The 72,089-nt window shown below is 42.4% G+C and overlaps 2 protein-coding genes across 2 annotated transcripts in view; one reads left to right on the top strand and one right to left on the bottom strand.

Moving 5' to 3' along the window:
* tnmd (tenomodulin) overlaps nt 1-18,761 on the top strand; it is an 81,836-nt gene extending 63,075 nt beyond the window's left edge. Inside the window, exons 4-7 of the mRNA XM_023990271.2 lie at nt 523-630; nt 7,561-7,723; nt 7,851-7,957; nt 17,927-18,761. Coding sequence (XP_023846039.1) covers nt 523-630; nt 7,561-7,723; nt 7,851-7,957; nt 17,927-18,136 — 588 coding nt within the window. The 3' untranslated portion in view covers nt 18,137-18,761. The remainder of the gene's footprint in view (nt 1-522; nt 631-7,560; nt 7,724-7,850; nt 7,958-17,926) is intronic.
* Nucleotides 18,762-25,551: 6,790 nt separating this feature from the next.
* Nucleotides 25,552-71,505, bottom strand: elf1 (E74-like ETS transcription factor 1). Its single transcript, XM_070444253.1, is given in 12 exon segments — nt 25,552-30,625; nt 31,148-31,513; nt 32,769-32,831; nt 32,833-32,875; nt 32,878-32,931; nt 32,934-32,957; nt 34,042-34,125; nt 37,909-38,064; nt 38,576-38,683; nt 38,884-39,055; nt 53,756-54,149; nt 71,405-71,505. Coding segments are annotated over 11 exon segments (1,932 nt in total). The 5' UTR covers nt 53,828-54,149; nt 71,405-71,505; the 3' UTR covers nt 25,552-29,835.
* Nucleotides 71,506-72,089: the final 584 nt, after the last annotated feature.

Genomic DNA, 72,089 nt, shown 5'->3' with positions numbered 1-72,089 from the left:
GGGACCTATGACTGACCAATTCAGCCGGGGCAGCCTCCGTAGAGACACCTAATGCATTCCAAATCACACCCTATTCCCTATATAGTGCATTACTATAGGCCCTGGTCAAAGGCAGTGCACTGTACAGAATAAGGAATAGGGTGGGATTTAGGGTGCAACTGCTGCTTTGCCCTCTGACATGTCGCTTGACTCTCCTGCTGGAGACATCCCTCTATGAAGTATTGTTTAGTTAGGAAGAACCCCTCGTTCTTTACTCACAGTCTCTTCTAAAAGGTTTGTGTTGTAGGTGCCGAGCTGTCTTTGAACTGTGATTTACTAGAAAATTAAAGAAGATAAAGAAGATGGAAAGTACCTTTGCACACTCATTACATTCTAACTTCTCTTAGTTGTTAAGAGCTTAGATTTTTCTTCAAGAGACTGAAGAAACTTTTTGAAAAATGATATCGCCCTGGCGCTTAGCTGTTCCACATCACAGATGAAATAATGATAATTATTATTCCTTCTCTCTTTTTTCCCTCAAAGGGAATCACAGGGATCTGGTTCGCCAAACACCAGCGGTGTTACATCAAGACCCAGACCACAGAGCTTCCCAAAGTGACAGAGGTGGTGACAGTGGACACAGAGCTACTGGTATATCTGCATCTCTCTGACTCACTCTGTGTGTGTGTGTGTGTTGTGGTGTTTGTGTGTGTGTTGTGTGTGTGTGTGTGTGTGTGTGTGTGTTGTGTTGTGTGTGTGTGTGTGTGTGTGTGGTGTGTGTGGTGTGTGGTGTGTGTGTTGTGTGTGTTGTGTGTGTGTGTGTGTGGTGTGTGTGTGTGTGCTGTGTGTGTGTGTGTGTGTGTGTGTGTGTGTGCGTGTGTCTCCCTCCCTCCCTCTCTCTACCACAGGAAACTATCATGCATTTTGCAACGGTAGTAGGAATAAACAGAGAAGAGTAGTCAGAGAGCAGAGCACAAACACTCACCCTGACCATCCAATCTTCTCTGCCCTCCGCCACTGAAAAAGAAACTCCAGTCTGAAAGCTGCCCACATATCAAATGGTGTTTGCTGCCAATCTTGAACTAATATAAATATTTAATTGTCCTCTTGAAAGGCTTGACCCAAATAGCCTAAAGGGGGAAGTGTGAGAGAGAAAGAGGGGTCTGAGGAAGAGGTATAGCATTCATCTCACCTCTCCCAGCCCAATAGCCTTATGTGACATTTGGCGAGAATGATGGGCGAAATTCTATCAATCAAAATATCTAACTTCTTGGTGCCACAGTACAATTCACAGTGCAAAAAAGTGTTTGTGTTTTTTTAAAGAATCCCTTACTCAATATATTCAGCCTCTACCATTCTCCACTCTCAATATTTTCAGCCTCTACCATTCTCCACCCTTAATATTTTTAGCCTCTAGCATTCTTCACTCTAAATATTTTCAGTCTTTACCATTCTAGACTCTCAATATTTTCAGCCTCTACCATTCTCCACGCTCAATATTTTCAGCCTCTATACCATTCTCCACTCGCAATATTTTTTAGCCTCTACCATTCTCCACTCTCAATATTTTCAGCCTTTACCATTCTAGATTCTCAATATTTTCAACCACTAGCCTTCTCCACTCTCAATATTTTGAGCCTTTACCATTCTCCACTCTCAATATTTTCCGTCTCTACCATCCTCCACTTTCATTTCCATTTTACACATGGCTCCAACGGATCTGGGAAATATCATAACGCTCTTCCCTGGTCCATCATTTAAAAAATACAATATATTATGTTGGTACATTGTCATGCCAAGTAAGTCACAGATATCCCTTTCTGACTTTAAGAACACAAGCTGTTTAGACAAAGAACCAGACTGCATCCCCTTCTCCCTCATCTTTATAATGTCTGGTCCATGTTTCCAGATACTAATTGCCCAGCCTGCACCATATGTTCCTGCCATTTTGCAGCGGGTGGAAAAAGTAGCCAATTGTCATACTTGAGTAAAAGTAAAGATACCTTAATAGAAAATGACTCAAGTAAAAGTGAAAGCCATCCAGTAAAATACTACTTGAGTAAAAGTCTAAAAGCATTTGGTTTTACATATACCTACTGTAAATCAAATCAAATCAAATCAAATTATATTTGTCACATACACATGGTTAGCAGATGTTAATGCGAGTGTAGCGAAATGCTTGTGCTTCTAGTTCTGACAATACAGTAATAACCAACGAGTAATCTAACCTAACAATTCCACAACTACTACCTTATACACACAAGTGTAAAGGAATGAAGAATATGTACATAAAGATACATGAATAAGTGATGGTACAGAACGGCATAGGCAAGATGCAGTAGATGGTATCGAGTACAGTATATACATATGAGATGAGTAATGTAGGGTATGTAAACATAAAAGTGGCATAGTTTAAAGTGGCTAGTGATACATGTATTACATAAAGATGGCAAGATGCAGTAGATGATATAGAGTACAGTATATACATATACATTATATTAAGTGGCATTGTTTAAAGTGGCTAGTGATATATTTTTGATCAATTCCCATCAATTTCCATTATTAAAGTGAGCTGGAGTTGAGTCAGTATGTTGGTAGCAGCCACTCAATGTTAGTGGTGGCTGTTTAACAGTCTGATGGCCTTGAGATAGAAGCTGTTTTTCAGTCTCTCGGTCCCTGCTTTGATGCACCTGTACTGGCCTCGCCTTGTGGATGATAGCGGGGTGAACAGGCAGTGGCTCGGGTGGTTGTTGTCCTTGACATCGGGTGGTGTAGGTGTCCTGGAGGGCAGGTAGTTTGCCCCCAGTGATGCATTGTGCAGACCTCATTACCCTCTGGAGAGCCTTCCGGTTGTGGGCGGAGCAGTTGCCGTACCAGGCGGTGATACAGCCCGACAGGATGCTCTCGATTGTGCATCTGTAGAAGTTTGTGAGTGCTTTTGGTGACAAGCCGAATTTCTTCAGCCTCCTGAGGTTGAAGAGGAGCTGCTGCGCCTTCTTCACAACGCTGTCTGTGTGGGTGGACCCATTCAGTTTGTCCGTGATGTGTACGCCGAGGAACTTAAAACTTACTACCCTCTCGACTACTGTCCCGTCGATGTGGATAGGGGGGTGCTCCCTCTGCTGTTTCCTGAAGTCCACAATCATCTCCTGTAAGTATCAAAAGTAAAACCATAAAACATTTCAAATTCCCTATATTAAGCAAACTAGACGGCACAATTTTCTTGTTTTTATTTTATTTGCAGATAGACAGAGGCACACTCCAAAACTCAGACATAATTGACAAAAGAACAATGTGTGTTTAGTCTGCCAGATCTGAGGCAGTAGGGATGAACAGGGATGTTCTCTTGATACAGTAAGTGTGTGTATTGGACCATTTTCCTGTTCTGCTAAGTATTCAAAATGTAACGAATACTTTTGGGTGTCAGGGAAAATGTATGGAGTAAAAAGTATATTATTTTCTTTAGGAATGTATAGAAGTAAAAGTTGTCAAAAATATAGATATTAAAGTCAAGTACAGATACCCCCAAATACGACTTAAGTTGTACTTTAAAGTATTTTTACTTACGTACTTTACACCACTGCCATTTTGGTCTTCTTTTGTCCATTGTCAAACCTAATTAGACTTCTCTGTTAAACCTTAATTCACAGCTGTGGAATCAATCAGATAGGGGTCTTGTCTTTGGTGAGGAGGAGGCAGGGGAGAAAATGCTCCAGAGGTGCCCCAGAGGATAGGGAAAGACACAAGGCTGCATTGATGCACAAGCACACATGTGCATGTACAAAAGGTTAGCTCACAATCACACTGGATTAGTGAAGACCAAGTCCCATAATATGCACAGTGATCCATAGCCTTTTAACTGAGGAAATGTCAAGTTATGACACCCTAAAGTACAATGTGCTGTGCAGTGCATTTGTTAATAAAAAAACATTTGTTAATGTATTTGTTAACTATCAATGCATTGTAATTATTAAGTTATTATAAATGTTGTCAATGTATTTATTGATCCTTTACTCATGTTTGTTATTTTGTTTTGTTTTTTATAATCTGTTTCTTATTTTCCATAAGATAATGTACTCATGTTAACTACTACATTAGCTCATTGTAAAGTATTACCGGTATTGTATAACACACAGTGGTACTGATCTACATTATTGGGATAGCATGTCAGGGACTTGAAGACCTCTCTGACCTATGACCTCTTGTAGACTTCCTCTACATTAGAAAGTAGAACGTGATCTACTGTCCATCAGAATCAACCCACCCATGGCCTGGGAGGCCTCTGTCTCACAGACAAGTCTCCCTTGAGGTTCTGACTGTGTTACTACCGTGTGAACCACAGAGGGGTTGAAGAGAAAACAGTAATGGTTTTGCTGCTGCTCCAAGCCTGCGGGCTATGTGAACGTGGGCTCAGCGCGGGGTGTCTGGAGCCTCAGATTCTCAGAGGCCAGGTGAAAACAATGCAGCCGGTGGAGAAACTGCGAGCAGCTGATAAGGAAATGAAGCACCCGGGGAGTAGAACCAGGTGACAAACATGAATTGTTTGCCACCTGTATTTTTGGCCATTTTCAATGTGTTCCTCATATGAAATGATGGGAGGCTGTAATCCCTGAGCCTCCCTCCAGTTTCCTCCAATGTTGTCCTCCTTCTTCAGACAGTAAAACAGTGTCATAGGATCCCTTCTTGCTTTTCGGGGGAACCACTTAATATGTACGGCCACAACCAGCCTAGCTGGCAAGCCAGAACCTCCCACTCAGATAAAAACCACAAACAAATGCCATACCATGCATGCAAAACAACACATTCTTGGAATGATATGTACTGTAGGTAAATGTCATATTACTAAAACAAAAAGCTGTATGTCATTTCGAACATACAAATAATGAACATTATGAAAAGTGTGCAATGTCTGTTCAGTATGGGAGACAGCCAGATGGGAAGTAATGTTATATACAGTCTTATGATATCATGAGAAAATGTTCATTGATCCATGACAAACACAAGTGACCTAAGTATGTCACAAAACAAATGCTGCACCCTTAGGACATTATAGCAAGACAGGGCAAGTGTATGTTCTTTACAGTATGACACTGATGGAATGTATGTGTGGAATGTACTTACATAGGCTCAAAGTTACAATAAATACATTATATTAGTCTGACACCCAATACAAAATGTATTTACTTTGTCCAATATTATATAGATACAAAACAGCTTAAATTATGATATAACTGCATGATAAAAAAATGTAGCTCTAAAATCATAATCACGTTGACTTTGTAGTGGCCAAATAGCCTTTTTCAATCCCTATTCCACACTAGCCATGATCAATTTAGCCTTCAGGATTGTGGTTATCTTCCTTATTGGTCTTGTTTCTCAACTGGTCAGTCTGTGTCCTGACCTCCACTTACTCATTTCGGGGAGGTTTGCTTAGTTGCTCGGCTTCAATGGTTCTGAGGTCCAATTAGGCAGGTCTGTTTGTGTTTCCTTGCCTTCATTTTAATGTCTGTAGTTCAGGGGGAGTGAGCCCCCTAGTCCTCCTTTGAGTCATCATTAGCTTAGCCCGATATGGACCAGGCTAAACATTTGCTGAAAAGAGTGAGAGCAAACTGTGTCAAAGGCTTGGTGGCTTGGCAGCTTAGCTAAGCACTGACACAGGCAGCTAGCGCTTGAGTAGCCACGCCGCTACGCGTTCTTTCATCTGGCCAGAACGAGGTGCGAGTTCGTCTCCACAGGGTCACTGGCATCATGTCACTTCACAACAAACAGTTCGAGCGAGACAGCAGCATGGGCAGTAAATTCAAATAAAGCAAGAATCAGCAAGGTGTGAGGAAGAAAGGGAGGGAGAGTCGAGAGTGCACAACCTAATATAAATGATACCAGCGGTTCCAACCATAGCCCGGGGATCCTTCATCAAGCTCAACTAATGTGCAATTAAGCTTCAAACCGGGAGAGAATCACCTTGTAAAAACATTTGTCAAGTAAACTGTTTTGCTGTTCTCTCCAGCCGCTAATTAACGAGGCACTGGGAAGAGGGGTTTGTTTGCCGACATATTTACATATACATAAAGAAACAAATATCAGGCATCGCCAAAAGCCCCTTTCATACATCTCTATTAGATAGCAGTGACATGCATTCCCTATCATTAAGCAATAATAGTTTACTTTACAGCTCATGAACTACAGTATGAACAAATGAAGCACGTCGCTGAGCTGAATGCAGTAGGAGGGGATGGGGGAGGACGCTATGCTTATTATTGTGGCTGCTGTATTTTAATGATATTGCGGCCTTTCACCGCACAATAAAGTATAAAGCACTAGAAAGTCATTTCAAAGTCAAATTTATGCCGTCGTTGGATTCCTGCGTTATCGGCGGGCAGAAAGGGCTGCCTGGAGGCCTGAGAGGAAGAAACAGAGAACGAGCAGGAGGCTAGGAGGCAGGAAGTGGCGGTGCTCCCAGTGGACAATAAAGGGTGATGAATAAAAGGACATGGCCAGGGCTTGTGTGCTGTGGCTCTGGGGAGAGAGGGCTGAGAATGCAAAGGGTACAGAAGCTGAGGGTGTGTGTATGTGTGTGTGTGGTTGTGTGTGTGTGTGTGTGTGTTGTGTGTGTGTGTGTGTGTGTGTGTGTGTGTGTGTGTGTGTGTGTGTGTGTGTGTGTGTGTGTGTGTGTGTGTGTGTGTGTGTGTGTGTGTGTGTGTGTGTGTGTGTGTGTGTGTGTGTGTGTGCGTGTGCGTGTTCTTGGGCTCTGTACAGGGTGTGTGTGGAGGAGGGTGTTTGTGCGTGCGTGCCTGCGGCCATGTAAGGCTGGGTGTGTTTGATACTCACTGTATATGTGTGTGTGTGTGTACTTGTTTTCCTACCTTATCAGGACTCCAATGTCCTAACAATTCACCCGAATGTCCTGACAAGGTACGAAAACAATAACTTTTTTGAAAAGGCAGGACTTTCTTCATGTCCTGAATTTGTTCAAATGGTATTTTAAGCTTAAGGTTTGTTTTTTATTTTACATTTATTTAACTAGGCAAGTCAGTTAAGAACAAATCCTTATTTACAACGACAGCCTACCACGGCCAAACCCAGGCTGGGCCAATTGTGCGCCGACCTATGGGACTCCCAATCACAGCCGGATGTGATACAGCCTGGATTCAAACCAGGGACTGTAGTAATGCCTCTAGCACTGAGATGCAGTGCCTTAGACCGCTGCGCCACAGGGTTATGGTTAAAGGGATACCGGTTTGAAGGAAGTTAGAGTTAGTTTCGTGAGCCAATGGATGCAAGCAGATACCCACAGACTTCCAGTCATTGCGCTAACGCTAGTTAGGAATTGCGCAAGCGCTAGTTATCAACTTCCTTCCTTATCACTAAGGTTAGGGTTAAGGATAGAGTTAGGTTTAGGGTTTTTGGGGTTCGGGTTAAGGTTAGGGTTAGGGTTAGGTTAAGGGTTAGGGGTTATGGAAAATAAGATTTTTAATGGTCAAACATTTTTCCTCCCCAAAGATTTCATGAAAATGAAGATGTTTGTGCATGTGTGTGTGTGCGTGTGCGTGTGTGCATGTGCGTGTTTGCTTTCCCTGACAGGTGGGTGAGACAGAGGGCATAGACATGCAGGTGATGGAGGACTCCCAGGTGTGGGTGCCTGCCGAGGAGCCCATCGCTAACCCAGCCTTCCTCCTCAACTCCAAGATCTGGGAGATATGCCAGGAGCTGCCCATCCACTGGATCCATCCCTCCCCCATGAGAGGTACAGGGCACCGGGGCCTCTCCACCCCCTCCTTCACATCACCTCAAACAGGAAAAACAGACGTTTCTGCTGTGATCCAGTAAAGTACATCAACAGCTGTTCTGTGTACTTCCTCCTTTTGGTGCAGATGCTGAGTTCCACGAGGTGGAGGATGAGGAGGACATACCTGATGCTGAGGTCAGAGGTAACCGCGTCGTTCGTGACGTCCTGGACCAGGTTCCTGTCAACGACTACGTATGTACTGTACTGGGGCTGCATCTGACATGGCACCCTATTCCCTATATAGTGCACTAGGGCCAAAGTATTGCAGTACATAGGGCCTACACAGCAACCCGGGAACATTCCCAGAACATTAGCTAAGATTCCCATTAAGTTAGGGTTTTATTTTATTTTTATTAAAAAATGAAGGATCCTTGGAATGTTCTCCTAACATTCATTTAAATGTTGTGCATAACATCTGTAACAACCATTACAGAACCTTCCCCAAAAGTTCTCATTAAGTTCCCAGGTAATGTAATAACACAACGTACCAGTAACGTTTTCCCAGCAAACCAAAATTGGTTCTGTGAAAGTTCCCAAAACATTTGTTAGGTTGTGGCAATTATTCTCATAACACAAAAACGTTCCATTCTTGGTGATGATTATAGAATGTTTGTATAAAACATTCTCTTGATGTTGCAAGAACATTCCTAGAACACATTTAATCTGTTCGTTAAAGGTTCCCAGAATGTTTCATTGGGTTGTTCATTGTTTCAGTCTGGTGGGAACATTGTGGGGACATCACAAAAGATATGTTCCCAAAACACATAAACTGTCCAGTTCTGCGGATGATTCGACAATGTTTATTTTAGGGTGCAAAAAACATTCACATGGGCCTCCCGAGTGGCACAGCAGTCTAAGGCACTGCATTTTATTGTGCTAAAGGCATCACTATAGATCCGGGTTCGATCCCGGAATGTGTCGTAGCCGCCCGCGACCAGGAGACCCATGTGGCGGTTTACAATTGGCCAAGCGTCATCCGGGTTAGGGGAGGGTTTGGCCTGCTGGGATATCCTTGTCCCGCTCTAGCGACTCCTTGTGGCTGCCGGGCACATGCACGCTAACTTCGGTCGCCAACACATTGGTGCGGATGGCTTCCGGGTTAGGTGGGCAGTGTGTCAAGAAGCAGTGCGGCTTGGCGGTCGTGTTTCGGAGGACACATGGCTCTCGACCTTCTCTTCTCCGAGTCCGTACGGGAGTTGCAGCAATGGGACAAGACTGTAGCTACCAATTGGATATCACGAAAAAGTTAAAAAATATATATATATAATTTATTGTATATGTTACAAGACCGTTCCCAGAATGTTTAATTTGGTTGTGGTAACATTGTGGGGACATGAGAAGAGATATGTTCCCAAAACAAAATAACTGTCCAGTTGTGCTGACATTCAGATAATGTTTTATCAGGGTGCACAAAACATTCCTTTGATATTGGAAGTATGTTGACAGAACAGCCTTTCTGAGTTCTTTAAAGGTTCCCATTACAAGAGATAGGTTCCCAAAACACAAAATATGCTTAGTTGTAAAGACATTCATACAATGTTTAACCTAGGTTGCACAGGACCAAAAAATACAGTGTTGCAAGTACACAGCCTATATGGGAGGATGGGACACTTTTTAGAAATCAGAAATTGTGTTCTGTGTCCTGATTGAGCATTTGACTGATAAACCAACAAGGGCACAGCTATCCCCTGGTGCAGCGGGTTAATGATCTTGCTGCAGATCTGAAAAGTGTAGGTTCCACATATTCTTTATTAACCGTGTTTCTTTCTTTTTTTTAACTAGAGGCTCATATATATACTCTACTAAAAGAGAGGATGTCTTTATTTCGTCCAGATTTATAAATCCAGTCAGAAATGCAGAATTGTAAACTGTAAAAAATTCAACATCGTGTAAAAATATACTGTTCAACTTTTTTTTTTTAAGTATTCCTACTTTGAGACGCTTGATATGGTCCTGCCTGGCTTATTTTTTACGATCTGAAAAACAGCACTCATGGTCTTGGATACCTTGTAAATATGGGCCCAGAAGTATGCAGCATATAAAGTGGATGGGTGAAGCGGTGGTGAGTAACGTTCTTGCAATAACAGGCTAATGTTTTATAAAAACATTCTATAATCATCACCATGACTGGAAAGTTTTTGAGAACAACTTTCATAGATCCAATTTTTGTTTGCTGGTTATAGGGCATCCGAAATCCGACACCCTATTCCCTATATAGTGAACTAGGTCAAAAGTACAGTGCCTTCACATATTGACTTATTACACATTTTGTTGTGCTACAGCCTGAATTCAAAATGGATTAAATAGATTTTTCTCTCATCCATCTACACAAATTTGCTATTTTGTTTTAAATTAAATAAAGAAATATCTAATTTACTTAAGTATTGACACCCCTGAATCAATACTTTGTAGCTGCAATTACATCTGTGAGTCTTTTTGGGTACGTCTCTAAGAGCTTTGCACACCTGGATTGTACAATATTCGCCCATTATTCTTTAAAAAAATTATTCAAGCTCTGATAAGTTCATTGTTGATCTTTGCTAGACAGACATTTTCAAGTCTTGCCCTAGATTTTCAAGCCGATTTAAGTCAAAACTGTAACTAGGCTACTCAGGAACATTCAATGGTGTCTTGGTAAGCAACTCCAGTGTAGATTTGGCCTTGTGTTTTAGGTTATTATCCTGCTGAAAGGTGAATTTGTCTCCAAGTGTATGTTGGAGTGACTACAATGTTGTTGACCCGTACTCATTTACTCCTATCACAACCATTAAGTTCTGAAACTGTTTGAAAATCTCCATTGGCCTCATGGTGAAATCCTGAGCAGTTTCCTTTCTCACCGGCAACTGAGTTAGGAAGGACGCCTGTATCTTTGTAGTGACTGGGTGTATTGATACTAGAGGTCGACCGATTATGATTTTTCAACGCCGATACCGATACCGATTATTGGAGGACCAAAAAAAAGCCGATACCGATTAATCGACCGATTTTTTAAGAATTTTTTTATTTGTAATAATGACAATTACAACAATACTGAATGAACACTTATTTTAACTTAATATAATACATCAATAAAATCAATTTAGCCTCAAATAAATAATGAAACATGTTCAATTTGGTTTAAATAATGCAAWAACAAAGTGTTGGAGAAGAAAGTAAAAGTGCAATATGCGCCATGTAAAAAAGCTAACGTTTAAGTTCCTTGCTCAGAACATGAGAACCTATGAAAGCTGGTGGTTCCTTTTAACATGAGTCTTCAATATTCCCAGGTAAGAAGTTTTAGGTTGTAGTTATTATTAGAATTATAGGACTATTTCTCTCTATACCATTTGTATTTCATATACCTTTGACTATTGGATGTTCTTATAGGCACTTTAGTATTGCCAGTGTAACAGTATAGCACCCGTCCCTCTCTTCGCCCCTACCTGGGCTCGAATACACACAGAAATACGAGCCTTAGGTCATTATAATGGTCAAATCCGGAAACTATAATTTCGAAAACAAAATGTTTATTCTTTCAGTGAAATACGGAACCGTTCCATATTTTATCTAATGGGTGGCATCCCTAAGTCTAAATATTGCTGTTACATTGTACAACCTTCAATGTTCTGTCATAATTATGTACAATTCTGGCAAATTAATTACGGTCTTTGTTAGGAAGAAATGGTCTTCACACAGTTCGCAACGAGCCAGGCGGCCCAAACTGCTGCATATACCCTGACTGCTTGCAATGAACGCAAGAGAAGTGACACAATTTCCCTAGTTTAAAGAAATTCATGTTAGCAGGAAATATTAACTAAATATGCAGGTTTAGAAATATATACTTGTGTATGGATTTTAAAGAAAGGCATTGATGTTTATGGTTAGGTACACATTGGTGAAACGACAGTGCTTTTTTTGCGAATGCGCTTGTTAAATCATCACCTGTTTGGCGAAGTAGGCTGTGATTCGATGAGAAATTAACAGGCACCGCATCGATTATGTGCAATGCAGGACACGCTAGATAAACTAGTAATATCATCAACTAGTTAACTAGTGATTATGTTAAGATTGATTGTTTTTTATAAGATAAGTTTAATGCTAGCTAGCAACTTACCTTGGCTTCTTGCTGCACTCGGGTAACAGGTAGTCAGCCTGCCACGCAGGCTCCTCGTGGAGTGCAATGGAAGGCAGGTGGTTAGAGCATTGGACTAGTAACTGGAAGGTTGCAAGATCAAATCCCCGAGCTGACAAGGTAAAAATCTGTCGTTCTGCCCCTGAACAAGGCAGTTAACCCACCTTTCCTAGGCCGTCATTGAAAATAAGAATGTGTTCTTAACTGACTTGCCTAGTTAAATAAAGGTAAAAAATATATATATAAATTAATTAATAAAATAAAAAATCGTCCACAATCGGTGTCCAAAAATACCGATTACCGATTGTTATGAAAACTTGAAATCGGCCCTAATTAATGTGCCATTCCGATTAATCGGTCGACCTCTAATTGATACACCATCCAAAGCATAATTAATAACTTCACCATGCTCAAAAGGATATTCAGCATCTGCTTTTAAAAGTTTTACACATCTACCAATAGGTTCCCTTCAATGCGAGGCATTGAAAAACCTCCCTAGTCTTTGTGGTTGAATCTGTGTTTGAAATTCACTACTCGATTGAGGGACCATACAGATTCCACTTTGACATTATAGGGAATTTTGTGTAGATCAGTGATACAACATCTCAATTTAATACATTTTAAATTCAGGCTGCAACACAACAAAATGTGGAAAAAGTAAAGGGGTGTGAATACTTTCTAGTGCACTATATAGAGAATAAGCTGCCATTTTGGATGCAAACCAGACCACACTAGGTGATACGAGCCACGGTGGTGCCTAGTTCTTCTTCATTTATTCCTGCAGAGAAATTGACTCTTGCTAATTGATGCTTAATTTCATAGCATAAAACAGACTTGTCTTGATGTACCAAAGGGCATAGAAATTGCTCTATATATCTGTTTAAATGAACTTGCCTTGCTTAAGACTTTCTTAATGTCTCTACATTAATGGAGAGGAATATCTAGCCTTCAAAGGCAGCAACGTTTTCCCCACAGCCTCAGCCAGAGCCTTTTTTGGTTTCTTTTCGGGCAAAGGCAGGTAGCTAGCAGGCAGCTTGTACGAACGTCGTGCAAAACAGCACTCCTAAGGTCACTCATTACTGAATAGATACGCCACATTTATTAATCATGCCTTAATTATCATGGAAGGAAACAAAGAGGGAAGAGGACAAAATGCAATTTTTTGTGCATGTGAGCGGCTTAGTGCTCCATGATTAGTTACCCTTGACACACACACATGCATACAAACACACGAACAGCAACAGACACATCATGCACTCAAAGGTAAACGTACATACACACGCACACACACACACACACACACACACACACACCACACACACACACACACACACACACACACACACACACACACACACACACACACACACACACACACACACACACACACACACACACACACACACACACACACACACACACACGTATAGACCACCCAGACTGTCTAAGTAAGCGTTAAAAGCTCATTCCAGAAAAGGAAGAATGGTTTTGAGTTCTGAGGAACCAGGGGACAGTATGGACACGCACCCTACCACACACACACAAACATACAGCCATAATATTAACATTTATCAGGCCGGGCCCAGGAATACCTGCCTGCCTGCCTTCCCTCTCCTCCCTTTTCTCTCTCCTCTCCTCTTCTCTTCCTTCCCTCCTCCCCTCTCCTCCTCTCCTCCTCTCTTCCTTCCCTCCTCTCTCTTCCTTCCCTCCTCCCTGCTCATCCTCAATGGCCCCAGCTGCAATGCTATGCAATTAAGCATACCGGAGATGAAACCCGCTCCCCTTTTGAAAATCAGCTAAGGAAATACATAGCTAAAGCTCCAACCCGCCATTCCAAGGCACCACTAGTCAGTGTTGTGGGCCCAGCAGATAACAAAGGCCTTTGTGACCGACGGAGGGGAGCAGCAAGTTAATAATTGGCAAGTTCTGAAGTTGGATGATGCCAGTGGGATGAGTCTGAAGTTACTGTTGATACCAGTGGGATGAGTCTGAAGTTGCAGTTGATGCCAGTGGGATGAGTCTGAAGTTGCTGTTGATGCCAGTGGGATGAGTCTGAAGTTACTGTGATGCAGTGGGATGAGTCTGAAGTTACTGTTGATACAGTGGGATGAGTCTGAAGTTGCTGTTGATGCCAGTGGGATGAGTCTGAAGTTGCAGTTGATGCCAGTGGGATGAGTCTGAAGTTGCTGTTGATGCCAGTGGATGAGTCTGAGGTTGCTGTTGATGCAAAGGGATGAGTCTGAGGTTGCTGTTGATGCCAGTGGGATGAGTCTGAAGTTGCTGTTGATGCCGTGGGATGAGTCTGAGGTTGCTGTTGATGCCAGTGGGATGAGTCTGAAGTTGCAGTTGATGCCAGTGGGATGAGTCTGAAGTTGCAGTTGATGCCAGTGGGATGAGTCTGAGGTTGCTGTTGATGCCAGTGGGATGAGTCTGAAGTTGCTGTTGATGCCAGTGGGATGAGTCTGAAGTTGCAGTTGATGACAGTGGGATGAGTCTGAAGATGCTGTTGATGACAGTGGGATGCTGACGTAGACCTAGACCTTTTGTAGAGCGCTGATTCTGACCCCCGTACCCCTCCACCTGATCTGGCCTCCACCGTGGCCTTTCCTCTGACGGCCACTGGGGCCCCTGATTACGTATTTCGGCAGGTAATTTCGAAGCGACCTGACTAATAATCATTAAAGTAGCAGTGACAGAGGTGGGGAGATATATGGGGCCGACCTTTAGCCGCGGCAACCACGGAAGAGCCTTCGCACAGCGCTGCAGCAGCGGCCCTGGACAGCTCTCCGACTGAATAACTATCATCTGGCAGCGCTAGAGAAGCCGCATCACTGTCCTTCACCTAGACGGGGGAAGGATAAGCCTACAGATATGATTGGGAGCAGGCCTCAGTCTGTCCAGCCGGCACACATAATTATATTGTAAACGTGTTTTAGCCGGTTGGATGTTGGGTGATTGGGTTGAGCCATAGTGTGACCCTGTACCAATGCCCAGGCCTCTTTGGCAGGCAAGGTTAGCGTTGAAAAAAACAAGGATGCCCGGGCATGAGTGGAGGTTGGAGACCAAGGGTAAACAGAGGCTGTAAAGACCTCCTGTCCTCCCTGAGTGGGCAGTGATGGTTCACAGGAGACCAAGGGTGAACAGAGGCTGTAAATACCTCCTCTCCTCCCTGAGCGAGGCTACGCCAAACTGTAAACACAGATACTTCCTGGGCCTGTGTGGCACAGTTGGTAAGAGCCTGGCGTGTGGTGCTAGTGATGCCAAGGTCGACACACTATACACCTACTAAAAATGTATGGAAGTCGCTCAGGATAAAAGCTTAGTGGCATATTTATAATATATTTCATATTATACTTCCCCTTGGCTTAACCATTACAGGTTTCGCCCTTGCCTGCATAATGAAGTTCATGTGGTTGATATAAGACGACACAACATGCACTGGGAGTACAAGGCAGTGCCTTCTGCATATTAGCCTAGCATTTCATGCTGCATCTCATACCTAGGGTGTGTCCTAAATGCCACCCTATTCCCTATGGGCCCTGTTCAAAAGTAATGCACTATATAGGGAGCAGGGTTCCATTTGGGACGATACCCAACACCTACAGTCATGTGACAGTATGAAATGGAAATGTTGTCCCTGGTGTTTTAATAGAATATCAAAGAGACTGTGATGATCAGCTCTGATATAGACGATTAAATAACAGCAACGAGGCTTGTGTGTTTCAAGCCACAAGCAGAACAGTAATCAGCGTGTGTAAAATAACACTCAGTAGTGTGGAAATTGAAGGAGTCGTCGCAGCTCGATTCGCTTCCTCATTATTGAATGACTGACTGAAAGTTTGACTTGACACACTGATCAAATCTCTGATATGATGTTACGCGTGAGACGCGTTTCGGTGTGTGACCAAGTCAGATATCAGACAGAGCTCGAGGGTAATGACTTTTACCCTTCGTTAATGCCACTTGTTTGTGAGTGACGGCCCCAGATTTCCCATGGTGCCCCATTCCAATCATCCGCCGCCACATCCTGTTGAAGAGGGGAATTTGAAGCCAAAATGATTAATATGCGTGCTCCGTTTTTAAAAAGGATGCCTCTGATTAATTTGTCTCGGAGGTACAATGCCAATTGTCTGTTTGTTTTTGTAATCACCCATCATTTGAATAAATATATTTCCATTAATTTTCCTAAACTGAAGCTCTGGATTTGGATTTCATACCATCACAGTTTTAGCTGTGAGGCGGCTGATAAGATTATTGTCGGTTGCAGTGACAGCTTTTGTGTTTTCTCCATAATAGATTGTTGCCTTGCAGCTGATGACCCTAAACATGACTAACATCATCAATCAGCAATCGCCCACCAGCCATTGTCAGAGTCATAAATCAAAACACATATTTTAAATATCACCCTTTTTCTCTTTCCGAGGTGTTAGTCCTCCGTGTTAGGAGTATGTAATGTTAGTACGTTTATCTGTCACAGAAGTTGTGATGATTGATTCGTGATTTGAATCCTACCTACTGCACTATTTGTTGTGTTCATATTATGTTGGCTCCAACAGTCTGGGAGGGTGAATGTAGCTTAACTCCAGCCACAAACAGTGGAGTCAACAACATCTGTGAGACCGTGGACCATTTAGTGGCCTGTAAACTATTTCCTGTGCCTAATACTGCCTTTATAGGAAAGCCAAACAGCCTCCAGTCCACACTGCCCATAATTTACTGTAGAGGAGGAATCAGAGTCAAAGTCGTGTTCCTATGTGCCCCAGCCCTTTGAAAGACTGGGGTGAAACAATGACCTCGCATTTTCAGTACCCCCTCTCAATAGATTTCTGTTTTGTTTTTTCTACTGCGGCATGGCCGCTTCTCCCAGAAGTAAAGTCCAAAAGGGGGACAATTGGTCTCTTTCATCAAAGCTATTTAACCAGACAGTGCTGAATTGTCTGTGAAGATTCACTCAGATTCACTCGCTGCAGGAGATTGAAAACGTGGTCGAATGTATTTGTGCTGTTCTGAGACGGGTTGCTGCAGCCGCTGCCACAACTAGGGGTGGAGAGTTAACTGGCACTTCTCTGAACCCAATTCAGAGTCTCCCTGGATCAAAGGCATGGCACTCAGCCCTACCACCGTCTGGAGAGGGCATGCGCCCGGCCGACCGGCACAATGGAAAAACCCAAGGGCCATTAATTCTACCCAATTTACCTTTCGTTTGGCTTTCATTTGGCCCTTATATAAATTCACACCCAGTCGGCACAAGCAAATAAAAAGATCCTTGTTAGGCGATCATTACTCGGCTAATTGCTTTAGGAATGTGCCATCCACTTAAAGTCAAGGTCAGGGGGAGTGCGCCGACGGAGAGCCTCTAATTTGTAGTCTCTAATGGAGGAGTGGCGGCCATTTTGACTCAGCTCGCGTGGGTCGCAGCGGGGGGGGGGGGGGGGGGTCAGAGATGAAAGAAATAGTGCAATTATCCCGGTAACCGGCAGTGTCAGAGTCACTTTGATTGAAGATAGCCCAGGGAGAAAGGAGCCGAGGACTCTGGGATGTTAGATGGAGCATGGTGAAGCTAAGAGTAATACTACCACTAACATTACTTTCCAATGCTATCTTGATCCCTGTGTCACAGTTGATGGTGGAAACATTTTGTCCATTTGTTTCCTTAGACATCCATTTTAATCTTTCTCTTCTGTTTAGCTGCTTCTACATATATTTTTCTGACCCACAACTGAAGTGAGAACATCAATTCACCCAATCCAATCCGCTGTCTGCCTGGCCCTGCTCTGGGAGAGCTGGTACTCAAAGGGAAAAGAAGACCAATTTTATTTAATTTAAAGTATACACACGTCACTAAACAGAGAAAGCTAAAGTTAAAAAAGAGAAACATTTAGCTATCACAGAAAAGTAAACCTTTCCAGTGAGGTGTAAGCAATCCATCCCATCTATACTTCAAATTAAATGTTCTCAAGATCTCTGTCTCTCTGGCTTTCCTTTGTGTGGATCACCTTTTGCACCTAACTTCTTTCCTTCCTCTCATCGACTTGCCATTTGTCCTTCAGAGAGACATTGGAGTTGAGCTGGATAACCGTCTGGATGACCATGGCTACTGCTGCCAGCACTGTCGTCGTGGTTACCGCTACTGCCAGCGCTACTACGAGCCTCTGGGAGGGTTCAACCCCTACCCCTACTACTACCAAGGAGGACGTGTCATCTGTCAGATCATCATGCCCTGCAACTGGTGGATAGCCCGTATGCTCGGGAGGATCTGATTGGATAGTGGAACTGGATTCAACTATGTTTCAGCACAAATGACAGGTGCATTCATTTAAGGCTGGATTTACACTGCAGTAGGCTTAGTGTCTCAGCAACCGCAAAGAGACTTTAGTGCATGCCAGAATTTGTATTAACTCTAAGCAAGGATAAGTGACATTTTGCTTTTGTGAACACTTGGTAGAGTGTAAACCCAGCCTAGGCCCACCCGGGGCACCAGGTGGGTGAAGTTTGCACATTTGAGACAATTACATTGGTCCTAAGGTGCAAACTCCGCCCAACTGGATCATTCGGTGAGGTAAAATGAATGCACCCCTTGCTACTCCCCAATCAGTATTCCAAAGCCTTTGTGATATCAAAACATTTCTAGTATACAATTATTACCCATCCTATCTTTGAAAATAATCAAATCTACTGTCAGTCTCTCATAAGTCTAAATGAAGTTTTGGGAGCATCTAGGTGATTTCTCTAAAAGGCCTTGATGCGTCATCGGTATGCTGAAGTGCAATTTTTCTTTCAACATATTAAATATTTTTTAAAGAATTTGTAACAGTAGCTAAAGAGCTAGTTTTGGCTGTTTCTCACGGTACTGCATTTCTTTCTCATTTCATTTCCTTCTTAATCTTTTTTATGGGTGGCGTGTAACCGACTTTCTCTTGCTGTGTGGAGCAGACCTGGGTTCAAATAGTATTTGATTTCTTTCAAATACTTTGAGCTTTTGATTGAGCTTTCCTGGAGTGCTAGATCGATCAGGGTTTGCATTTTTGGTACTATCCCGGTGGTCCAATCGCACAAGACAAACACAGCTAAAGTATTTGAAAGAAAACAAATACTATTTGAACCCACGTCTGCTGTGGCCTATGACAACCAACAATGTATTTTATGTAGAACATACTGAAGTGCTGTAGCCTGCTCACTCTGTCAAGAGCATTTAACCCTTTCTAGACTAAAAATAATATATGTCCTATTTTTTGTGAATGATCTGTTTTGACTATTGTTTACTACAATTAGCATGTTTAACTTGAAATATATATGTATTGATGAGAAGGTATATAAATACATAGCAAAAAACTATCAGAATGAGTCGACTAATTATAATAAAGCAGCGGCTATAGATATGCTTAATTCTTCTAATTCAACTTGCCATTCTTTATTTGATGTAAAGTCATTATTGTTATTTTAAGCAGCATTGTTTTAACTGTAATGGCTGTAAATGACATAATTATGCCACAGCTCAATTACCATTATGTAATGTAATCTGCAAATTTTTCTCCGTTGCTCAATAGCTCACAGTAATCATGCTCTAAACAATGATTCTACCGGCATAGATAGGCCTACAACCATACGAGATACTGTATGATGGCTTGACATGCTTAAGTTATTATCAATTACATGCAATTAAAATGTATTTTGAAACTAAAATACATCTAATGCTACTCATATCAAGATAAAGAACTGACTTCTTGTGAGTCTTAATTTGCATTCAAAGTTACTACGGCATCCATATTAGGACGTTTTGTCTGATAACTAATATAATGGTTTCACCTGACAACTGAGGAACTTCCTAATATGGATGCCATATTCAGGTTTCTCCTGGCTGAAATTCCAACATTGGTGGAAAAAAGTCCAATATCATACATTCAAATGGTCCAATGCTGCAGTTCACACATCTATTAACCTTTGAGGGTCAATCTATGACATGTCCTGACTCCAAAATGTATTGATTAAGTCATATGCCACTTTGCTTCAAAAGTCATTATACATCTTTTGTACTCCCTGACGAAGGCCATGCAGCCGAAACGCGTCGGTTTTTAAAAACTTTGTTTCTATTGAACATGCCATACTAATAAAGGCATTTTAATTAATTATATGAAGAGTGCCTTGGTCCTCCTTTCTTTTTGATGACCAATTTACCCCTTTTACCAAAGAGCACCTTCTGTCTACCAAAATGTACTATTGTGTACCTTAGTAGCGCTTCCCTTCCTCCTCTTTCTACTCATTATACATCCTGTTCACAATGCTCTATGAAAGTAGTCATAGATGTTTATGAGCACGGTTATTAGAACAGATGTTGTTATAATGTATTATATAGGTTGTTCATAAGAAGTGTTACTAATATCCTTCCTGGAAAAGAAACCTAAATCGATGCTCTTTAACCAAAACAACAAAAGAGGTAAAAAAACAGATGAGAAAAGATAGAGCCGGTTTCACTTTGATTTATGTTGGTTTGAAGTACATCCAATTTCTCTGTACCCTCCCTCCAAGTGATGTACCCTCCCAGTAATGTTGCATTAAACATACTGTAGGTTCTCTACATTTAGAATGTTGGGAAGGTGAAAAAAACAATCGACCTCAAAAAGGTAAAACATTTCGCGAAAATAAGCAAATTTACTGTGTCTGTCTTAAGTCTAAACTCAACTTCATTACTTATGTTAATGTATTAACGGGCGGAAGTAAAGAACTTGAAGTTCAAGCTGCAAACACATTGTATTTTCAAATCAATAATGTCAATAGCCAAGGGCAACATGTCGAGTAAAAATAGTGTCAGGCGTTAACAAATGCAATAATTGCAAACATACTTCAAATGTGCCGACAGGCAGCTCCGCCATGCCCCAAGGCGGTTCTGAAAATAATATACAATTTGTGTTGATATGTATTTTGTTCTGCCTGTATTTTTCCCTTATCACGTCATGCTGCTGTGTGTATTGAAGCTGACACAATCAGTATACTGTAGCAACAGAGGGAGAGAGGGAGCAGGAGAGGGAGACAGAGAGACAGAGAAAGTCAAACAGACAGAAAGAGCGAGACGATGGACTGACATCGTATAAAAAAGGTTAGGTTAGCTAAGCACTAGTATTATGTTTGATCTTATTATGATATTATGTTTGATAACCAGCGGTCTCATGCATTGTCAATCCAACAAGGTTTCCCAGGAGATTCAGGCTTGGCTATTGTGTGGTTGTGCGAGTAAATTGCCCATGGGAGCCTTGAGAGTAATTTTGAATGGGCCACCTCACTCTGACAGTGGAATGTGATACAGATATTACAGCAATAGTGTTACTGAGAACATTTCACGCCTTCTTGAGAGTCTTGGCCAGTGAGTAGAGACGATGGAAGTCAATCTGTATAATATCCACCTTATAATGTATTCTACTGTTGTTCCCCTCCCCTCATAATAGAGGATTTCTGAAGGTAAAAGGAGACAGGCGAAAATTGTTCTGTTAGACAATGATTTGATACGATTTCCTCACTAATGATTGGTGGGTGTATCAATATCAAGTTGGCCCATAACTGTCAAATTTGCCATGAATTAAATCTCAATTGTTCTCCATCTTTAATACCATGAGAGCAATAGATTCTGATTAGTACCCGATTCGTGAGTGATGATTTTTTTTAAATTAGTTAGGAGACTGAGGACAATCGTTGTTTGGCTGTTGAAATGTGAATTGTCCAATTTGTGAGTAGGTGTATCTTTCCTCAACATACCCTGTCCAGATGACTACAAGCTACACATTCAAATCTGTATCTATGACTCCACTCATAGTAAACACCAGAATCAGTAGTTTCAAAGGTAAATCCCTCATGTCCATGTTCCTCATGTAAATTATTCAGCATCTAGGAAAAAATCCCTGGAAGCTTGTTTAGCATTGTGTTGAGCAGAGCAGGCGTGCAAAAGAGAAACAGTGCTGCAGGATCCATACTGCAGCAATTGGACAATGAAGGCCTGATTCACACAGTCTCCTCTGAACAGTTGATGTTGACATGTGTCTGTTACTTGAACTGTGAAGCATTTATTTGGGCTAAAATTTCTGAGGCTGGTAACTCTAATGAACTTATCCTCTGCAGCAGAGGTAACTCTGGGTCTTCCTTTCCTGTGGCGGTCCTCATGAGAGCCAGTTTCATCATAGCGCTTGATGGTTTTTGCGACTGCACTTGAGGAAACGTTCAAAGTTCTTGAAGTTTTCCGTATTGACTGACCTTCATGTCTTAAAGTAATGATGGACTGTCATTTTTCTTTGCTTATTTGAGCTGTTCTTGCCATAATATGGACAGTCTTTTACCAAATAGGGGTATCTTCTGTATACCCCCTTACTTTGTCACAACACAACTGATTGGCTCAAATACATTAACTTTTATGAAGGCACATCTGTTACCTCATGAAGCTGGTTGAGAGAATGCCAAGAGTGTGCAAAGCTGTCATCAAGGCAAAGGGTGGCTATAAGAAGAATCTCAAACCTCCTCGAATCTCTTAACTTTTTTTGGTTACTACATGATTCCATATGTGTTATTTCATAGTTGTGATGTCTTCACTATTATTATACAATGTAGAAAACAGTAAAAATAAAGAAAAACCCTTGAATGAGTAGGTGTTCAAAAACTTTTGACCGGTAGTGTACACTTGTGAATTCACTCCTTTTGTTACCACATCAAAACTGCAGTGTCATTTACCTCTATGAGAGAGGGGAGAGACATATTTGGCTTGTCAGGCGGATAGTGTTACAGACGTATTGCTAGTGCCATCTTGTGGTCTCATGACAGAATGGCCATTTTGAGACTGATCTCCACCAGTGTTGGGTTATGATTACCTGCAGGGGCCCTATGCTTTAAGGTTTAACTTGTCAGCTTGAGTACGTAAATGCCTTTCTTTGCTATTTCTAACTCAAACTTTGAATCATCTGTCAAATTAAAATAACAGCACATATCAACATCGATGGAGAGAAGAGAGCCTCTCCTTTGAAAATCCTTTCATATATTCAGAGCCCAGTGGTCACTCAGATGGCCAAATTACAGTTGAGGTGGGTTGCTAGGCAGAGCACAGTGCATGGCAGTAGTACTGCTAGGCCATGAGACAACAGACAAATGCTATAATGCTTGGGCTGTGTTGTGGGGTCAGTGTACATGGTCCATGATGCACTGAAGGCCTGATGTTTGAATAATCTCTCCGCCATGGTTCCCGACACAGGCTGGAGGCTCTACCGTGTCAGCCGTCATCCTTCAACAGCTCCTCGCGCCGTGTGAGAGAGGCATGTGGAGTGGCACGGCAGTAAACACTCACTAGCGCGAGCTAGGTCGTCTCACACTGTGTCACTGGCTGCAGGCGACGCAGGAAATAGACCTCTCCCCTCCCAGGTTCCGGATGGACTGGGCTGCCTGGCTCTCTCTCCGGGCTCTCTGACTCACTGCCGCGTGCACACACACACACACACACACACACACACACACACACACACACACACACACACACACACACACACACACNCACACACACACACACACACACACACACACACACACACACACACACACACACACACACACACACACACGCACACGCACGTCTTTCATTAGCTTTATAATCCCACTAGCATCTTGCTGGCTTTAAAGTCAAGACACCACAGGTCTATTCAGATGGAGTGAAAAGGTAGTTAGCAGCTCACTGTGTGATACAGCATGAAACAAAAAAGGAGACGGTTTTGAAATATTACATCGATATGGATAAGGACAATGGTCCATCGGCGAAGGCTTATGCTGTCATTGTTGGTGACAGGAAGTGGTATTGTGGCAGTTTTTCTGTGTTGTTTGGTGCGGTAACCCTATGGCGTTGCAGGAGTGTGTGGTCTGCAGCTGTGTGGGGAGAGGGGGTGGGTGTTGTGCATGGAGTGTTGGGGGGAGGGGGGTTGTGTACAGCAGCCAAACCCATCTGTCAGCTCTCTCAGCAGACCCCCACCCGAGGCTCACTCAATCCCAGCCAATGTACACCCCCCCACCCTTCCCTTCTCCCCTACTCTCAACCCACTGCTCAGGCTGCTCTGCACAGTAGGTCACAGCAGTGACAACAGCCTCCACTGTCCCCCAGCACGACTGGACTAATGTATTCATCTGCCTACGGCAACTGGAAGACGACTCCGAGGTACGGTCCAATCAGTCTCTTCGGCCTGCTAAAGGCTTCATTCCAGTAGAAATGCCTTTTCTTCTCCTGTTCTTCAAATCCCATGTTGCAGATTGTACACAGCAATATTGCTCTCTAACTTCAAAGCTTGGAGCTACTTCAATACCATTATGTGTACAATAAAATCCCATAAGTAGCCCTTTAGAAACCAGCAGCACAGCTGCTTCTGCTATTATCTAGAACAGACTGGTTTGTCTGTCTGTCTCCTGAGCACGATTCGTAGCGTCAGTTGCACCAATGAACAGCTTATTATTGCTCAAATCTCAATTGTTGCCAGTTTGTTTCATGTAGACATATTGTAGACGTTGCTGTCGTTTTTTTTTGCTGCAGTAGGACTAGCAGGCCCGCGGTTTTCTGTTGTTTTTACAGCAACAGACGTGGAAGAGGGACATATGGCTGGAAACATCCTGACCCTCATCAGAGCTCCCTTTAAGCAAGATGTGTTATGGAGTTACGGAGTAAAGAACTATCGCTTGAACTATAGCCGATGGATCTATCCAATTGGTACCTTTGGTATAGCTCAATCGGTTGGTATGTTGTCAGGGAGGACGGTTATGTATGTTTGTGAGCAGAGGATCACTGGTTTGAGCCTGGCATGGGGACAGAGACAGTGGAGGAAGATATACTGAGAGCGGCACACCGACATCTGATTGATTTGACCTTGTGTGAAAGTGTGTGTTAATACGCTCATCAAAGAGGAGACAAGGTAATAGTATAATTATTTTATCAGTCAGTCCCAGTTTTCAAAACAGCCTGTCCACACTATTTTAATTGTCTTATATCATATTGACAACCTGGTTAAACCAGACTGAAAAAAAAGTGTGCATCAGTTTGAATGCAAAGCTATAATATTGTTTCATGTCATATTGATAGCCTGGTTAAACCAGACTGAATGCCGGACTGATGTTAAAAGTAGCGGAATCAGTTTGGATTCCAGGCTATTACACTGAGTATACAAAACATGACTCTTTCCATGACAGACTGACCAGGTGAATCCAGGTGAAAGCTATGATCCCTCATTGACATAACTTGTTAAATCCAATTCGATCAGAGTGTAGATGAAGGGGTGGAGACAGGTTAAAGAATAATTTAAAAAAGAGACATGGATTGTGTATGAGTGCCATTCAGAGGGTGGGCAAGATAAAATATTTAAGTGCCTTTGAATGGGGTATGGTAGTACGTGCCAGGCACACCAGCTTGTGTCAAGAACTGCAATGCTGCTGGGTTTTTCACACTCAACAGTTTCCCGTGTGAATCAAGAATGGTTCACCACCCAAAGGACTTCCAGCCAACTTGACACAACCTTGGGAAGCATTGCAGTCAACATGGGCCAGCATCCCAGAGTCCATGCCCCGATGAATTGTGACTGTTCTGAGGGAAAAGGGGGGGAGGTACAATGCAATTAGGAAGGTGTTTCTAATGTTTAGTATACTCAGTGTATATAGAATAAACACTGAAGCGGAATATAAGCAAAATGTGTTTTATTATTAAAAAGGTCCAATGCAGCCGTTTTCATCTCAATACCAAAATAATTTCTGGGTAACAATTAAGTACTTTACTGTGATTGTTTTTAATTAAACTGGTCAAAAAGAAACAAAAATAGATTCTTAGCAAAGAGCAATTTTTCAAGCAAGAATTTTGATAGGACTGTCTGGGAGTGTTCTGAGTGGGGAAAACTGAAAACTAGCTGTTATTGGCAGAGAGGATTGGAACTCTTGCTTATTGGTCTATTAACTAATTTACTGCCTGGTGATGTTATCAGGCAGGCCAAGACTCCACCCCACCAAAACAGGCAGAAGTTTCAGGTGGTCTTTTCAAACACCTCTTACACTAAAAGGGCATTATCATCATTTTCAAAATTTCACAGTATTATTCCAACCACATAGTGTGGAAATATATATAAAACACAGGAAAATAACGCTTTGACTGCACTGGGCCTAAATGTTCTTTCTTTAAAAAATCTAACCTAGTTTCAGCATAGGAGGAAACCACAGAAAACCCAAGACAAAGGAAAACGTAATGATCGGACAGACAGCGTGGACAGACGCCAACATCTCACATACAACAGTGCTTAAAAAGGAAAATACCTGTATGTACAACATCAGCGTCTGTAAGCAGGAAAATCCAGTCAACCCCACCCACAGAGTTCATTGCAGTCAATTATCAACACCAAAGACTGTTTTGGTACTTTTTGTAACCCTAGAGAGCATTGATTGTCACAACTTTTCATAACTTTGTACTGTACAGCATTCAGATTGTCAACACAGAGAGCCCTTTGGTTGACATAAGACTGATGCCTGGGCACACGTTCTAAAAAGTAGCCTAACCTAAGCAGCATAACCTAACGAAGCAGGCGTAAAATAAATGCCTGAGCGGCGTTTCTTTCTGGACCTTTTGAGAAGGAAAAAATGATGGGAGGTTCTCTTCTGCACTGTTGAAACAATTCCGTAAATGTGGAGGAGTTAAGATGGAGTGTCACCTTGTTAATGTCCAAAAGCGGAAGTCACGTCACAGACTCTCCATTTCCCCTGAAATTAGCATTAAAGCTTGTCCTCAGATGCTGAGCTAGAGTTCAGATGGTCTGTTGCTCACTCCAGCTCCAGTGAAAAAAATACAAGTCATTTAGCCACGATAGCGCTCAGGATAAATATTGGTTTACTTACACTAGCATTTGCAGGCTATCATGGCCATTCAGAGACCCTGACGTCTCAGGTCCTTAACAAAACTGGGACACCCAATAAAAAGAGCACAGACACCAGTCTGACCAAAGACCAAGAGCTAGGAGCGGAGCACCAGAATTGTAAATGCATAGAAGTAGGGAGGAAAACACCGGTGTTCAGTCACAATTTGCGTCACGAAATAACTGGGTTAGGAGAGGTCCCAGAGGACCTGATTGAGACCAAATGACCAAATTAACTGGACAGGAGTGTGTGAATCTAACCAACTGATCTCTACTGCTTGACTGTTGAATAAGGCTAGAGGCATGTCCGCTGTACAAAGGGAAGAAGAACCAAAGCACATACAACACAATGTTTAAATGACACAGGACAGAGATATTTATAGAGACCATCATTTGCATCGGGGCAAACCACTTTGAGTCCAAAACAGAGAAAGTATCATCATCAATGCTGCGCTGATTATATGGAATGCTTAAAAAAAAACATATCAGCTTTTCGGAAAAAAAATTCACCGACATATGAGCTTCCTGTTATTTGATTTCATATACTTTGTATATTATCCCTCGTGTTTTCCATACGTAAATAACAAACAAATGTGCCTTTTTATACAGAATTTAGAAATTCACAAAATAAATACATTTGTGGCCTTAAATTGAATCTCAATAGTATATTATTATTTTATATATATTTATATATATTCCATTTCATATAAACAGGATTAAAGGCCTTAATGGGAAGATAGGAGGCTAGTAAAATCTATTTTATTTTTCCTCCGTATTTTCTCTCGCTTTCTCTCTCTCTCTCTCTCCCTGCATCAAGTCTGCAGCTATATACAAACATGTTTGTGATTGGACTGTCCAAGGGGACAGGAAATGCCCATTTCCATAGTAACACATTGCTGTAAGGCGATGAGTAATGGAGGGGAAAGCACACCTTATCGACAACCTTATAATATGGGGAGATATGGAGGAAACTCCGGATAAGTCACAATCGTTTGAGTCAAAACAATCTGAACCGTCATTTTTTTCCCCTCACAGACTTTTCCAATCAAGAGTTTGAACTGTTTTACCTTTACGTATAAGGCACTCTTCCATTAAAGGTCAGTAAGGTGCGTTTCCGTCATTCTTCCTTAAAAAAAAAGTGGAGACGGCATGTAGAAATGACACATTTTCTGCTCATCAAGTCTGATTTCATTGCATTCTCCCACATGAGTTCCCATCTCCTGTTTTTGGTTTGCTGTTTTTGTCTGTTAGCATTGACACAAGTCTGATGAGATGTACTGGTAGGTAGAACATTTACTAATCTAACTGGCACATGTGGTGGGGTAGATCCCTGGTTATCCAATGGCTGTTCTCCTGGTGGGGACAGGTTTGGGAAGGGGGCGGGTCTACTGACAGTAGCAAGGTAGGTAGGTAGATTGATCCGAGTGAGGGCCTATCAAACTATGGAGCCTTCAACAACACATCACAAAACAATCCCTTGATGTTGAAATTTGGGCACGTGATCACAACATCAATGAGTAAGCACAAACATCCGGCAGGGGCCAACGTTTGGTCTCTGTTTGTCGCTCCACATTTAAAAATCCATCGCTTTTCAAAATAAGATTATCAACGGGATAAGAACAAGGAAACTTTGTTAAAAAGAAATTGCACCACTTTTCAACCTCATATTCATTATCTCCAGCACCATACCAGTGTCTACATATGTGAAAACAGCATGTTTCTATGATCTGTGGTTAAAAAGATAAGAAGAAAGGTCCTAAATGTGTTAACTTTTGATGATGTTGGGTAGAACCCTTTAGCTTTATATTTGTTTCCACAAAACGTACAAATGCGCCATTTTCACATATGTAGACAATGGTATTGTGCTGGAGACAATGAAAATGAGGTTGAAAAGTGGTGGAATTGCCCTTTGGGTAGTCTTTCTTTATGTTGATTCCATAGTCCAGCTTTGATGGAGAGTCCAGGCCTATTAGCAGGTTGGCATTTATTGTCATGAATCTTGCCCTGGAGGCAGCTCTGCAGAGTGGGCACTAGCTGGAACAGCCACGAAGTCGTAAAATCAGATTTTAAACCTAACCGTAACCTGATGGACTACATAGTTATCCATTGGATGGTTCTCCCATCGATCAGATTCCCGCCTATAAATATCTGAACATTTGGACTGACAAAAACATACGAATGAGATAGTTTAAAAAAGTGGTTTTTCTAACTAGATCTTGCCTCTCCCTAAATAGCAGGAAGCAGATTGTACAGTCAACTTTCCTGACAGTTCTTGACTATGGTGACACCATTTACCAGATTGCCGCAGCCACTACTCTTAAACCTGTGAATGCTGTCTACCATAGTGCCATTCATTTTTTTTTCATCGGTGACAGTTTTATTACTCATCACTGCATCCTGTATCAAAAGGTTGGCTGGTCCTCATTAACGTCCCATATATCACTTCATTACTACCTTCTTGTTTACAAAGCTCTACTACACAAGCTTCCAACTTACCTCACTTCGTTGTTAAAGTATAAAACATGATATAAAGTTTAAATCAGGAGATACCAAACTCTTGAGGTTCCTTGTGGTCTCCACAGAACTAAGTAAATCCTCTTTTAGTTTTAATACACCTCATTGCTGGAACCAACTTCACAATACATTACAATTGGATGTTGTAGTGCCGCTCGGGCAATTGAAAATATTAAATTGGGGAACTTCTTACTAAGGAATGTAACTGTTTTTCTTGAATATTTGTGTTGTGCTGTATTTTAGTTTGTTTTACATTGTATCTGATTTCAATTCGATTTTGTCTTATGAATAGTATGTGCATGGCTCCCTTGTTAAAGAAACCCTGGTCTCAATGGTGACTCCCTGTTCAAATAAAGGTAAAATAAAAACCTAATCTTAACCACACTGCTAATCCTAATGTCTAACCCTAAATTATGATCAAAAAGCTCATTTTTGTCTTCCTTAATTTTTATGATAGAGCCAATTTGGACTTTTCAGCTGGCCCATCTAGCGGAAATCACTCAGTTCTGCCTCCAGGACAAGACTCATGACAATAAAGGTTAGCTTGTGGTCTACTAGACCTCTGTGGGTTCTGCCTTGATCTGGATGAAGGAGGCTGGGAGGTGGACGGTGATCTCTGGCAGCTCCTGGAGCCCCTTGACCCCCACCATGTGCTCCGGTTGCAGGGCCATCTCCCCGCGCACCTCTAGCTCCTCCACGGGGGTCAGGCCCTCACTGGGGCTGCTTCCCTGGGAAAAGTATCCGTTCACTGGAGACTCGCTTCCAGTCTCCCCCTGGCTCGGTCCAAGGCTTTGGTTCTTCCCGATGATCACAGTCCTGTAGGTGAGCTCTGCTTCCCCTGCCTCCATCTCCTCCTTGCCAAACGACGGGTCTCCATTAACCAATGACTGCAGGTAGTAGGGGTCCAGCATCTCCTCCTTGATGCCGTGCAGGCCATGGAGGAGCTCGCCACCGCTGGAGGACTTGAGGACCGTAGCAATGACGGTACCAGGCTGCTGGGCCACCATGGTCTGACCGGTGGCCGCGTTGAGAGTGACCATGCGGGGAAGGCCGTTGAGGGAGGCCATGGTGGAGCTGAGGACCCCCGTGGTGGTAGTGGAGCCCAGGCTGGTGACAAGGAACTGGGGGTGCTGATGGTGATCCTGGAGGCTGCCCGTCCCGGTGGCCAGGGAGGCCGTCTGGATGGTGAGGACATCCTTGCCCCCCGCCGTGGTAGAGGGGACGGTGTGGAGGATGACCCTGGGCTGGGAGGAGTGGCTGGACGAGTCACCGTTGGACAGGAGGGGCTGCAGCTGGCCGGAAGACGTCAGGACCATGGGGACGGAGGTAGGCATGTTGATGGTCCTGAGGAGAGAGAGGAGATCAGCTCAATCAATCAACCAATTAAATGTATTTTATAAAACCCTTTCTATATCAGCAGTTGACACAAAGTGCTTTACAGTCAGGTTCAGACACACACTTTTAATAGAACACTATTCTAGTATGATATAGTTAAGCAATAAAGCCAGAGGGGGTGTTGTATATGGCCAATATGCAACGCGGCATGCCTGGATACAGCCCTTAGCCGTGTTATATTGGCCATATACCACCAACCCCTGAGGTGCCTTATTGCTATTATAAACTGGTTACCAACGTAATTAGAGGAGTAAAAATAAATGTTTTGTCAAACTTTCAGGCAATCAGCATTCAGGGCTCAAACCACCCAGTTTATAATATAGTATAGAACATATCTTTAGGCATAAAATTAGCTTTATGTTACATACTGGCATTATATATGAGCTTTCAAAATCTGTGTGTGTGTATGGATATGCATGTGCATGTAATCTGCGTGTGTGTACGTATGCCAGGTTGCCATCTATCTCTCACCTCAAAGTGTGTGTGGAGGCCGGCACAGCCGCCCTCTGGTTGGGCTGCAGCACGTGGACCGTCTGGATCATGTGTTCTGCCTGTTTACCATTGACCTCATGGTACAGCCCTCCATCCATATCAATGGGCTCTCTCTTCACTTGTTTTACCGATATAGGACGGTGCCCATGGGCATGGATTTTACCCTGCCCCCCTCTGGAGCCTCCCCGGCCGTGGTGGCTGGGGCGCTGGCCCCCGTAGCCAGAGGTGAGGTCAGGGCATGGGTCCTCGTCGTCAATCACCACTAGGTCAGGAGGCATGTCTTTAAACTGGTAGACCAGCCGCTGACCCTCCACCTTAGCCAGGATACCACGCTGGTAGTAATACCTTAGGTCGGGACAGGTAAGGTAAGATGTTTGTGGCATTGAATAAACATGAAGTTTCAGCACTTTTCACCATTGACTTCAATGGAGAACTTTCCTTTCTACCCTGCCAGCCTGCATTTTGAATGATCATGACCGTGGCTTGAATAAGGTCCACTTTGAATAAAGTGTCAGTGAATATTTATTTATGCCTTGGTCCTTGATAATGTTGACCTGAGAGATGTGACTTAAACTCCTGGTACAAAGGATGTTTGGGGTCTGAGTGCCTTGCTCGCTGTATTCAATATTTTTCTCAGTTATGTTTCATAACAGACACTGATGTTATAATACTGCCTTCAAGAGGAGAAGGGGATGCAGGTGAGATAAGATTGTATTATGTCGGTACAACACAACATACTGCAGTTTGTTGTCTATATTATCTAGAAGCACCTACTTCATTTTCCATTTAGCTATTTACTGCAAAAAGGCCACAGACATTTAGCTATTTACTGCAACAGGGCCACAGACATTTAGCTATTTACTGCAACAGGGCCACAGACATTTAGCTATTTACTGCAACAGGGCCACAGACAGTTAACTATTTACTGCAACAGGGCCACAGACATTTAACTATTTACTGCAACAGGGCCACAGACATTTAACTTTTGACTGCAAAAAAGCGCACAGACATTTAGCTATTTACTGCAAAAAGGCGACAGACATTAGCTATTTACTGCAACAAGGGCACAGACATTTAGCTATTTACTGCAACAAAGCCACAGACATTTAGCTATTTACTGCAACAGGGCCACAGACATTTAGCTATTTACTGCAAAAGGCCACAGACATTTAGCTATTTACTGCAACAGGGGCCACAGACATTTAACTATTTACTGCAACAGGCCACAGACATTTAACTATTTACTGCAACAGGGCCACATACATTTAACTTTTTACTGCAAAAAGGCCACAGACATTTAGCTATTTACTGCAACAGGGGCACAGACATTTAACTATTTACTGCAACAGGGCCACAGACATTTAACTTTTTACTGCAACAGGCCACAGACATTTAACTTTACTGCCAACAGGGCCACAGACATTTAACTATTTTACTGCAACAGGGCCACAGACATGTAACTATTTACTGCAACAGGGCCACAGACATGTAAACTATTTACTGCAACAGGGCCACAGACATTTTAGAGTGGTAGCCTTCGTAACTGTATGTCTGTGATGTCTGTGATGTACGCCAACACCATGTGTGTCATTCCTCTCACCTGAGTGCCCTACCCATGGTTTCATAGTTCATGTCAGGTTTGTTCTTGTGTTTGCCCCACAGTGGAAACAGCCTTGGAGTCCACCAGCTTAAAGATGCCCTTCTCCTCTGTGTCCACTTGATGTACTTGGGACAGGTGTTCTTTTCCTGCAACAGGGCCAGGAGAACTCCCATAGGTAGATGGTATTCCCTACATGGGGGGAGAAAGGAGCAATTCACAGTTTTAACTAATACAGTACATCAGTTAATACTACATGTCAGTTAATACAGTATGTCAGCAATCATACAATGTCAGTCTAATACAGTACCGTGTCAGTCTAATACAGTACATGTCAGTCTAATACAGTACATGTCAGTCTAATACAGTACATGTCAGTCTAATACAGTACATGTCAGTCTAATAACAGTACATGTCAGTCTAATACAGTACATGTCAGTCTAATACAGTATGTCAGTCTAATACAGTACATGTCAGTCTAAACAGTACATGTCAGTCTAAGTACAGTACATGTCAGTCTAATACAGTACATGTCAGTCTAATACAGTACATGTCAGTCTAATACAGTACATGTCAGTCTAATACAGTACATGTGAGCTTGTAGTTCTGCTACACCTGTCCATAACTATCATCCATAAATAGGCAGAGATGTAATTGCTGTATTCCCTCCTCATAACCTAAATAAATAAATGTGCCGTTCTCGTCTGGTGTGTATGTACCTAGGCTTGGAAAATAAATGCATTGGATGGGGCTCTGGCAGTTGATGACTCTTGTTTGAGAAACAGTTAGGCCAGAATGAGTTAAAAACAGCAACCCCTCCAGCAGCCACCGTGACAACATAATGTATATGTGTGCGGCTGAACCAACCCCCTCTCCCTATCTCTATGTGACGTGGAAGGGGACACACACAAGGAGAGGGGAAAGGGGTTTTATCAGTAGTTCATCAATGTACCCTCAGCGTGCAATCACTTATTTCCCGGGGAAACACAGCACGTTGAGAGCAGCTAGTCAATTAGCAGGCTGAGGTCCAACCCAACTGTACTACAGGGGCTGCTCTCTACAAGCAGAAACATGCACAGTAGCTTACAGAAGGAACCAGGAGATAGCTTGATTTCAATTGGCTGTTTTTTCAATAAACAAGCTGATTGAGAAGGGCCCAGGAGAGAACTTGATTTCGATTGGCTATTTTTTCAAGAAGAAAGCTGATTGAGAAGGGCCCAAGAGAGACCTTGATTGGCTTTTTTTGAGAGCTGAGCTGGTTGAGATGAACGCTCACCTTTGCCCTCCTTGCTCTTCTTCTTGAGTGGCAGGTTGGGAGTGGTAATGGGGGAGCAGGGACGCACCGGCCGAGGCTTGCGCACTAAGACAGGAAAAGGGTAAAGGTCAACACCCAAAGGTGACACCCAATTAAGCACATCCCTGTTATTGACTGAATTTAAACAAATGTCAGCACTGTATTATGAACAATTTGATAATATTAAGGCTATAAGCTATGGTGAATAAGGCTATACACTATGGTTAATAAGGCTATACACTATGGTTAATAAGGCTATACACTATGGTGAATAAGGCTATACACTATGGTTAATAAGGCTATACACTATGGTTAATAAGACTATAAGCTATGGTTAATAAGGCTATAAACTATGGTTAATAAGGCTTCCAAAACTCATGGTAATAAGGCAATAAGCTATGGTTAATAAGGCAATACTATGGTAATAGGACTAAGAAACTATGAGTTAATAAGGCTATAAACTATGGTTAATAAGGCATAACTAGGTTAATAAGGCAATAAGCTATGGTTAATAAGGCAATAAGCTATGGTTAATAAGGCTATAATATAGGTTATATAAGGCTATAAACTATGGTAATAAGCTATAAACTATGGTTAATAAGGCAATATAGTATGGTTATTAAGGCAATAAGCTATGGTTAATAAGGCTATAACTATAGTGTTTAATAAGGCTATAAACTATGGTTAATAAGGCAATAAGCTATGGTTAATAAGGCAATAAGCTATGGTTAATAAGCGCAATAACTTAGTTAATAAGGCTATAAGTTGATGGTTAATAAGGCTATAAAACTATGGTTAATAAGGCATATAAGCTATGGTTAATAAGGCAATAAGCTAGGTTAATAAGGCTTAATTATGGTTAATAAGGCTAAACTATGGTTAATAAGGCAATAAGCTATGGTTAATAAGCTATATAAGCTAGGTTAATAAGGCTATACGCTATGGTGAATAAGGCTATAAGCTATGGTAATAAAGCTATAAGCTATGGTTATTAAGGCTATCACTATGGTTAAAAGGCTATAAGCTATGGTTAATAAGGCTTATAAGCTATGGTTAATAAGGCTATAACTATGGTTAATAAGGCATATAAGCTATGGTTAATAAGGCATAAGCTATGGTTAATAGGCTAATAGAGGTAGCTATACACTATGGTTAATAAGGCTATAAGCTATGGTTAATAAGCTATAAGCTATGGTTATTAGAGCTATACACTATGGTTAATAAGGCTATAAGCTATGGTTAATAAGGCTATAAGCTTTGGTTAATAAGGCTATAAGCTATGGTTAATAAGGCTTAAGCTATGGTTAATAAGGCTATAAGCTATGGTTAATAAGGCTATAAGCTAGGTTAATACGACTGTAAGCTATGATTAATAAGGCTATAAGCTTGGTTAATAAGGCTATAAGCTAGAGTTAATAAGACTGTATAGCTATGGTTAATAAGGCTATACGTATGTAGGTTAATAAGGCTATAAGCTTATGGTTAATAAGGCTATAAGCTATGTTTAATAAGGCATAAAGTTATGGTTAATAAGGCTATAAGCTATGGTTAATAAGGCTAAGCTATAGGTTAATAAGGCTGTAAGCTACGGTTAATAAGGTTATAAACTGTGGTTAATAAGGCTATAATGAGGCTATGGTTAATAAGGCTATAAGCTATGGTTATAAGGCTTAAGCTATGGTTAATAAGGCTGTAAGCTATGGTTAATAAGGCTATAAGCTATGGTTAATAAGGCTATAAGCTATGGTTAATAAGGCTGTAAGCATCGGTTAATAAAGTTATAAACTGTTTAATAAGGCTATAAGCTATGGTTAATACGGCTATAAGATAAGGTTAATAAGGCTGTAAGCTATGGTTAATAAGGCTGTAAGCTATGGTTAATAAGGCTATAAGATAAGGTATAAGGCTGTAAGCTATGGTTAATAAGGTTAGACTATGGTTAATAAGGCTATAAGCTATGGTGAATAAGGCTATAAGATAAGGTTAATAAGGCTGTAAGCTTGGTATAAAGGTTATAAGATAAGGTTAATAGGTTATAAGCTAAGGTTATAATAAGGCTGTAAGCTATGTAATAAGGTATAGGATGGTTAATAAGGCTGTAAGCTATGGTTAATAAGGCTGTAAGCTATGTTAATAAGGCTGTAAGCTATGGTTAATAAGGCTGTAAGCTACGGTTAATATAAAGTTTTATACCGTGGTTAATAAGGCTAAAATGCTAGGTTAATAAGGCTATAAGATAGGTTAATAAGGCTTAAGGCGTGTAATAAGGCTATAAGATAAGGTTAATAAGGCTGTAGCTATGGTTAATAAGGACTTAAGCTATGGTTAATAAGGCTATAAGCTATGGTTAATAAGCTGGATTAAGATAAGGGTTAATAAGGCTGTAAGCTATGGATATAAAGGCTATAAGATAAGGTTTAATAAGGCTGTAAACTATGGTTAATAAGGATTTAAGCTATGGTTAATAAGGCTATTAAGCTATGGTGAATAAGGCTATAAGATAAGGTTAATAAGGCTGTAAACTATGGTTAATAGGGTTATAAGCTATGGTTAATAAGGTTAAAGCTATGGTTAATAAGGTTATAACGATAAGGTTAATAAGGCTGATAAGCTATGGTTAATTAAGTGATACTCTAATGGTTAATAAGCTGTAAACTATGGTTAATAAGGCTGCAAACTATGGTTAATAAGGCTGTAAACAATGGTTAATAAGGCTGAAACTATGGTTAATAAGGCTATAAAACTATGGTTAATAAGGATATAAGCTATGGTTAATAAGGCTATAAGCTATGGTGAATAAGGCTATAAGATAAGGTTAATAAGGCTGTAAGCTATGGTTAATAAGGCTTGTAAGGCTTATGGTTAAGTAATGAGACTTTAAGCTATGTGTTAATAAGGCTATAAGCTATGGTTAATAAGGCTATAAATAATAAGTAGGTTTAATAAGCTATTAAACTATGCGTTAATAAGGACTATATAGTTATGTTAATAAGGCTATAAGCTATGGTTAATAAGGCTATAAGTATGTTAATAAGGCTGTAAGCTATGGTTAATAAGGCTGTGTAAGCTATGGTTAATAAGGCTGTAAGCTAGGTTTAGATAAGGTTATAAGAGCTTGTGGTTAATAAGGCTATAAGCTATGGTTAATAAGGCTAATAGAGCACCTTATGCGTAATGAGACTGTTAATGTGCCCTTAGTTGAGTAGTATCTATGAGTATAAGGGGCTGTAACTGGTTTAATAAGGCAGATCAGAGCCTGTGTGGACTGAATGGCTATTTGTGAATTTATATCTAGACGACTGCAGAGCTACTCTCTCTAGACTGATATGAGTTTAGAGTTTCTACTATCCCAAAGACACTGGACTAAGGATTAATAAGAAGCTACGATATTATAACACTATTGGTTAATACGCAGTAAGAATATAACGGATTTTAAATATAGAGCTGAATACACAATATGGATTAGAATAAGATGATGATACGGCTATTTTAATAAAAAAACAGGTCGTCAGCTATGGTTCATAGGCCTGGTAAGCTTATGGGTTAATATAGGTCTTGTATAAGCTATGGTTAATTAGGCTGTAAACTATGGTTAATAAAGCTTTTAAGGCTATAAGCTATGGTTAATAAGGCTATAATAAGATATGGTTAATAAGGCTAGAAACTGTGGTTAATAAGGCTATAAGCTATGGTTAATAAGGTTTCCAAGGTACTCCTGTGTAACGCTTATAAGCATATCTCTTCGAAACATGAGAGTAAGTGGAACATCTTCATATAGAAGATTAAAAACAAGACTAAATCATGTGTTGCAACAGTGCTCCCTACATTCCAGTAGAACCCCTGCAGTACCTTTGGTTTTCCTCTGTGGTTTGGACACGCTCTTCTGAGGGATCTCGTCCATGGAGGATGTTTCATCGTCCAGCGATACATCCATGCAGCCGTTGGGCTCCGGCCGCAGGTGGATGTAGGTGTAGTCAGACTCCAACATGGTCCCGTACGTATGAACTACAACAAGAGAAAACAGTAGTACACTCAATATGACTCCCAGTTCTGTAATATTATTGTGAGACTGAACTAAAGCAACAGCCAGAGATAATGACAGGAGTTAGTGGAAATAATACAAATGAAACCGCATACAAATTAAACTGAATACAAATAGCCTTCATCAAAAATGTGCAGGTTTTAACCATATGTTTTGAAAGGGATAAATCAAATCAAAATGTAATTATCACCTCCACAGGATAAAACAGGTGTAAACAGTATGGTAAAATGCTTACTTACAAGCTCTTCCTCAACAATGCAGTATTCAATATCAAAGGTAAAGAAATTGAAAATCCAGAATAGAATCTTGAAAAGAGCACGGAATCAATACTAGGTCAGATAAAATAAAACCCACAAGATAATTGCTCTGGGGTAGAAGTTGGATTCAGTACACATGTGGTACCAACATATACAAAAAATACTCCTTCCCCTAACCTCCTCCTAGAGAGTAGCAACAACAGAACAGAATTCGTACTCATGCGTTTCTCATCCAGAATGTTGTTTGGTGACTCCATGTTAAGAAGGGCTGCCGCAGCCTCATTGGTCTCCATGTTATCCTCTGTGCCCGATACCGTCGTTTCTACTGGCCAATCAGACAGGGATTGTCATCAGAACAAGAAACAGACAGCTTTAGAGACAATCTTGAAAGGATATTACAATCAATAAGGGTGAATTCTAGGTAATTTAGATAATACCAGGCCCTGTCCGGAATCAACTCCTAGCTCCTACCCCCTAGGCATGCATGCATGCTTGTGTAAAGTATCATGCCCTCCTCCCCCTCACCTGAGAGGCCCACGTCTCCGACCATAATGGGCTCCTCCATCACATGTACAGTGTTGTCCACCATAATGCCGTTGGTCACCTCATCCGACTCCATGCCCGAGTAGACCTGCATGAGGTCAGCAGCAGGCACCTGTTCCACGATGACTGCTGGGAACACGGACGGATCATCCAGCTGGACACACAGAGAGGCCAACAGAAGACAGAGACCACAGTTGTTAGACCACAGACTTAGACCACAGACGTTAGACCACAGACGTTAGACCACAGACGTTAGACCACAGACGTTAGACCACAGACGTTAGACCACAGGCCACAGACGTTAGACCACAGATGTTAGACCACAGAATGACATGTCTTTTGCTTGGTTTTTATCGTATATCCTTTGTAAAGTTAATGTAGACTTATACACTGTGCTTTTACAGTTGCTCTGGTATATCTCACACATTGGCTTGATCCCTATGCAGCTGAACAAAAGGAACTACTTACACAGAGAGAAAGAAAGAGAGAGAGAAAAAGAAAGAGAGAGAGAGAAAGAAAGAGAGAGAGAAAGAGAGAGGCAGAAAGACAGAGAGAGAGAGAGAGAGAGGCAGAAAGACAGAGAGAGAGAGAGAGAGAGGAAACCCAGACAGAGAGAGAGGATCAGGAGAGATGAAGAAAACAGACAGAGACAGAGACGGAAGAAAAACAGACAGAAGAAAAAAAACCAGACAGACGAGAGAAAGCAGACAGAGAGGAGAAAAACAGAACGAGCAGAGACAGGAGAGAAAAACAGACCCGAGAGAGAAAACAGACAGAGAGAGACGAGAACAGCACGAGAGAGAGACGAGGAAACAGACAGACAGACGCAGAAGAACGAGAAAAGCAGACAGAGAAGAAGAAAAACCAGACAGAGAAGAGAGACTAGAGAGAGAGAAAACAAGATAGGAGAAGAGAAAACAGACAGAGAGAGAAAAACAGACAGAGAGAGAAAAGAGAACAGAGAGAGAGAGAGGGAAAACAGACAGAGAGACGACAGAGAGAGGAAAACAGAAGGAGAGAGACAGACAGAGAGAGAGAGGAAGACAGAGAGAGAGCGAGCAGAGACGAGAGGCAGAGAGAGAACAGCACAGAGAGAGAACGACAGAGAGAGAGCGACAAGAAGAAGCGACAGAAGAGAGAGCGACAGAGAGAGAAAACAGACAGAGAGAGCGACAGAGAGAGAGAGCGACAGAGAGAGAGGAGCGACGAGAGAAGGAGAGGGGCGAACAAGAGGAGAGAGAGACAGAGGAAACAGACAGAGAGAGCGACAGACAGAGAGGAGCGACAGAGAGAGAAAGCGACAGGCGAGAGAGAGAGCCGACCAAGAGAGGAAAACAAGAGAGCCATGAGAGCGACAGAGAGAGAGACGACAAGAGGAGAGAGCGACAGCAGAGAGAGAGCGCGAACAAGACGAGGAGAGAGCGACGAGAGAGAAAACAACGAGAGACGATGGAAGACAGAGAGAAGCGACAGGACGGAAGAGATGAGCGCAGAGAGAGAGAAGCGACAAGAGAGAGAGAGCGACAGACAGAAGAAGCGACGCCGACAGAGAGAGAGGCGACAGGAGATAGCGAGGAGCGAACCAGGAAGATGCAGATGGTAAGAGCGAACAGAGATAGAAGACGCGAAAGCATGAGACGACAGAACGACAGGACAGACAAGAGAGCAGACAAGAAGACGACAGACGCCAACTGATTACCACCTACGAGCGACAGACGACCACACGATCAGTAGACAGACAGACAGACGACACTGATCAACCACACAGAGAAACGACTGACACACACACAGAGCCAGACAGACAGACCGACAGATAGATCTAACACCCTATTCTCATGTGACCAACATGGCCTCATCCTAACAAGAATTGACAAACTGGTTAATAACAGCTACATATATATTTTTTAAGAAATATCAGAATGCTTTTTCCCTACCACATCTCCAGATTCCAACGCAAGCTCTGAACCGTTACATCGAATCTCGCAGCTAGCTATGCTATTCCGAGTAGCTGCTATCCGAGTGGACTCCTGGCTAACGTCTCTGTCCCGAAGCAAGCACAGTTAGCCTGGAGCTAGCTCGAGCTGGCCCATCTCCCGGCTAGCCAAAGAGGACCACCAGACAATTCTTGGCTACAATACCTCTTTTGTAATTGATGGACCCTTTACTGCCGACAAGAAGCCCCGCCGATCCATCACTACTTGGTTGCCGACGTAACCGTCCGAGTGGTTTCCAATAGGCTCTTCCAATTGCGACGTCGCCTGAGGCCCATCTGCTAATCCCCAGCCCGCTAGCTGACTGAATCGCCGTGTCTCCCAGCTCACCTAGCGTAGTAGGTAGCATCTCTACTGACTAATTGAGCGTACATGATACTCACTTATCTAGAATTTCAACCTCGGCTACACATGCCTTCCCTAATTCAAATGCCTTGTCTATTGCTGTTTTGGTTAGTGATTATTGTCTTATTTCACTGTAGAGCCCCCAGCCCTGCCCAATATGCTTAGAATAGCCCTTTTGTTCCATCCCCCACACATGCGGTGACCTACCTGGCTTAACTGGTGCCTCTAGAACAAAATCTCTCTCATCGTCACTCAATGCCTAGGTTTACCTCCACTGTACTCACATCCTACCATACCCTTGTCTGTACATTATGCCTTGAATCTATTCTTCCGCACCCAGAAATCTGCTCCTTTTACTCTCTGTTCCGAACACACTATACGACCAGTTCTTATAGCCTTTAGCCGTACCCTTATCCTACTCTGTTCCTCTGGCGATGTAGAGGTTAACCCTGCAGCCCCCAGCACCACTCCCATTCCCCAGGCGCTCTCATTTGTTGACATCTGTAACCGTAAAAACCTTGGTTTCATGCATGTTAACATCAGAAGCCTCCTCCCTAAGTTTGTTTTATTCACTGCTTTAGCACACTCCACCAACCCTGATGTCCTAGCCGTGTCTGAATCATGGCTTAGGAAGTCCACCAAAAATCCTGAAATTTTCATCCGTAACTATAACATCTTCCGACAAGATAGAACTGCCAAAGGGGGCGGAGTTGCAATCTACTGCAGAGATAGCCTGCAGAGTTCTGTCATACTATCCAGATCTGTGCCCAAACAATTCGAGTTTCTACTTCTAAAAATCCACCTTTCCAGAAACAAGTCTCTCACCGTTGCCGCTTCTTATAGACCACCTTCTGCCCCCAGCTGTGCCCTGGACACCATATGTGAATTGATTGCCCCCCATATATCCTCAGAGTTCGTACTGTTAGGTGACCTAAACTGGGATATGCTTAACACCACGGACGTCCTACAATCTAAGCTAGATGCCCTCAATCTCACACAAATTATCAAGGAACCTACCAGGTACAACCCTAAATCCATAACCATGGGCACCCTCTTAGATATCATCCTGACCAACTTGCCCTCTAAATACACCTCTGCTGTCTTCAAGCAGGATCTCAGTGATCACTGCCTCATTGCCTGCATGCGTAATGGGTTTGAGGTCAAACGACCACTCTTCATCACTGTCAAACGCTCCCTAAAACACTTCAGCGAGCAGGCCTTTCTAATTGACCTGGCCCGGGTATCCTGGAAGGATATTGACCTCATCCCATCAGTAGAGGATGCCTGGTTGCTCTTTAAAAGTGCTTTCCTCGCCATCTTAAATAAGCGTGCCCCATTCAAAAAATGTTGAACTAAGAACAGATATAGCCCTTGGTTCACCCCAGACTTGACTGCCCTTGACCAGCACAAAAACATCCTGTGGCTTCTGCATTAGCATCGAATAGCCCCCGCGATATGCAACTTTTCAGGCGAGTTAGGAACCAATATACTCAGTCAGTTAGGAAAGCTAAGGCTAGCTTTTTCAAAAATAAATTTGCATCCTGTAGCACTAATTCCAAAAAGTTTTGGGACACTGTAAAGTCCATGGAGAATAAGAGCACCTCCTCCCAGCTGCCCACTGCACTGAGGCTTGGGGACACTGTCACCACCGATAAATCTATGATAATCGATCATTTCAATAAGAATTTTTCTACGTCTGGCCATGCTTTCCACCTGGCTACCTCTCCATGGCCAACAGCTTAGCACCCCCTGCAGCAACTTGCCCAAACCCCCCCCCCCCGCTTCTCCTTCACCCAAATCCAAAATCTGGATCCTACAAATCAGCAGGGCTAGACAATCTGGACCCTCTCTTTCTAAAATGATCTGCCGAAATTGTTGCAATCCCTATTACTAGCCTGTTCAACCTCTCTTTCGTATCGTCTGAGATCCCCAAAGATCGGAAAGCTGCCGCGGTCATCTAGACCCAAACTGTTACAGACCCATATCCATCCTTCCCTGCCTTTCTAAAATCTTTGAAAGCCAAGTTAATAAACAGATCACCGACCATTTCGAATCCCACCGTACCTTCTACACTATGCAATCTGGTTTTCGAGCTGGTCATGGGTGCACCTCAGCCACGCTCAAGGTCCTAAACGATATCATAACCGCCATCAATAAAAGACAGTACTGTGCAGCCGTCTTCATCAACCTTGCCAAGGCTTTCAACTCTGTCAATCACCGCATTCTTATTGGCAGACTCAATAGCCTTGGTTTCTCAAATGACTGCCTCACCTGGTTCACCAACTACTTCTCAGATAGAGTTCAGTGTGTCAAATTGGAGGGCCTGTTGTCCGGACTTCTGGCAGTCTCTATGGGGGTGCCACAGGGTTCAATGCTCTTCAAACGATTGCTGCCGTGCACCCGCCCGCCCGACTAGCATCACTACTCTGGACGGTTCTGACTTGGAATATGTGGACAACTACAAATACCTAGGTGCTGGTTAGACTGTAAACTCTACTTCCAGACTCACATTAAGCATCTCCAATCCCAAATTAAATCTAGAATCGGCTTCCTATTTTGCAACAAAGCATCCTTCACTCATGTTGCCAAACATACCCTCGTAAAACTGACTATCCTACCGATCCTCGACTTCGGCGATGTCATTTACAAAATAGCCTCCAACACTCTACTCAGCAAATTGGATGTAGTCTATCACAGTGCCATCTGTTTTGTCACCGAAGCTACATATAATACCCACCACTGCGACCTGTATGCTCTCGTTGGCTGGCCCTCGCTTCATACTCGTCGCCAAACCCACTGGCTCCAGGTCATCTACAAGACCCTGCTAGGTAAAGCCCCCCCTTATCTCAGCTCGCTGGTCACCATAGCAGCACCCACCTGTAGCACGCGCTCCAGCAGGTATATTACACAGGTCATCCCCAAAGCCAACTCCTCCTTTGGCCGCCTCTCCTTCCAGTTCTCTGCTGCCAATGACTGGAACGAACTACAAAAATCTCTGAAACTGGAAACACTTATCTCCCTCACTAGCTTTAAGCACCAGCTGTCAGAGCAGCTCACAGATTACTGCAGCTGTACATAGCCATTATATAATTTAGCCCAAACAACTACCTCTTCCCCTACTGTATTTATTTATTTTGCTCCTTTGCACCCCATTATCTCTATTTCTACTTTGCACATTCTTCCACTGCAAATCTACCATTCCAGTGTTTTACTTGCTATATTGTATTTACCTCGCCACCATGGCCTTTTCTTGCCTTTACCTCCCTTATCTCACCTCATTTGCTCACATTGTGTATAGACTTATTTTTCTACTGTATTATTGACTGTATATTTGTTTTACTCCATGTGTAACTCTGTGTTGTTGTATGTGTCGAACTGCTTTGCTTTATCTTGGCCAGGTCGCAATTGTAAATGAGAACTTGTTCTCAACTTGCCTACCTGGTTAAATAAAGGTGAAAAAAATATATATATATTTGTCGCCAAACCCACTGGCTCCAGGTCATCTAAGTCTTTGCAAGGTAAAGCCCCGCCTTATCTCAGCTCACTGGTCACCATAGCAGCACCCACCCGTAGCACGCGCTCCAGCAGGTATATTACACTCTGGTTACCGCCAAAGCCAATTTCTCATTTGGCCGAATTTCCTTCCAGTTCTCTGCTGCCAATGACTGGAACGAATTGCAAAAATCACTCAAGCTGGAGTCTCATATCTCCCTCACTGACTTTAAGCATCAGCTGTCAGAGCAGCTTACCGATCATTGCAACTGTACACAGCACATCTGTAAATAGCCCACCCAACTACCTCATCCCCATATTGTTATAAATTTTTTGTTCCTTTGCACCCCAGTATCTCTACTTGCCATTCATCTTCTGCACATCTATCACTCCAGTTTTTAATTGCTAAATTGTAATTATTTCGCCACTATGGCCTATTTATTGCCTTACCTCCCTAATCATTCTACATTTGCACACACTGTATATCCATACTTTCTATTGTGTTATTGACTGTACGTTTGTTTATCCTATGTGTAACTTTTCTTTATCTAGGTCAGGTCGCAGTTGTAAATGAGAACTTGTTCTCAACTGGTCTACGTGGTTAAATAAAGGTGAAATTATTATTTTTTTAAATAAAAATAAATGACCAGTTAACCCATTCACTCCTACAGTATCATACCTCATGAACACTGTCAACCCATTCACTCCTTTCATACCTCATGAACACTGTCAACCCATTCACTCCTTTCATACCTCATACCCCTGTGTCTTGTTGCTGGGGATTCCAGACACGCTCCCTCATTTCCAGCACAACATTTCTGAACATGGGAAGAGGAAATTACCAAAGCTCTGGCCAAACTGAGTACACTTGAGTATAAAAAAAACATTAAGAACACCTGCTCTTTCCACGACATAGACTGACCAGGTGAATGCTATGATCCCTTATTGATGGAACTTGTTAAATCCACTTCAATCAGTGTAGATGAAGGGGAGGAGACAGGTTAAAGAAGGATTCCTTGAGACAATTGAGAAATGGATTGTGCATGTGTGCCATTCAGAGTGTGAATAAGCAAGACAAAATATTTAAGTGCCTTTGAATGGGGTATGGTACTAGGTGACAGGCGCGCCGGTTTGTGTCAAGGACTGCAATGCTGCTGGGTTTTTCATGCTCAACAGTTTCCCGTGTGTATCAAGAATGGTCCAACACCCAAAGGACATCCAGCCAAATGTTTTATTTTATTTAACCTTAATTTAACTTGACAAGTCAGTTAAGAACAAATTCTTATTTTGCAATGACGGCCTACCCTGGCCAAACCCTCCCCCAACCTGGACGACGCTGGGTCAATTATGCGCCGCCCTATGGGTCTCCCGATCACGGCCGGTTGTGATACAGTCTGGGATCAAACCAGGGTCTGTAGTGACGCCTCTAGAACTGAGATGCAAAGCCTTAGACCGCTGCGCCACTCGGGAGCCCAACTGTGGGAATCATTGGAGTCAACATGGGCCAGCATCCCTGTGGAAAGCTTTCGACACCTTGTAGAGTCCATGCCCCAACGAATTGAAGCTGTTCTGAGGGCAAATGGGGGGGGAGCAACTAAATATTAGGGAGGTGTTCTTAACGTTTGGTATGCTCAGTGTGTAAGAAACTGTAGCGTATGGCAACCAAGCCCACCTGGCAACCCTTTGAACACTGACCGCTTCCACCAGTGTTTCTCCTAGCTTATTTTCCAGGCAGGTTGCAAGCAAACATCCAGTGTCTATTTAAATACATATCGCCCTATACAATGGTAGGGGAAACACTGTCTACAGTAGGCCTACCCATGTGACATGGCAGTTATCCTGACAGGACATGTGGACACAACAAGCTTCTCTCATTTCTCATTGCGTGAGGTCCTTGTGGAGTAAACAAACAGTTTTATTTTCCTTCAGCACACTGTTATATTGCTGTCTTCAACAGTACCATAACATGAAGCAGTGTGGATGGCACCTCTTTCCGTGAGTTTTTTCCCATTAAGTGGGTGGTTCCACGAAATGAGTGTCTTTTGCGTCCCTTTGATATCTTAAGTATAAATTGTGCACAAATATTGAAAAGCATGTTATATTCAATAATGTGCCCTTCAATACAGACCACATTGAGATTCAATAAATCAAAAAAATGTGTATGAATAAAGACTTAAGTGCCAAAATGTCCCTCCATGCACTTCTGTGACTTCCAGGAATTTTAACCCACTTAACGCCAAAATGTCTCCACATTTTTATCATCATTGTAAAGCTCTAATTATTTGTTTTACTTTGACAAAGTCATTTCTAAAGATTATTATTTATTTTATGTGATTAGTGATGAATTTTAAGATAGGTTTTTTTTGTCTGAACTCTCGTTTTTAATATGATGAAAATATTCCCTTTTAAATCCTATTTTCAAAATAAATATTGAACATCTAATAGCCAAATCATGGTGTAAAAGCAGGTGAGCTGGTTCTACTCTATTTGTAAATTTTCTGGTGTTTTGTGGTGGAAATGTTTATTTTTTATTGTGAAGCTTCAGCTTGCATTCAAATGCCCATCTCTGCTGCACACAACAACCTTCCATTCCCCCTGTCACAAGGGGATTCATGGTTGATTTAAGATGACATCGTCAACCCTGTTACTTTATTTTGCACTAAATAGGCACTTACTATAGTCATTTTCTATGAAATGGGAAAACTGTTATTTTATTAGGTTGAACATGTGCTCTTTATGACAGAATGTTAAAATGAGGTAAAATCAAATGGTTTTTTTCACCAAGTTACAAATCTCAAAAGGCACCGAATTTGTGGCATGACCCATACCCTAAAAGCTCCAGTCCCGGCTTGAAAAAAAACATGGAGCAGGCAGGACTCCTAGCTTGCAGGTCTTTTACTTCAGGTTAAGCTATTCTAAATATCAAACAAACAAAAATGCTCTAATGAAATGGTGCAAAGTATTATAGCCTGATTACACTCTCATAGCCAGAGGAAACAAATGAATTCAGTATCAGTTTCTGAAAATAACCAAGAGATGGCAGCAGACTACAGCTCATTGCCTGATTATCATATGATCTGGGATGCTTTGTCCTGCCCAAACAGTTCATTCAAGTTCTCAATCATTAGAAAACAATTAGTGGCCAAATACTTAGCCATACTGAAAGGAAGTAACAACATTTTTACTTAAACTTCCAAATCGGTTTTAATGGAATAGCCTAACAACGTTCAGAGTTGTAGGACTTTACCTTTACCCTTGAGATAGTCTTTGTTATGTTGTGGAACATTATAAGGGTTCTGCTTTTTTGGTAATTCTTGTCCAATTTAGTAATTATATTTCTATGGGTTAGACTTCTCTCTCTCTTCTAAAGCACTAGTTTCCATTGTTGTGGTTGAACCCCGGGAACTCCAGCTTTTAGCCCACGGAGGGACTAGGGAGTCCAAGGCGACATTCACTCAATGCTACACTTTAACCAGAGAACTAACAGTACACTAACAGCACAATGCCACACACAACTGCTTTAGGTTGAATCATTAATTACCATAAAATTAAACTATGTGAACATAGCTATGAGTTCAGGGACTGTTCTAGTAACTTCACAGACAATATCTGCATTTTCAGAACAGAGTCCATGCAAAATGATTTTCCATGATGTCAGAACTAATGGTCAACAGTGGGCCACGAGACCACTTGGGAAGTATAAAATAAAGGGTGCTGTTGTTGTGTGCTTGACTGTAAAAGATGAAATGTCATTGACGTAATGCTCTCAGACTATAGCAGCATCTCAGTCAGTAGGGAGCCCCATCTGGATTCACTGATGTGAGTGAGTCCGTGAGCACACGTGTGTATCCAGACATGAAGAGAGCACCAGTGAGTCTGCTGAGTTCACTGCAGTGTATTAAACCCCACACTGTCTCCCCTCCATAGCAGGACCAGACCATGACAGACTGAATCCCACACAGAATCTGCTGACGGGGCAGAAGATGTCTGTGTCTGTCTACTGTTGTTGTTTTGACGTAAATGGGGCTCAGTTGCACCTGGAGGGTTTGTCAGAAAGCATGATCAAATAGTTAGCCTGCTAGATAGCTTTCGCGCATACAGTGCATTCAAAGGTATTCAGACCCCTTCACTTGTTCCACATTTTATTATGTTACAGCCTTATTCTAAAATGAATTAAATTATTTTCCCCACTCATCTATCTACACACAATACCCCATAATGACAAAGCAAAAACATTTTTGCAAATGTATAAAAAAATTACAACTGAAATATTACATTTACATAAGACCCTTCACTCAGTACTTTGTTGAATCACCATTGGCAGCGATTACAGCCTCTAGTCTTCTTGGGTATGACGCTACAAGCTTGGCACACCTGTATTTGGGGAGTTTCTCCCATTCCTCTCTGCAGATACTCTCAAGCTCTGTCAGGTTGGATGGGGAGCGTCGCTACACAGCTATTTTCAGGTCTATCCAGAGATGTTCGATCGGGTTCAAGTCCGGGCTCTGGCTGGGCCACTCAAGGACATTCAGAGGCTTGTCCCGAAGCCACTCCTGTGTTGTGTTGGCTATGTGCTTAGGGTCATTGTCCTGTTTGAAGGTGAACCTTCACCCCAGTCTGAGATTCTGAGCGCTCTGGATCAGATTTTCATCAAGGATCTCTCAGTACTTTGCTCCGTTCATCTCTCTCTCGATCCTGACAAGTCTCCCAGTCCCTGCCACTGAAAAACATCCCCACAGCATGATGCTGCCACCATGCATCACTGTAGGGATGGTGCCAGCTTTCCTCCAGACGTGACGCTTGACATTCAGGCCAAAGAGTTCAATCTTGGTTTCATCAGACCAGAGAATCTTGTTTCTCATGGTCTGAGAGTCCTTTAGGTGCCTTTTAGCAAACTCCAAGTGGGCTGTCATGTGCCTTTTACTGAGGAATGGCTTCTGTCTGGCCACTCTACCATAAAGGCCTGATTGGTGGAATTCTGCAGAGATGGTTGTCCGTCTGGAAGGTTCTCACATCTCCACAGAAGAACTCTGGAGCTCTGTCAGAGTGACTATCGGGTTCTTGGTCACCTCCCTGACCAAGGCCCTTTTCCCCCAATTGCTCAGTTTGGGCCGGGTGGACAGCTCTAGGAAGAGTCTTGGTGGTTCCAAACTTCTTCCATTTAAGAATGATGGAGGCCATCTTCAATGCTGCAGAAATGTTTTGGTACCCTTCCCCAGATCTGTGCCCTGACACAATCCTGTCTCGGAGCTCTACGGACAATTCCTTCGACCTCATGGCTTGGTTTGGTTCTGACATGCATTGTCAACTGTGGGACCTTATACAGACAGGTGTGTGCCCTTCCAAATCATGTCCCATCAATTGAGTTGACCACAGGTCCAATCAAGTTGTATAAACATCTCAAGGATGATCAATGGAAACAGGATGCACTCGATATTCTCAATAACCCCTGTCAGCTCCAGTTTTGTAACAAAAGAGCTATATCTGTAGAATGGCTAACTTAGTGAATCTCCGTTGTGATACACCCCACACAGGGAAACATGGCGGCCCAGTATCAAAACATGGCCGCCCAGTATTAAGAAAAAGAAACAGCCCAGTAGCATGAAAACATGGTGGCCCAGTACCATGAAAGCGTGGCGGCCCAGTACCATGAAAATGTGGCGGCTCAGTACCATGAAAGCGTAGGCGGCCCAGTATCATGAAAGCGTGGCGGCCCAGTACCATGAAAACATGGCCGCCCAGTATCAAGAAAAAGAAACGGCCCTGTACCATGAAAACGTGGCGGCCCAGTACCATGAAAACATGGCCGCCCAGTACCATGAAAACATGGCCTGTCACGCCCTGACCTTAGAGATCCTTTTTATGTCTCTATTTTGGTTGGTCAGGGCGTGAGTTGGGGTGGGCATTCTATGTTTTGTTCTGTGTGTTGTATTTCTATGTGTTTGGCCTGGTATGGTTCCCAATCAGAGGCAGCTGTCAATCGTTGTCTCTGATTGAGAACCATACTTAGGTAGCCTGTTCTCACCTGTGTTTGTGGGTAGTTGTTTTCTGTTTAGTGTTTTTCACTTTTCAGGACTGTTTCGGTTATTCCCTTTGTTATTTTTGTATTTAGTGTTCAGTGTCAATAAACAAACATGAACACGTAATAGGCTGCGCTTTGGTCCTCGCCTTCTTCCACCAACAGCCGTTACATGGCCGCCCAGTATCATGAAAACGTGGCGGCCCAGTATCATGAAAACGTGGCGGCCCAGTATCATGAAAACATGGCGGCCCAGTACCATGAAAACATGGCTGCCCAGTACCATGAAAACATGGCCGCCCAGTATCAAGAAAAAGAAACGGCGGAGTACCATGAAAACATGGCGGCACAGTACCATGAAAGCGTGGCGGCCCGGTATCACGAAAGCATGGCGGCCCGGTATCACGAAAACATGGCGGACCAGTATCATGTTGACCAGAAGGAGTCAAGAGACACTCTAAGCTAATTAAAGGTGTAAAACAGAGTATGAAATTTAGAACGAATTACACATGCGCCATAATGGCTGCCTCTAGGGAAACCAGAGAGATAACGATCACTGGGTGATTTTTATCTCCAAGTTCCCAGTTTCGGCTATGAAAGCAAGCCCCTGTGTGTGAGAGGTTCCCCTATAATCAACTCGGTTCTGCTTTACCTGCCTATGACGCCGTTGTTAGCCCCACCTACCTACTTTTAACATCCCCTAATGGGGCTGATAGAGGAAGTGAATGGCATACATTGCCACACCACAGATAACTGAAATAATTAAAAAGGGGTGTGCTTTTGAGAGACCTAATGGAGTTCTGTACTTGAATGACTGTTCAGTTAAATGCGGGAGTGGGTGTAAATAATGTAAGTGTATGACCACAGCAGGCTGCCATATAACTCTCATAGCAGGCTGCCATATAACTCTCACAGCAAGCTGCCATAGAACTCTAATAGCAGGCTGCCATAGAACTCTCACAGCAAGCTGCCAACTCTAATAGCAGGCTGCCATAGAACTCTAATAGCAGGCTGCCATAGAACTCTCACAGCAGGCTGCCAACTCTAATAGCAGGCTGCCATATAACTCTCACAGCAGGCTGCCAACTCTAATAGCAGGCTGCCATAGAACTCTCACAGCAGGCTGCCAACTCTAATAGCAGGCTGCCATAGAACTCTCACAGCAAGCTGCCATATAACTCTCATAGCAGGCTGCCATAGAACTCGCACAGCAGGCTGCCATAGAACTCGCACAGCAGGCTGCCATAGAACTCTCACAGCAAGCTGCCATAGAACTCTCACAGCAGGCTGCCATATAACTCTAATAGCAGCTTTCAGATGCTAAACTGAGCTAAACATCATTCTGAAATCATTACACCATGGCTCTGATTCAGGGAGCTACTTATTGACTGTAAAATCCAATATAAGAAGGCTAGTCATTACTGTCCAGCAAGCTAGGCTAGCTGTGGCTTTCTCCGATTCCAACAGACCCCATACGGAAAGATAAACCCTTCAGACTAGCTAGCTCTGGCAAAAACAAAATGGCCACCTTCGTTAGCGTTAGCACTAAATATATATAAGTTAAGTTTAAGAGCTTTTTTCAAGCTACCAGGTGGACAGGCGATGTAATCCTCTGCGCAGGGAGAAACCCTAGAGGAGGCCTGTGTTATTTCCACACAACAGGTATGTCTGGTTAGGCATGAACCAGGACATTCAGGCAAGAGGATCCAGTGACAACTCATCCCTCCACATCTACACAAATACAAAATGCAGAGACACACAAACACGTGCACACACACACACACACACACACAAACCTGTTCCACAGAATTCAGACAAAGATGTGGAGGTAAGATAAACACACCTGGGCACTGAAGTGCACTAACACATACAAACCGTACATTTTGTGCTGTAAATTGACTGGGTCCTGGCAAAGCCCCACCCTCATCTCCCACGCACACTAAAAGAGTCCCAACTCCAGGTCTCTCACACTTTCCGTCTCTGTCCTCCCAACAGCCCACACTTCATTTCCCAGCCCTCTCCTTGCCATCCCTTCATACTCCACTCTTTCTCTCCATACTAAGCTAACATATGGAATAATTTTAAGATGATCATACCATGGATCATTTAGCTATTTGATTTAGAATTTTAGTACCCCTTTACATTTACAATTATTTGATAAAATATTGAATTTGGCCTTTACTACTATAGCCCATAGAAATGCACTGAATAACACATTCATAAATGGAAAAAAAGACAGTCCAAAAATAAATCATAAGGAATAAGGTTTTAAAGTATCTGTCCGATATCTAGTAGACATAAGAAAGCTCAGGAAATATTTTTGTTTTTTTGGGCACATATTTAACCCCAGATTTTTGTTGGCAGAAAACTACCTCCAGATTTCCATTAATTTGTATGGGTCACCTTCAGACGAGTTCCATGACACTTGTGGGGGAAAAAGAGAGCGTGAGAGTCTATCCTATCCATAGAGTGGTCATAATAGAGCCGTTTTCGTGAGAAGACCGATTTTCGGGGATGTCTCATGCTCTGAAAAACACTGCTGTAGCTCGGCCACTTTCCACCGCAGACGCGGAAGGCCGACATAGGCGGATGCGGTGGATTGAGATGCAGCCCATGCTCTAGCCTAAATTGACAGATTTTGATGGGGATTTTTTGTATTATGTTACTTAGAGTGACTTGCAGGAAACCTTAATGGTGAATCAGGCACATCTGATGCAATATTACAACAAAAAAGAAGTTACTGCAAACAACAAACACCGTTTTTTTCCCCTCAGACATTATTGCACGCTCGTTAGAAGAGCACAATATGTACTGCAAGTTTTTTTTTACCATGTTGCGCGATGCACCTCAGCAGCAAAAACTTTAACAATGGTGGTGAGGTGGCCAGTGGTGCCGTTTCCCCCTACTGCAGACTCCATCTTGAAGTTTTCTATATTGGTGGTAGTGGTACATCATGATAACACTACTGATATCGACTACTGCTAAGCTCCAATGTAATGACAGGTACCTGGTTTATCTCATCCATCCCATTGCTAGCGAACTCAAACACCAGCTCGTTGGGCTGCACCGCAGTCGCCATAGTGATGGAGGTCCGAAGGTAGGACGCAGACGGACAGACGGGGAGGGTGATTTCCAACCCCTCTAGGGAGTGTCCAATCACAAGGAAACCACCAGATTGAACCAAAGGTTGAAAGGTCAGTGATACTGTGGGTCAAAACAAAAAGGCTTCCCTTCTTGAGAATATCCAGAGGCCTCCTCACTCCTGTTTCTTTTCTCTGTGGTCCCTGTTAAGGTGTGGTGCAAAGTGCGACTGAGAGACCCAGGAATCAGAGAAGAGCCACACTGATGGATGGAGGCAGCCTCTTCCTGGGGCCTGCTGCGTCTGTAGCATCTACACCTGCCTGAGAGAGAGGAGAGAGAGAGGAACATGTCAGTAAACAGTCATTAGGAGCCAAGTGTGTGTGTGTGTGTGTGTGTGTGTGTGTGTGGTGTGTTGTGTGTGTGTGTGTGTGTGTGTGTGTGTGTGTGTGTGTGTGTGTGGTGTGTGTGTGTGTTGGTGTTGTGTGTGTGTGTGTGTAAGACCAACTGTGACTGACTGGGGTTCAAAGTCGAACCTGGGTCTCCTGTGCACCACAAAACTGTATCCGCCTGATGAAATAAAGCCTATCGTAGTGAAAGCGTAGCCCACACCCCACAAGCTGGTCTCAAGGGCAATGGAGGGGAAAGGGAGGGTCCGGTGGTCTGCTTAAAGATTAAAGGGGGGGGGGGGGGGGGCTGGCAACAGTAAGAGAGTAGAGAGAGATTCATTGAATTGAGAGAGTCAGGATGGCAGCAGTACTTAGTAAGCCCCCCCCCTTCTTTCTCTACTGTTGCAGGGTGGGGCCTGTTTGCCTTGAAATGCCTGACCAAGTGCATTCCTGGTCCAATTGTGTCTCAGAGGGTGGTGAAAAGGCGGGGAGGATGAGAGAGGGAAGATGTGTGGGGTTCAAATTAGGCGAGGAGAGGAATACTGTAGCATTTCTTAATATTATTCAGTTCTTTTGGCTTTGATGCCTCATGACTGAGCAAAGCTCTGTTCAAGTAGAGTGTGATTTTGCTGTGATCTGATAGGGGTTTCAGTGGACTGACTGAACACTCTAAGAGACTCTGGGTTGAGGTCAGTGATAAAGTAGTCTACAGTACAACTGCCAAGAGATGAGCTATATGTGTACCTACCATAGGAGTCCCCTCGAAGCCTACCATTGACTATGTACATACCCAGTGTCCATTTCCCAAATTTGTGATTAAAAGTTGCTTGTTTCTTCCCAGTCTGCTCATAACATAAAGCTCAGATGAGGGAAAGGGGGAGTGGAGAGGAGTGGAAAGGAATAATGGGAAAAGGGGGTGAGAGGACACTTGCCCCCTCCCAGGGGAATGGACCTCCTGGTGTGGGTAAATGGGGGGGTGCTTCCATTCCAGGCACCCCATTAATCCCTCTCCGTGGGCACAGTGACAACTCTGACAGCTCGGTCTACTAGGTGACTCTGCACAAAAAGCAGTGAGACAGGATAGGGGCCACACACGGAGCAGACAGCACACATAAACCTGGACTAGGCAGAAACCTTCTCTCTCTCTGCGTCTCTGGGAACAATGTAAACATCTACAGGTCAGGTTCATATGGGAGCCCAGTGAAGAACGTAGGCATCTACAGGTCAGGTTCATATGGGAGCCCAGTGAAGAACGTAGGCATCTACAGGTCAGGTTCATATGAGAACCCAGTCCTGGCTGCATAGAGATAAAGTATATTTATTTTAGGCACATTTCATTCTATGCAGGATACAGTCTATGACATCATTGGTACTGCCCAACTCCAATGCTCCCTTCTAGACTTAAAGGGACAGTTCACTTCAAAGTCAAAATCAATCACTTAAAATGTAAATCAAATCAAATGTTATTTGTCACATGTGCCAAATACAACAGGTGTGGACCTTACTGTGAAATGCTCACTTACAAGCCCTTAACCAACAATGCAGTTCAAGAAATAGAGTTAAGAAAATATTTATTAAATAAACTAAAGTAAAAAAAAAAAATAATAATAAAGAAAATGACATAACAATAACCGAGTCAATGTGCGGGGGTACAGGTTAGTCGAGGTAATTTGGGACTATGCATAGATAATAAACAGCGAGTAGCAGCATTATAAATACAAAGGGGGGGTTAATGTAAATAGTCTGGGTTAGAGGTCGACCGATTATGATTTTTCAACACCGATACCGATTATTGGAGGACCAAAAAAGGTGATACCGATTAAATCGGCCGATTTTTATTAACATAGATTTGTAATAATGACAATTACAACAATACTGAATGAACACTTATTTTAACTTAATATAATACATCAATAAAATCAATTTAGTCTCAGATAAATGAAACATGTTCAATTTGGTTTAAATAATGCAAAAACACAGTGTTGGAGAAGAAAGTAAAAGTGAAAAAAATGTGAGAAAAAAAAAGCTAACATTTAAGGTTCCTTGCTCAGAACATATGAAAGCTGGTGGCTCCTTTTAACATGAGTCTTCAATATTCCCAGTTAAGAAGTTTTAGGTTGTAGTTATTATAGGAATTTATAGGACTATTTCTCTCCATACCATTTGTATTTCATATACCTTTGACTATTGGATGTTCTTATAGGCACTATAGTATTGCCAGCCTAATCTCGGGAGTTGATAGGCTTGAAGTCATAAACATTGCGAAGAGCTGCTGGCAAACGCAGGAAAGTGCTGTTTGAATGAATGCTTATGAGCCTACTGCTGCCTACCACCGCTCAGTCAGACTGCTCTATCAAATCATAGACTTAATTATAATATAATAAACACACAGAAATACGAGCCGTAGGTCATTAATATGGTAAAATCCGCAAACTATAATTTTGAAAACAAAACGTTTATTCTTTCAGTGAAATACGGAACCATTCCGTATTTTATCTAACGTGTGGCAACCCTAAGTCTAAATATTGCTGTTACATTGCACAACCTTCAATGTTATGTCATAATTATGTACATTTCTGGCAAATTAATTACGGTCTTTGTTAGGAAGAAATGGTCTTCACACAGTTCGCAACGAGCCAGGTGGCCCAAACTGCTGCATATACCCCGACTCCGCTTACACTGAACGCAAGAGAAGTGACACAATTTCCATAGTTAATATTGCCTGCTAACATGAATTTCTTTTAACTAAATATGCAGGTTTAAAAAAATAGACTTGTGTATTGATTTTAAGAAAGGCATTGATGTTTATGGTTAGGTACATTGGTGCAACGATTGTGCATTTTTCGCGAATGCGCTTTTGTTAAATCATTACACATTTGGCGAAGTAGGCTGTGATTCGATGATAAATTAGCAGGCACCGCATTGATTATATGCAACGCAGGACAAGCTAGATAAACTAGTAATAGCATCAACCATGTGTAGTTAACTAGTGATTATGTTAAGATTGATTGTTTTTTATAAAGATACATTTAATGCTAGCTAGCAACTTTTCTTGGCTCCTTGCTGCACTCGAGTAACAGGTGGTCAGCCTGCCACGCAGTCTCTTCGTGGATTGCAATGTAATCGGCCATAATCGGCGTCCAAAAATAACGATTACCGATTTTTATGAAAACTTGAAATCATCCCTAATGAATCGCCCATGCCGATAGGTTGACCTCTAGTCTGGGTGGCAATCTGATTAATTGTTCAGCAGTCTTATGGCTTGGGGGTAGAAGCTGTTAAGGAGCCTTTTGGACCTAGACTTGGCACTCCGGTACCACTTGCCATGCGGTAGCAGAGAGAACAGTCTATGACGTGGGTGACTGGAGTGTATGAGTGTATGAAATGTATGAGTGTTTTGTGGATATGCGCACTGAGAAATTTTGATTTTTAAATTAACTGTCCCTTTTAGAGAGGCCAGAATATGATATGACCCCTACAATCCTGTCTCACTTCTCTGTTCAATTTCCCTTTTCTCCTATTCAGCATGCCATCCACCATGACTGTATGTTAGAATTTGAAAGTGCCATCAATCAACCAAACTATTACGTTATCTTAGTCCAAGAGTTTAGAGATAAGCTTGTGACTGAATGAATCATTCGCACCGTCCAATCACAAGTGGGTTATCTGATGCTAGCCAAAAGCCTGTTATCAGATCAATAGAAATATCAAGGTAGAAGGGCCTGGCTTTTCTATATGATGGGTTAAATGTGAACAATGTCTGTGTGTGTGTGAGAGTGTGTGTGTGTGCTCACATGCATGTACTCTATATCCCTCCTGTTACTGAATCATTGATTTGGGTGGCCCAGTGCTGAGGGCAGACAGAGATACTACAGTCAGTCATTAGAGAGACCTGCACAGTATCCCAGAGCACATGACAACAGCTGCCTTGTCTGCACAGGCAGAGGGAGGCTGAGATCACTCTCAGCCAGAGGAGAGGAGAAACAAGCAAAGCAAAACAGAAGGGAGGAACGCTCTCTTGCTCTGTTAAAGTGTTCCTCAATTTCACAAGCCTCCACAGAGCAAATAAAGCAGTGTGACTTTAGGCTGGGTGGGGCCACTCTAGACCAGCCTCAGACTGCAGGAGTTAGTAGAAGTAATTACCACTCCACTGTGGCTCACGTCACGTGACTGACGGTTGACTTGCTCCACACACTCCCTCCCTCAAACATGGCTGTCTGTTGTAGCGTGTCCTCAGCTCTATGTGCTGTAGGAGGAGGAGCTAGCTGAGAAAAGACAGCAGAAGACTGCTCTCCCTCTCCCAAAGTAACTAGCAGTCGCAATAACAACCAATTAGAGGCCTGCGGTCTGTTCAAAAGGGAGCGATGTTACAGAGCGTTGTATTGTGTAGAACAGATATGGCTGTCTGTCAGGTGGAATAGAGATTACCAACTGGGCAAAAAACAGTTGATATGACTGTCTGTTAGGTGGAATAGAGATTACCCACTGGGCAAAAACTGGTTGGAATCAATGTTGTTTTCATGTCATTTCGACCCCAAAAAATCTATCTGATGATGTTGAATCAACTTGGAAAACTGACTGGATTTGCAAAAAGTAATCAACGTACATTTTAACCTAAATGATTTTGTGTTGAATTCACGAATTCAACAATAAACTTGTTAGGCCTACCGTTTTATCTGCAATGTTCTGAACGTTTCACGAAATGTAATACACCCGTGTAACAAACGCACAGCTCCCAGCAGGCCATGCTTCCCTCCTCTTCGCTCTCCTCAGCTGAGCTCATTGTTGACCATGAAAGGAGGTAATTTAAGTCAATTGAATGACTAGGCAATGAGTCAGCCTGCATGTGGCAACCACGCAAACATTGTGGGAAACAAGAAAACCGACCAAGAACAAACTATTCTTATCGACCCCGGTTACTTGCTCGAATTACAAAATGTGAGATGTTCAATGTTCAAAAGAGGTGACGTTGTTATAGGGTGGTTGGAGAATGCTCCGATGGTTCTGGTATAACTATGTGATGGGCGGTAGTATTATGGGTGGTGCTGCATGCTCTAACACTCACTAGCCCTGTATCGAGAGTGTAAGATCATGGCCTCAATGCTGTCAGCTCAAGAGTCTCAGAATAGCTCCTGATCTAATGAGCGCTTTTGGGGTGGAAATGGGAGAAAGTTAGAGGGAAGACAGGGAGAGTGTGGAGTTCTTTCCTGCTTGGTGATAGTGGGGAAACTGACTAACACTGGCATTCCTGGCATTTCAGGGTGGATGGAGAGGATAGACAAGAGAGTGGGCATAAATCACACTTCTCTCTTCACTAAACACCGCAAAGTTTAGGAAAACTGACCCACTGCAGTCAATTACAACAGCTCATCATATCCCAGTGACGGAATATAGCCCTCTACTTGAGTAGTTCAGTCTCAGTCAGAGAGACAAACAGAAAGGCTTAACCTCAAATACATCTCTAGAGCATGGTCTCGTTCCCAGAAACTGCTAGCTATTAGCCTGGCAAAAGTGAAGCTACATTGAAGGTAAAAACAAAATATTGAACTGCAGTCTGTGCTCAGTGGGTAGCGTAGGCTCAATTTGGTAGGCATACCTTTCTATCTAGAAAGAAACTGATCGTGGACTATAGGAAAAGGAGGGCCAAACGGGCCCCCATTAACGTCGACGGGGCTGAAATGGAGCGGGTCGAGAGTTTCAAGTTCCTTGGTGTTCACATCACCAACGAACTATCATGGTCCAAACATACCAAGACAGTCGGGAAGAGCGAACGACAACACCTTTTGCCCCTCGGGAGACTGAAAAGATTTCACATGTGTCCCCAGATCCTCAAACAGTTCTACAGCTGCACCATCAAGAGCACCCTGACCGGTTGCATCACCGCCTGGTATGGCAACTGCTCAGCATCTGACCGTAAGGCGCTACAGAGGGTAGTGCGTATGGCCCAGTAGATCACTGGGGCCAATCTTCCTGATATTTAGGACCTATATATTAGGCGGTGTCAGAGGAAGGCCCCCCAAAACATTTGTTAGAGACTCCAGTCATAGACTGTTCTCTCTGCTACCTCACAGCAAGCGGTACCGGAGTGCCAAGTTTAGGACCAAACGGCTCCTTAACAGCTTCTACCCACAAGCCATAAGAAAATGAATCAAATGGCCACCTGGACAATTTACATTGACACTTTAGTTTATTTAGTAAATATTTTCTTTAACTGCATTGTTGGTTAAGGGCTTGCAAGAAAGCATTTCACGGTAAGGTCTACCTACACCTGTTGTATTAGGCGCATGTGACAAATACAATTTGCTTTGAAACCAAAGCAGCTACATTTTCATACACTACCAATCAAAGGTTTTAAAACACCTACTCATTCAAGGGTTTTTCTTTATTTGTACTATTATCTAAATTGCAGAATAATAGTGAAGAATTCATAACTATAAAATAACACATATGGAATCATGTAGTAACCAAACAAGTGTTAAACAAATCAAAATATATTTGAGATTCTTCAAATAGCCACCCTTTGCCTTGATGACAACTTTTCTGCAAAGAAACCACTACTAAAAGGTCACCAATAATAAGAAGAGACTTGCTTGTGCCAAGAAACACGAGCAATGGACCTCTTGGCATTCTCTCAATCAGCTTCATGAGGTTGTCACCTGGAATGCATTTCAATTAACAGGTGTGCCTTCTTAAAAGTTAATTTGCGGAATTTCTTTCCTTCTTAATGCGTTTGACCTTTTTAATGCGTTGTGTTGTGGCAAGGTAGGGCAAAACAGGTAGCCTAGTAATTAGAGCTTTGGACTGATAACCGAAAGGTTGCAAGATCGAATCTCTGAGCTGACAAGGTAAACATCTGTCATTCTGCCACTGAACAAGGCAGTTAACCCACTGTTCCTAGGCCGTAATTGAAAATAAGATTTTGTTCTTAACTGAATTGCCTACATATATATATAGATTTAAAAAATAAATAAAGACCACATCCATACTATGGCAGGAACAGCTAAGATAAGCAAAGAGAAATGACAGTCCATCATTACTTTAAGACATGAAGGTCAGTCAATACGGAAAATTACAAGAACTTTGAACATTTCTTCAAGTGCAGTCGCAAAAACCATAAAGCGCTATGATAAAACTGGCTCTCATGAGGACCGCCACAGGAATGGAAGACCCAGAGTTACCTCTGCTGCAGAGGATAAGTTCATTAGTTACCGGCTTCAGAAATTTCAGCCCAAATAAATGCTTCACAGAGTTCAAGTAACAGACACATCTCAACATAAACTGTTCAAAAGAGACTGTGTGAATCAGGCCTTCATGGTAAAATTACTGCAAAGAAACCACTCCTAAAGGACACCAATAAGAAGAAGAGACTTGCTTGGGCCAAGAAACACAAGCAATGGACATTAGACCGGTGGAAATCTGTCCTTTGGTCTGGAGTCCAAATTGGAGATTTTTGGTTCCAACTGCCGAGTCTTTGTGAGACGCTGTGAGGGTGAACGGATGATCTCTGCATGTGAATTTCCCACCGTAAATCATGGAGGAGGTGGTGTTATGGTGTGGGGATGCTTTGCTGGTGACAATGTCTGTGATTTATTTAGAATTCAAGGCACACTAAATCAGCATGGCTACCACAGCATTCTGCAGCGATACGTCATCCCATCTGGTTTGGGCTTAGTGGTACTCTCATTTGTTTTTCAACAGGATAATGACCCAACACACCTCCTGGCTGTGTAAGGGCTATTTTACCAAGAAGGAGAGTGATGGAGTGCTGCATCAGATGACCTGGCCTCCACAATTTTTTTCTTTCACCTTTATTTAACCAGGTAGGCCAGTTGAGAACAAGTTCTCATTTACAACTGCAACCTGGCCAAGATAAAGCAAAGCAGTGGGACACAAACAACAACATAGAGTTACACATGGAATAAACAAACATACAGTCAATAACACAATAGAAAAAAATCTATATACAGTGTGTGCAAATGAGGTAAGATTAGGGAGGTAAGGCAATAAATAGGCTATAGTGTCGAAGTAATTACAATTTAGCAATTAAACACAGGAGTGATAGATGTGCAGAAGATGAATGTGCAAGTAGAGATACTGGGGTGCAAAGGAGTAAAATAAATAAAATAACAATATGGGGATGAGGTAGTTGGATGGGCATTTGACAGATGAGCTATATACAGGTGCAATGATCTGTGAGCTGCTCTGACAGCTGATGCTTAAAGTTAGTGAGGGAGATATGAGTCTCCAGCTTCAGTGATTTTAGTCATTCATTCCTGTCATTGGCAGCAGAGAACTGGAAGGAAAGGCAGCCAAATGAGGAATAGGCTTTGGGGGTGACCAGTTAAATATACCTGCAGGAGCGCATGCTACGGGTGGGTGCTGCTATGGTGACCAGTGAGCTGAGATTTCTTTTATTAAACCTTTATTTAACTAGGCAAGTCAGTTAAGAACACATTCTTATTTTCAATGACGGCCTAGGAACGGTGGGTTAACTGCCTTGTTCAGGTTCATTTTTACCTTGTCAGCTCGGGGATTCGTTTTTGCAACCTTCAGGTTACTAGTCCAACGCTCTAACCACCTGCCTTATGTTGCACTCCATGAGGAGCCTGCATGGCAGGCTGACTACCTGTTACGCGAGGGCAGCAAGAAGCCAAGGTAAGTTGCTAGCTAGCGTTAAACTTATAAAAAACAATCAATCTTCACATCATCACTAGTTAACTACACATGGTTGATGATATTACTAGTTTATCTAGCGTGTCCTGCGTTGCATATAATCGATGCAGTGCCTGTTAATTTCTCATCGAATCACAGCCTACTTCGCCAACCGGGTGATGATTTAGCACTGTCGTTGCACCTAACCATAAACATCAATGTTTTAAAATCAATTCACAAGTATATATTTCTAAACCTGCATATTTAGTTAATATTGCCTGCTAACATGAATTTCTTATAATTAGGGAAATTGTGTCACTTCTCCTGCGTTCCGTGCAAACTGTCAGGGTATATGCAGCAGTTTGGGCCGCCTGGCTCGTTGCGAACTGTGTGAAGTCCATTTATTCCTAACAAAGACCGTAATTAATTTGCCAGAATTGTACATAATTATGACATAACATTGAAGGTTGTACAATGTAACAGCAATATTTAGACTTACGGATGCCACCCCTTAGATAAAATACGGAACGGTTCCGTATTTCACTGAAAGAATAAACGTTTTGTTTTCGAAATGATCGTTTCCGGATTCTACCATATTAATGACCAAAGGCTCGTATTTCTGTGTGTTATTATATTATAATTAAGTCTATGATTTGATAATTGATAGAGCAGTCTGACTGAGCGATGGTAGGCAGTAGCAGGCTCATAAGCATTCATTCAAACAGCACTTCCGTGCGTTTGCCAGCAGCTCTTCACAATGCTTCAAGCATTGAGCTGTTTATGACTTCAAGCCTATCAACTCCCGAGATTAGGCTGGTGTAACCGATGTGAAATGGCTAGCTAGTTAGCGGGGTGCACGCTAATAGCGTTTCAATCGGTGGCGTCACTCGCTCTGAGACTTGGAGTAGTTGTTCCCCTTGCTCGGCAAGAGCCGCGGCTTTTGTGGAGCGATGGGTAACGATGCTACGAGGGTGGCTGTATTTTATTTATTTATTTATTTTTAAATTCACCTTTATTTAACCAGGTAGGCTAGTTGAGAACAAGTTCTCATTTACAACTGCGACCTGGCCAAGATAAAGTTGTTGATGTGTTCCTGGTTCGAGCCAAGGTAGGGGCGAGGAGAGGGACGGAAGCGATACTGTTACACTGGCAATACTAAAGTGCCTATTAGAACATCCAATAGTCAAAGGTATATGAAATACAAATCGTATAGAGAGAAATAGTCCTATAATTCCTATAATAACTACAACCTAAAACTTCTTACCTGGGAATATTGAAGACTCATGTTAAAAGGAACCACCAGCTTTCATATGTTCTCATGTTCTGAGCAAGGAACTTAAACGTTTTTTACATGGCACATATTGCACTTTTACTTTCTTCTCCAACACTTTGTTTTTGCATTATTTAAACCAAATTGAACATGTTTCATTATTTATTTGAGGCTAAATTGATTTTATTGATGTATTATATTAAGTTAAAATAAGTGTTCATTCAGTATTGTTGTAATTGTCATTATTACAAATAAATAAATAAAAAATCGTCCGATTAATCGGTATTTTGTAAATGACATCGCCGAAGTCAAGGATCGGTAGGATAGTCAGTTTTACTAGGGTATGTTAGGCAGCATGAGTGAAAGATGGTTTGTTGCGAAATAGATTTAATTTGGGATTGGAGATGCTTAATGTGAGTCTGGAAGGAGAGTTTACAGTCTAACCAGACACCTAGGTATTTGTAGTTGTCCACATATTCTAAGTCAGAACCGTCCAGATTAGTTATGCTGGCACCCCCATAGAGACTGCCAGAGGTCCGGACAACAGGCCCTCCGATTTGACACACTGAACTCTATCTGAGAAGTAGTTGGWGAACCAGYRGAGGCAGTCATRTGAGAAACCAAGGCTGTTGAGTCTGCCAAMAAGAATGTGGTGATTGACAGAGTCGAAAGCCTTGGCCAGGTCGATGAATACGGCTGCAAGGTATTGTCTTTTATCGATGGCAGTTATGATATCGTTTAGGACCTTGAGCGTGGCTGAGGTGCACCCATGACCAGCTCGGAAACCAGATTGCATAGCGGAGAAGATACGGTGGGATTCGAAATGGTCAGTGATCTGTTTGTTAACTTGGCTTTCGAAGACCTTAGAAAGGCAGGGTAGGATAGACGTGGGTCTGTAACAGTTTGGGTCTAGAGTGTCTCCCCTTTGAAGAGGGGGATGACCATGGCAGCTTTCCAATCTTTGGGGATCTCAGACAATACGAACAAGTGGTTGAACAGGCTAGTAATAGGGGTTGCAACAATTGCGGCGGATCATTTTAGAAAGAGAGGGTCCAGATTGTCTAGCCCAGCTGATTTGTAGGGGTCCAGGTTTTGCAACTCTTTCAGAACAAGCTGTCTGGATTTGGGTGAAGGAGAAATGGGGGAGGTTTGGGAAAGTTGATGTGGGGGGGTGCCGGGCTGTTGACCAGGGTAGGGGTAGCCAGGTGGAAAGCATGGCCAGCCATAGAAAAATGCTTATTGAAATTCTCAATTATTGTGGATTTATCGGTGGTGACAGTGTTTTCTAGCCTCAGTGCAGTGGGCAGCTGGGGGAAGGGGCTCTTATTCTCTATGGACTTTACAGTGTCCCAGAACTTTTTGGAGTTTGTGCTACAGGATGCAAATTTCTGTTTGAAAAAGCTAGCCTTTGCTCTCCTAACTGCCTGAGTATATTGGTTCCTAACTTCCCTGAAAAGTTGCATATCGCGGGGGCTATTCGATGCTAATGCAGTACGCCACATGATGATTTTGTGCTGATCAAGGGCAGTCAGGTCTGGAGTGGACCAAGGGCTATATCTGTTCCTCGTTTTACATTTTTTGAATGGGGCATGCTTATTTAAGATGGTGAGGAAAGCACTTTTAAAGAATAACAAAGGCATCCTCTACTGACAGAATGAGGTCAATATCCTTCCAGGACACCTGGGCCAGGTCGATTAGAAAGGCCTGCTCGCTGAAGTGTTTTAGTGCCGTTTGACAGTGACGAGGGGTGGTCGTTTGACCGCGGACTCATTATGGACGCAGGCAATGACGCAGTGATCACTGAGATTCTGGTTGAAGACAGCTGAGGTGTATTTAGAGGGCAGGTTGGTCAGGATGATATCAATGAGGGTGCCCGTGTTTACAGATTTGGGGTTGTACCTGGTAGGTTCATTGATCATTTGTGTGAGATTGAGGGCATCTAGCTTAGATTGTAGGACGGCCGGGGTATTAAGCATGTCCCAGTTTAGGTCACCTAACAGTACGAGCTCTGAAGATAGATGGGGGGCAATCAATTCACATATGGTGTCCAGGGCACAGCTGGGGGCAGAAGGTGGTCTATAACAAGCGGGAACGGTGAGAGACTTGTTTCTGGAAAGGTGGATTTTTAGAAGTAGAAGCTCGAATTGTTTGAGCACAGACCTGGATAGTATGACAGAACTCTGCAGGCTGTCGCTGCAGTAGATTGCAACTCCGCCCCCTTTGGCAGTTCTCCAATCTCAACCAAATTGAGATGGTTTAGGATGAGTCGGACCGCAGAGTGAAGGAAAAGCAGCCAACAAGTGCTCAGCATATGTGGAAACTCCTTCAAGACTGTTGGAAAATCATTCCAGGTGAAGCTGGTTGAGAGAATGCCAAGAGTGTGCAAAGCTGTCATCAAGGCAAAGGGTGGCTATTTGAAGAATCTCAAACATTTAATATTTTGATTTGTTTGTTTAACAATTTTTTGGTTACTACATGATTCCATATGTGTTATTTCATAGTTTTGATGTCTTCACTATTATTCTACAATGTAGAAGATAGTAAAAATAAATAAAAACCTTGAATGAGTAGGTGTTCTAAAACTTTTGACTGGTAGTGTAGATCTGACCTGAGAGCAAAGCAAAATACCAATGTACAAGTTGTCAGAAAACCCCAGAAAAACCGAGGACAACACCACATTTTTGTGCTCATCAAGTGTGGTCAGCAGAGAAGTGCTGTTTTGCAGGAATCATCTGGGTTCCTGTTGGGGAAATGACTCAGTGGTATTAGGCTGATGTCAAGTCAATCCTGGAGCTCTGTGATAGCCAGTCCCGGGCCTGAGAGGATTCTGGCCTCATGCACATCAACAGGGACATAAAACACATGGTGTCAGCAGACCAGAGGCTAAGAAATGTACTTCATTTAACAACAACAGCAAAACCCTACTGAGGGAGACAATGAACTAACCACTCATCTGACATAAGTCACAGACAATTAAACATGCACAATTAAACATCAAGTCTTTTAGACATGCAAGTTGCTAAAAAGTTTTAAGACACCTCACACCATGTCCCATGTTAGCGGAACAAAGCATTGACAGCCTTCCAAGGCAAACTAGCCCAGTTGTTTGGGAATTATACATAGCAGAAAAGGTCACAGTCCTCCGCAATCAAGAGGCTGCTGCCTCGGCACCAGAGAACAGAGTGTACACAGACAATGTCCTTTCACCACCACAGCAACCTACAGCAGTGTGTGTAATAACTGGCAGTAGTATTCTCTGCTTTGCTCGGCACATGTTCATGCATGGGCCATGGTAGTGTACAATGCTCACAGTCCTGACATGTTTCAACTTTATCGGGGAATAGGAGGTTAGAAGTTGCCATACCGGGTGAGATATATGGCCAGAAATGAAGGCAGAGGACATAGGCATCCTCTAACAACGCCCAGCTTTACCTCTACCCGTATGTACATATCTACCTCAATTACCTCATACCCCAGCACATCGACTCATACTGGCACCCTGTGTATATAGCCAAGTTATCGTTACTCATTGTGTATTTATTCCTTGTGTTACTATTTTTCTATTATTTCTCAATTTTTCTCTCTGCATTGTTGGAAAGGGCCCGTAAGTAAGCACTTCACTGTTAGTTTACACCTGTTGTTTAGGAAGCATGTGACAAATACAATTTGATTTGACTTGATTTGAGCTGGCGAGTGCGGCCAGTAAAGCGAAACAACAAAACATGCCGCTATGTCTCAAATCAAATTAAATGTTATTGGTCATATACACATGGAAAGCAGATGTTATTGCGAGGGTAGCTTGTGCTTGTGCTTCTTGTGCTACTAGTTCCGACAGTGCAACAATATCTAACATGTAATCTGGACTGATATGTCTGAGTTCTACAGTGCTGCATTGAGAGTTACATTAACACACAGTTCTACAGTGCTGCATTGAGAGTTACATTAACACACAGTTCTATAGTGCTGCAATTGAGAGTTACATAACACACAGTTCTACAGTGCTGCATTGAGAGTTACATTAACAACACAGTTCTACAGTGCTGCATTGAGAGTTACATTAACACACAGTTCTACAGTGCTGCATTGAGAGTTACATTAACACACAGTTCTACAGTGCTGTTACTGTTCGGTATGCCTGACGTTTGGGATATGGGATTGATTACTCTGTTCTGTATGAGTCAGTTGAGTTTGATATTAAACAACATCGAGTTGATAATGCAGCCGTCATTCTAAACAAAACACCTGCATCCAAACCAACAGTGATGTCTGTCTGTTGTAGTAATGCACAGGGAGGTGGGCTGGTGTGCTACGGCCAAATGAAGATGGAGAGAAAAAGGTCACCTCCAGTACAGGGCTTTCAGTGGGAGAGATGGAATTTAATCTGATCTCTCGTAAACCTTGTACTATTCCACTGCAGCCCCAGGCTCTGAGTGAGAGAAGGGCTAATATGGACAAGGTCGCAGGCAGCAGCACCCTCACAGACAGCTGCTGCTAGTGCTAACTTTCTAAGGCCAACCCTGAAGAGCTATAGGATCCTGTGGTGTGTGGCAATACAGACTGGTGCTGCTAGTGCTAACTCGCTAAGGTTAAATCTGAAGAGCTATAGCATTCTGTGGTGTGTGGCAACACAGACTGGTGCTGCTAGTGCTAACTCGCTAAGGTTAAATCTGAAGAGCTATAGCTAGCCCTCTGGTGTGACAACACAGCTCATAGTGCTACCTCACAGCGCATAGAGCCACATGAGTACCATGATCATTTGCATGGTAATTTACCATGTTTTTTAAGCAGACAGATCAGCTGTGTGTGTAGAGTCTAGAGCATGATAATCTAATTTATTGATCATAGATTACCAAAATTCACATGACTTCTGCATTGAGTCTTCATACGGATGTGAGAGTTAAATCATTCAAATCTAGGAATGTTTTTTTTGTATTACTAATTGTAGCTTACTTGTAGCCTACACAAGTATCCTGATGCTTTGGAAATATATTGACACACACACCTCCCTATCATGGCAGAGCATACCATGCATGAGGACAGAGAGAAGAGGGAGTAGAAAACTGAAAATAGAGGCACAAAATATAATTGAGAGAAGAGAAACAAACAGCAGCCACAAACTGACCTGTGAAGCTTGCGCTGACAGGAAATGCATCACTGGGTTTCAGCGACTTCCTGTCTGTTAAACCACATTCAGTAGAAAACCTCTCTCAGTGCAAGAGTCAAATGTTATTTTGCACAACTACCCCTCCTTGCTTCTAACTAACTCAGTGGGTCTTTGACGTTTTTCTACCCTTCCTCTGTGGCCTTACATAGTCCAAAACTCAGGAACTGTGGGGTCTGAAATTATTGACAACCTTGATAAAGATGAGCAATAATGACTGTATAAAATAAATAATCTTTTATGCTATATTGTATACAACATTTTGGGGGGGAAATTATATTATTTTCTAATACAATTGCTCAGAGAAAGAGATATTGTTTAACAAGTAATACATTTTTTCTTAAAGATTCCTATGAATAAAGTAGTCAAAAGTTTAGTATTTGTTCCCATATTCCGAGCACAAAATGATTACAGCAAACGTGTGATGCTACAAACTTTTGGATGCATTTTCAGTTCGTTTTGGTTGTGTTTAAGATAATTTTATGCCCAATAGAAATGAAATGGTAAATAATGTATTGTGTCATTTGTATTGTGTCATCCACTTCTACATTAATGTGGATGTTACCAGGACTATGGATAATCCTGAATAAATCGTGAATAATGATGAGTGAGGGTCAAAGATCATACCCCCAAGACATTCTAACCTCTCACCATTACAATAACGGGATGTTAGCATGTCTTTGGGGTATGATCTTTGACCCTCTGTAATTTTCCCACTCATCTTTATTCATGATTCATTCAGGATTATTTCGTTTATACAGTCCTTATTGCTCATCTTTATCAATAATTTCAGACCCCACTCTATGTACACTACCGTTCAAAAGTTTGGGGTCACTTATAAATGTCCTTGTTTTTGTAAGAAAAGCTATTTTTTTGTCCATTAAAATAACATCAAATTGATCAGAAATACAGTGTAGACATTGTTAATGTTGTAAATGACGATTGTAGCTGGAAACGGCTGATTTTTAATGGAATATCTACATAGCTGTACAGAGGCCCATTATCAGCAACCATCACTCCTGTGTTCCAATGGCACGTTGTGTTAGCTAATCCAAGTTGATCATTTTAAAAGGCTAATTGATCATTAGAAAACCCTTTTGCAATTATGTTAGCACAGCTGAAAACTGTTGTACTGATTAAAGAAGCAATAAAACTGGCCTTCTTTAGACTAGTTGAGTATCTGGAGCATCAGAATTTGTGGGTTTGATTACAGGCTCAAAATGGCCAGAAACAAAGACCTTTCTTCTGAAACTCGTCAGTCTATTCTTGTTCTGAGAAATGAAGGCTATTCCATGTGAGAAATTGCCAAGAAACTGAAGATCTTGTACAACGCTGTGTCCTACTCCTTTCACAGAACATTGCAAACTGGCACTAACCAGAATATAAAGAGGAGTGGGAGGCCCTGGTGCACAACTGAGCAAGAGGACAAGTACATTAGAGTGTCTAGTTTGAGAAACAGACGCCTCACAAGTCCTCAACTGGCAGCTTCATTAAATAGTACCCGCAAAACACCAGTCTCAACGTCAACAGTGAAGATGCGACCCCCCGGGATGCTGGCCTTTTAGGCAGAGTTGCAAAGAAAAAGCCATATCTCAGACTGGTCAATAAAAAGAAAAGATTAAAATGGGCAAAATAACACAGACACTGGACAGAGATATGGCTTTTTCTTTGAAACTCTGCCTAGAATGCCAGTATCCCGGAGTCGCCTCTTCACTGTTGACGTTGAGACTGGTGTTTTGCAGGAAATTTCTAAGTGACCCCAAACTTTTGAACGGTAGTGTATTAAAAATGCTCGTATTCAATTGTAAATATGAAAAACAGTGTGATTGCACAGCGTGACAGTGAGCCTCTTCTTGTTAACCTAGATATGCTATACATGCCCTTCCAAAACTCACACTTACATCTAACATATAGACACACACAGAAACCTGACTAGGTAACCCCTTTCCGTTCCTTCCTTCCCCATGTGTTCGTGAGCAAGGTGTTGCCACCCACCAAATATAGCCCCTTTTACACTGGTTTTACGCCAATTCTAAGAAGAACCAAGCTCCTGTCACTATGTTCTGCCAGTAAAGCATTGGTCAAACATAATATTTTCTATCTTACCTGAGGTAAATAGCCCACCGTCCAAACCATGGATTCTGAATGATAGTCATGGTGTGGTCTTGAGAACATTTTTCAGAACTATCCCCACCACCAGCAATCTGTTTCTATTATGTGGCAACAGGCCACACGCCACAGATAGGAAGAGCCATTTGACTTGTGAAAACAGGACAGGAAATTGCAGAAAGGGGCAAATAAATACATCTGCCCCCATATATCTCGAGTAAAGCTAGCAGCTACATGAGTGCTACAAGAGGCTACTCATTCAAATGTAAATTCGGCCATTTTACCTGTTCACGGAATAGCAAGAATGATTAGAATCCAGAAACTGGAAAGGCGCCTATTGGTCATCTGTGATCAAAAACACAGAATGATATTGAAGAGCAGCGATGCAAATCTCACATGGGAGATGGTTGTTTGTTCATCATCATTGACCCCATCTCCAACCTGGTTCATGCACACTGAGGTGAAATTATTAGCTATTAACGGGATCCAGTTGTGAACTAACATGCTTGCAAAATGTGGGTGTAGACGGATGACTCTGTTGTTGAAGAATCTTTACATTTGTCCTTGGTCCAAGAATTAGTTCCCTGCTTCTCGAGGCACGTCAAAAGAAAGTTTGAGGTTTATGTATGATGTTAATTGTATATCTAATGGTTTTGACATATGTCATGTGAGCCTGGGTGGT

Source organism: Salvelinus sp. IW2-2015, linkage group LG6.2 (assembly GCF_002910315.2).
Source record: "Salvelinus sp. IW2-2015 linkage group LG6.2, ASM291031v2, whole genome shotgun sequence".
Taxonomy (NCBI): domain Eukaryota; kingdom Metazoa; phylum Chordata; class Actinopteri; order Salmoniformes; family Salmonidae; genus Salvelinus; species Salvelinus sp. IW2-2015.
Note: the sequence above shows the minus strand (reverse complement) of the source record. Positions and strands in the feature narration are given on the sequence as shown.